The sequence below is a fragment of the Trachemys scripta genome, chromosome 13 (assembly GCF_013100865.1).
Source record: "Trachemys scripta elegans isolate TJP31775 chromosome 13, CAS_Tse_1.0, whole genome shotgun sequence".
Taxonomy (NCBI): Eukaryota; Metazoa; Chordata; order Testudines; family Emydidae; genus Trachemys; species Trachemys scripta.
The window spans coordinates 14,361,756-14,429,883 of NC_048310.1; the positions used below are offsets into that span (position 1 = coordinate 14,361,756).

The 68,128-nt window shown below is 42.4% G+C and overlaps 2 protein-coding genes across 3 annotated transcripts; both read right to left on the reverse strand.

Moving 5' to 3' along the window:
- Positions 1-19,869: 19,869 nt before the first annotated feature.
- NUDT7 (nudix hydrolase 7) lies at positions 19,870-27,401 on the reverse strand. 2 transcript variants are annotated; one of them, XM_034788690.1, is made up of 4 exons: positions 27,340-27,401; positions 23,911-24,064; positions 22,420-22,578; positions 19,870-20,405 (listed from the first exon to the last, which is right to left on the reverse strand). In XM_034788690.1, exons 1-4 carry the CDS (start codon positions 27,375-27,377, stop codon positions 20,022-20,024), a joined length of 735 nt encoding a protein of 244 aa, XP_034644581.1. In that variant the 5' UTR covers positions 27,378-27,401; the 3' UTR covers positions 19,870-20,021. The 2 variants fall into 2 exon arrangements, with proteins under 2 accessions (XP_034644581.1, XP_034644582.1); XM_034788691.1 differs by lacking the exon at positions 27,340-27,401 and adding an exon at positions 24,655-26,332.
- A 5,402-nt stretch (positions 27,402-32,803) lies between these two features.
- Positions 32,804-41,686, reverse strand: LOC117886750 (hypoxanthine-guanine phosphoribosyltransferase-like). Its single transcript, XM_034788795.1, is given in 10 exon segments — positions 32,804-32,877; positions 35,616-35,660; positions 36,224-36,284; positions 36,984-37,058; positions 37,839-37,901; positions 38,886-38,964; positions 38,966-39,032; positions 39,704-39,833; positions 40,520-40,621; positions 41,681-41,686. Coding segments are annotated over 10 exon segments (702 nt in total).
- Between the last annotated feature and the right edge of the window lie 26,442 nt (positions 41,687-68,128).

Consider the following 68,128-nt stretch of genomic DNA (forward strand, 5'->3'; position numbering starts at 1 on the left):
TAACGGTGTATGACGATGGTCTTCAGGCCTATTGTACGAGCTGCTGCTCAGGGAAGACTCTGCTAACGTGCGATGACCCGACTTGTAATAGGCCGGCTAACAGTCATAATACACCATTTACTGCCAAAAGGCAAGCCCCACGGCTGCCAGCACCCAGATCGCCGATGAAGGCTACCAGTCTACTGCACCGTCTACCGCCAAAAGGCAGTTAGCAGCTGCTGCTGTGTAGCAATGCAGTCCCACGTCTGCCGGCACCCAGAGGACATATGGTGATGGTGAGCTCAGCTGTGCTGAGCGGGCTCCATGTTGTCTGCACAGGTAACCCAGGTAACCCAGATAAAAAGGCGCGAATCTATTGTCTGCCGTTGCTGTGACGGGGGAGGGAGGGGCCTGACGACATGTACCCAGAACCGCCCGCGACACTGTTTTGCATCATCCGGGCATTGGGATCTCAACCCAGAATTCCAAGGGGCGGCAGAGACTGCGGGAACTGTGGGATAGCTGTGGGATAGCTACCCATAGTGCAATGCTCCGGAAGTCGACGCTAGCCTCGTACTGTGGACGCGGTCTGCCGACTAGAGCACCTAGAGCATTTTATTGTGTGGACATACACAATCGGCTGTGTACAACCGATTTCAATAAAACCAGCTTCTATAAATTCGAACTAATTTCGTAGTGTAGACATACCCTAAGAGATGTCAGAATGACTCATCTGGTTGACTGTCTGGTTATTGTAATTTTCTCAATAGTCTTGTACATAAGTTTTGCCCAGACAACACAGTGATATGTACAATTGAAATTAGATAGATCACTTTTAAAAAACACTCATTTTTAAATATTTGGTAAGAATGCTTTTGTTTAAGGAGGTAAATTATTCCCTCTTACATATCTGTCTTTTCTGTTGCTTTTTTATTCTTTACAATAGATCTACAATGGATATGGCTGCTTTTATTTAGCAAAATATGACAGAACCAGATATCAGGGTGATGGAAATCATATAAGTAAATGCATAGATAGCGCTAACCCCTTTTTTACCTGTCAGCCTCCACTATCCAAAAGTGGGATATGCCTGTCTTTTATCCTTTGCACTGAAATATACCCATGAATCGAAAGCTCATGCAGTTAAAAATATGCCACATCCTCCATTCTATTTGGCTAAATGGAATTATGCTGGACAATTTTTAAAAAACAGAGCACCTTATCATAGCAAAACATCTTTACTTACATACTGTTGCCTGATACCTGTACTTCTCTGATAACTCTGTGTTATGCAGAGGAAGCATACATGCACACTTTACAAATATATGTTCACTAGCTGGATTAACCTCTGAGTGTGTTTATAAGGGTGCATCTACACTGCATGTTTCTTTTGGCAGCGTGCAGCATACATACCCATGTAGACCCCCTAAAATGGGTATAAATAACGGTGTAGTTTGTAAAGCCGGCCTTAGGGGAGTAAAGACACACCTGGAGGGCTCTCTACTCACCAGAGACAGGCCTTCCTGTCTACGCTGCTATTTTTAGCAGTGGACTGTTCCACTGCTGGAGCCTTTCCCTATCGCAGTGAAAGCCTCCAGCCTGGGGAAAGGCTCTGCGGACAATGGGGAAATTGGCTAAATTAGCAATACCGTGTCTTTTCAGGCCCAGCATGGTGAAATTTTGTTGAAACCCTTGAGCATCCTGGCTTTGCGATAGAGTCACTGCATTGTCTAGGCCTAATCCCTTCATCTCTTTGTGCCTTTTTTCCCCCCTCTGTACAATGGGGATAAATTATGCCACACAGGTATGATATGAAAATTAGTTAGTGTTTATACTGTACTATGAACATGTACACGGTGCTATCTGGGTGCTAAGTATTAACTACCTCTTTGTATTCCAAAGATTTTTGGAGGTCTTTCATATCTTGTTCTTTGAGGTATTCTGTAGCCAAAGCAAAAAAGCAGCGGTGAAAATTAAGTCTCCTGCAGAAAAACAGTGTGACCTTTGATGCCTGGAAATTATACCAATTTTTGTGTGTATCTCCTTAGCATGAAAAAAAAAACAACTAAAATAATCCCACTTGACATTTTAGATCGACTCAGTCTCAGAAATTATGAAGCCAGAGCATCTTGTTATAGAAAGGCTTGTGGAAAAATAAGCTTTATTAGTAAAGTACAGACACATTAAGTCCTCACAAGTATAAGAATTCAATAGCTAAAGAGAATAAGTTTGTTCAGGATATCCAGTCATTAGATGAATACATTCTACTGCATAATATCACCAGCATTGGCTTGTATTAGGTTTATAGGCCAGCAATCACATTTAGTGCTGTATATTTATTTACCAGAAGAGTTCTGATCATAACTCACGGGGTTATATTACTTAGGTCTCCGTGCCATCAAGCCCTTGCTTTCCCCTTTGGGTGGCTCAGGCCTATCTCTATTTTAAAATAACTTTAAATATGACTCCTAAACCTGTTCAAAAGCCAAGTGCAGGCTCTTTGGCTTGTTGAGCTGGATTCTGTGCTGCACCTCAGGAAGCTACAGAAGGTACAATCCAAAGAGATTGAACAAAAAGGTGGGTTTATGATTCTGTGCTGCTGCAGGGGCCAGGGTAACTCCGCAGCTTAAATTTGGCCAGGCAGTACTCCAATTTACAGCAGCCACCTGAGTGCTTCCCATGGGCTGTATCACAGGACAGACTCTCTAGCCACATGGGGTACAGTCACTCCTCCTCTCCAGTCCCATCTCCAATATGCCCCCCATATGCTGAGGCTTTTGAGTCGGGGGGGGGGGGGCAGGATTTATGGAAGCCCTACTGTGCCTGTACTGGGGAAATTCTCTTGTGACCCAGTGTGCCTTGGGCAGCCCTCACTGGTAATACGAAGGTCAGGGGAGGCTGCAAAAAGGAAAGAAGATACTCCCAAGACTGGTGGGTGACACTGAATTTAAACTCCCCAACCAGTCACAAGCTGTGCTTCTGATCCCCACCACACTGGTTAAGAAGCAAAAAAAGAAAAAGAAATTACACACAGCCCCCTTATTGCATTCCAGTTCTCTGGTTCCCAATCAGCATCTAGGTCCCGTACAGTGAGAAGCTATTTTAAAACTCTGCTCACTATACAAAATGTTCTGATTCCAAAGGGCCAGCCCCATTGCCAGTTAATATTAGGTTAAATCTTACCCAAAATGCCATACTGCCAGCCCATCCTTTAGTGCCTAAAACTAAAGGTTTATTATAAAGAAAGAACAAGAAGAGAGTTGCTAAATGCTAAAGCAGTCACATACATACAAAGACTTCAAATATCCATATATCAGGTTCTTAGCAGTACTGGTGAGTTTGCTGGTGTAGCGGGGTGGACACCCACTCCTGCCCTGAGGGGTTTGGAACAGCCCTGGGAGAAGGCTGTTCCAGGGAGAAGCAGCTACTGGACTGATTGGCGAAACAGCCGCAGCTGGGCCACGCCCCAGTCAGGCCCCATAAAGGCTGGGGAGCCAGGAGCTCAGACAGAGTCTCTCTTTGCACTTAGAAAGGGAGAGGGCCTGGGCCTGGCTCTGGCTGCAGGGAGCTAAGACAAAATACCTGAGTGGAGCAGGGCTGGGGAGCTCCAGCCTGGAAAGACCCAGGCTGTAGCCTACTATTAGGCCAAGGGGTACTGGGGGTTGCAGAGGGCAACCCAGGTGTAGGCCAAGGCAGCAGGTCCAAACTCAACCTTGTCTATGATGAGTGGCTGATACTGCAGTCTACCCCTGGGTGTGGGGCTAGATGGTGACTGGCAGTAGCCTTATTCTGAGATGAGGTGGGGTTAGTGGGTGGGGGTTCCTCTGGGAGGGGAGACCCAGTGAGTGTGGGTACTGCCAGGGGGCAGCACCCAGAGCGAGGGGCACTGGGGTCCTGGGAGGGACATGGGGGCGAGTGCAAAGGACAAAGCAGATCACTGGCCTGCAGAGGGTGCTCTGGGCTGGACTGAGCTGATTCCCGAAGTAACCAGCAGGAGGTGCCGCAGGGGTGAGTCTGACCCCTTACAGCTGGCTTGAAAGTTCTTCTGGAGCTTAGATGGGTCACTCAGTCCTTTGTTCAGAGCTTCAGTTTGTAGAGAAGTTTCTCCAGAGGTAAGAAGCAGGACTGAAGACAAGGAGATGATGCATCTGCCCTTTATAGTCCTTTTGCCATGTGTCTGGTACTTCCTTTGTTTCAAACACAAGCTTCCCAGCACACGGCATTGAAAGGCCTTAGAGTTATCTCCATAGGCATGCCTCGCTGAGTCATAAGGTATAGTCCTTGGCTCCTTTCAATGGGTTCATTGTACAGCTGATGTCCCTGGATGGGCCATCAAGCAGGCCTAGTGCTGATGCCAATCTGCCTGGGGATGTCACCAAGAAACACAGCACAAGTTTGGAAATATAGATATGTGGTGATACAAACATAAACAAGATGATCATACTTGGCAAATCGTAACATTTTCACTGACACCTTACATGGCATATCTGGTCAGATTCCTTGCAATTTTATAATAATGGTATCAATGATAACAAAGTGTCCCATATATTCCATACAGAGTCACATCTCCCATGGGTATTTGTGGGGCCTTTACAGCCCTTACACCCCACTGGTGAATGGGAGTCAGGCTAGCGGGGGGATAATCTTTTCTGCTATCTTTAAATAATGTTTGCCTGAGCTCTATAGTAGGCTGCTGCTTCACAACTCAGCCATGTACCGTTGGTTTTACTACAGTAGCTGTGGATGCCGGTGTACTCTTCTTCACATCCAGATAGGAGATAAAAAGGATTTTTGTTTACGGGATTGGATTGCTCTGAGAACTGGTAACCTGCTATGGAGTTTTTTTTTTTACCTTTCTGCTGCTGGGTTAGCTCTTGCCAGACTAGTAAAACCAAAAGCTGTCAGAGTTTGATGACAAACAAGTTGGTGGGTTCAGTTTATGACAGAGTGGACAGGCGCCTACATCACTTCTAAAACTGGCCTCCTTTTTAGTGGTTTCAGCAGACGGGTAAGTTAATTGACGTGAACTAGAATTGAATGATTATGAACTACTCCTATACACAAAGGTGACCTCTTCAGGCTATGGTTAATGCATGTTGGCAAGGAATCACGTGGAAGTTGTATTATTGCTATACGCCCTCTACCTGTTTATGATACTTCTGTGGACTGCCAGTATACATTTTGGACTTTTATGTCTTTTATACATTGCATCTCTAGCTATATTTCACCATACAGAACGGTAATTGAAAACTGACGTCAGAAATGGAGCTAGTTTGCTGACAGCAATGCATGCTGCACGCTGAAAGAAGACTGAGTGTCACCTTTTCTGCCTCGCTGTCTTTAGGGCTTAGGTGTGTTGAAGAGATGATGGGTTTAGTTACAAAGGCATGCTGACATCTGTACTAGCCAAGTAAATGTCAGACAATCATTGAGATGGCATTAGAGTCTAATGTTCACAGCATACACAGAGAAGTCAGATAAAAACAAAGTACTCTTGTTAGAAGGTTGCAATGTAACAGTACTTTATTTCTTACAATTCAGAAGAATATCACACAAGAACCCAATCACAGAGAGAGACAATGCAGGCTGTTCCCTAAGGCAGAGACGGACAATTCACCCCACTATTTTCAAGGCACCCTACTATGCTCAGAAGAAAAGGAAGAAAACGCATATTTTTTCTCCACAGAGGGATCTACCATCTGGTGTCCTAGGTCAATCTTGAATCCCACATACAACCTGAGCCAAAGAGCTCATTGGTGTCATAATGGTATTAGTATTAGAGATACTGAAGTAGAAGGTCATCTAATGGCAGAAGAGGAGAGAAAGGATGTGTGTCACTGCAAGATCATTCAGTACTGAGGACATCTTAATTACTGAAAAAGTCACTGCCAAATGCTTCTGCACCATAGGGGCTGGAGCCATCAGCACTGGAGTTGTCAGCACTGAGTGTGTTTATATCAGTACTGAGAGGTCAGTACTAGGGGCAATGTGGACTATGGCTTCAGGCAGTACCTTGGGTACCCAGTTACTGGTCTATGCTGAGGTGTAAGAAGGATTCTATTTGGACAATGAACTACCTTTGGCTGAAGATCATGAGGGGAAACAGCAGCCTGATGAGGTGTTTGCCTAATTTGATTAGGCATCTGAGAGGATGAACTAGCCCAGTCAAGGTGCCTTTTTTTGCCTTGGAGTTGAGCTGCAGGTTAGGTGACATCAGGTTCTGAGGCTTTCTTTGACACAAAGTTTGATGGGCCTCTCTCACTTTGTGTCCTCCTGGAGAAGGAGCAATAGATTGAGCACTGATGAGGGATGTGCCTCTCTCCAAGGCAAAAAAGGCACCTTGACTGCCCATCATTAAGCAGGATAGCCATGTCACAAGAGGAGCAAGTTGTGAACCCAGGGGACTTCGTTTCAGCTAGTATCTGGATCCCAGTACTTGAGGATCTGATCAAAAAAGGTGATTTTTGTTTGTTTGTAAATGCCAATGAATGTATAATAATATAGTATTATTAACTACGCAAAGAAAAAATGCATAGTGCACAGCGAAGTGACACTGCAGGAGTGCCATCTCACTGCCATGGGCAGTAAGGATGAACTGATTGGTGCTTGGGCTTTATGTCCTTGGGTGCGTCCGTGGATCCTAAGGGCATGTAGGGTGCAGCACAGCTCCAACAGACATTGCTGGCCAAAAGAATCCAATCTCACATGAATGGGGCACATATGCACCAAAGTGGAATCTAGTAGACAAGCACTCAAAGAACAATCACTAGTGACTTTTGAAAAGGTAGATCTTTCTAGCCAAATGAGAAGCTCTTGTAAGGCATATAGAGACCTATAAATAGCAGGATGAGAGTTCAGATGGCCGAGGTGATGCAGCTGAGAACAATCAGAGAAACTGAACAATTCTTCCTTGAGTGCTGCCCCAGGTGCAGACTGTATCAAAGAAAGTTTAGTTACCATCGCCAGTTTCTGCAGGAGACTTCAAAAGCTATGTATTAATAACTGAACAGAGCAGCTGTTACCAGGACTCCTGAATGGTCAGGCAATGGATGAATTATGTGATGAAAATAGACATTGAAAAAATGAGACAACTGTCAAAATCTGCAAGGCTACGTCTACGCTATAGCTAGGAGGTGTGATTTGCAGTCCGGGCAGACAAACTTGTGATGGCTCAGCTTGAGCTAGTGTGCTAAAAATAGCAATGTGACTGTTACGGTGCAGCCAGCGGCTCAGGCTAGCCACCCAAGCTCGGAGGCAGGAGGTTGGGTGGGCTTGGACCTGGGTGGCTAACCTGAGCTGCTGCCAGTGCCACAACATCAACACTGCTATTTTGAGTGCTGTAGCTCAGGTTGATCTAGTGCAAGTCTATCTACCTGTGCTCGGAATTTCACTCCCGGCTGCAGTCAAGACATACCCTAAGGATCCTCAAAGAATTTAGCAAAGGTTCTGAAGGAAAGTCACATCAATCACAGCCCATATTGATAGTGGATGACACCAGAAATGGAACAACAAAAGTTAATGAGAAAGAGAGATGATTTCCAATAAGTAATAACTTTGTGCTTGCCACTGCTTCCCAGCCAAGGATCTCCTGATGCTTTACACAGAATAATTAAATAATCTTCACAACACAGTATTGCCACATCTATCTTATTTATGAGTGAGCTGAGGCACAGAGAGATTAAGGTCCACATCGAGTCCCCAGTTCCCAGCCTGAATATCTCAGCTGGGGTTCTCCGTCAGAGGAATGGGGAGACGAGGAATTCTCCCTCCAGGGCAGAGCAATTCTGTGAAGGGTACTCTACCGAATGACTGCAGCTTCTGTAACTCTAGCATGCACCCTCCAGGGAGCAGATGGGAAAGAACTGTAAAATACGCAGACCCACTGACCTCTGCATTTGCTCTCAGATATTGCCAGGAAGAAAGCATTTGTGGAGCTGGACTTCATGCCACGCAGATGTACACCTCATTTTACACAGCAGACCTGCACCAGTTCTACTGCTGCTGTGACCTCCACACCCATAGACACAGGGCAACATTTCCAGCTACATGAAACACCTACAGAGCAAGTCAGTGGCAGAGCTTGAAATGGAACCTGTGAATCCTGACTCCGTCTTTAGTCAACAGGGAGTGCTGCTTCCCTTCATAGCCTTACCAAAGGAGTGTCCTCATCATCAATTTTTCAAGCTTTCTAGCTATGGACTTGAAATGTAGATATCCAAAATTGGGACTGAGCTTTACAAAGAATGCAAATTACAGGATATGGATACATGTCCACTTGTGCCAAGACAATGATATATAAGTTGCATTGTATTCAATGGGAAGTGTTATCACGATAATTCCTAGTGCCCTTTAAAAATGAAATAATATTCATTTACTGTGAACAATTATGAGATTTTATTCTTTGCATCATAAATTTAAAGGCATCTTTATCTTCTTCTGGCTACAGTACATATAACATTGAGCAGTCATTCATATTATATACTCAGATGTCTGTATAAGCACATCAATCTTTTAAGATTCATTACTAGCTTATCTACTTGTTAAGAACATCTCTGCTCAAGTGTTTTGTATTTCATGGGCTACGAAATGAAATGCCAACTCTCCTGGATGAAACAGAAGAGCCAATCTAGCCTGGAGCCTGATGTGAAATATAGTAGAAATTGGAACATGCCTAAAGATGAGAAATCAGCTTCTTTAAGAGTCAGAGCGGTAAGCCACTACACTTTTAGTCTTGATATTCATTGAACACAGATAGAGGTGAAATGTCCTATTTAACGTGACAAAGTAAAAAGTTCTGGCCTGTCAAAACTTGCATTACAAACTTTATACTAACTTTATTTATTTAACAGTTCACATTCTCAAGGCATTTTGCCTTTAGGACTAATCTATTATGCAGGAAGTGTACCGCTGACCTTTATTTTTACAAGCTTCTCTTTCTTAACACTGTAAATAACCTATAATTCCTGCTCCCATGGTGCTGTGTAAACACAAGCTCCATTCATTTAACTGGGAGCAGGATCAGGCCCTTGTTCTGATAATGTTTTAGGTGAATTCAGCCTGATCCTGCAAATTGTTATTTGCATGAATAGATTTGGGGAGAATTTATACCTTCAAGTCAGCCCCACTGCTATGGGTATCCACATGGCCCCACAGTATGCCAACATTTTTATGAATCACTTAGAACAACGCTTCCTCAGCTCTCGTCCCCTAGCGCCCCTACTCTACTTGCACTACATTGATGACATCTTCATCATCTAGACCCATGGGAAGGAGGCCCTTGAATTCCACCAGGATTTCAACAATTTCTACCCCACCATCAACCTCAGTCTGGACTAGTTCACACAAGAGATCCACTTCCTGGACACTACAGTGCAAATAAGCGATGGTCACATAACCACCACCCTATACCAGAAACCTAATGACCGCTATACTTACCTATGTGCCTCCAGCTTTCATCCAGACCACATCACACAATCCACTGTCTACAGCCAAGCTCTAAGATACAACCACATTTGCTCCAATCCCTCAGACAAAGACAAACACCTACAGAATCTCTATCAAGCATTCTTAAAACTACAATATCCCCCTGGTGAAGTGAAGAAATAGATTTGACAGAGCCAGAAGGGTACCCAGAAGTCACCTATTATAGGACAGGCCCAACAAAGAAATTAACAGAATGCCATTAGCCGTCACCTACAGCCCCCAACTAAAACCTCTCCAGCGCATCATCAAGGATCTACAACCTATCCATAAGGACGAGCCCTCACTCTCACAGACTTTGGGAGACAGGCCAGTCCTCGCTTACAGACAGCTCCCCAACCTGAAGCAAATACTCACCAGCAACTACACACCACACAACAAAAACACTAACCCAGGAACCAATCCCTGCAACAAACCCCGTTGCCAACTATGTCCGCATATCTATCCAAGGGACACCATCATAGGACTTAACCACATCAGCCACACCATCGGGGCTCGTTCACCTGCACATCTACCAATGTGATATATGCCATTATGTGCCAGCAATGCCCCTCTGCCATGTATATTGGCCAAACCGGACAGTCTCTATGCAAAAGAATAAATGGACACAAATCAGACATCAAGAACTGAAGTGCTCTCCTACTAGTTTTTGAATGTTACAATCTTCCCGGACACTCAATAACAGACTTAAAAATGGCAATTCTTCATCAAAAAACTTCAAAAACAGACTTCCAACAAGAAACTGCAGAACTGGAAGCAATTTGAAAACTGGACACCATCAAATTAGGCCTGAATAAAGACTGGAAGTGGATGGGTCACTACAAAAAATAATTTCCCCTCTGTTGATACTCACACCTTCTTGTCAACTGTTGGAAATGGGCAACGTCCATCTTGATTGCATTGGCCTCGTTAGCACCAACAGTAATCAACTGTTGAGAATAGGTCACTTCCACCTTAATCGAATTGGCTTTGTTAGCACTGAGTCCCTCACATGGTAAGGCAACTCCCATCTTTTCATATATATACTGCTTACTGTATTTTTCACTCCATGCATCTGATGAAGTGGGTTTTAGCCCACAAAAGCTTATGCCCAAATAAATTTGTTAGTCTCTAAGGTGCCACTAGAACTCCTCGTTGTTTTTGCTGATACAGATAACATGGCTACCACTCTGAAACCTGTCACCCAAATATGTGCAGCATTGGGTTCTTAGTGACGTACCTTTAAAAATACCGTCTCGATCTCGTGCAAATGTACAGCATCTCTCTGACTTTGCTGACCTTGCTAGAAAATATTAAGATTTGCTTGTATTCATCAGATGCCAATGGCAACCTATATACTGTAGTTTAGTGAAGCAGTTGTCATGACAACTCAATTAACTAAATAAACATAGCTGTGTGCAGTAGCAGACCCAGTCCTGTGCATCATTTCCACCTCAGCCCAAGAGCTCTGAATAGCTGTGCACAGGAATCTGCACATTTTGCTTTGGGCAGCAGGGATACTGATGTACCATATAATGTTGCCCACTGTGAGCAAAGTTGAGTCTGTTTCCCCTGACATCATTAACAGGACCATAGCCAGAGTTCATCTTTGGAGGCACTGAAACCCAGCTCAGGTTATTTTCATCTTCCCGATTGCTTCCCCGAATCTGTCCTATTAACTTCAATGGGAGTTTTGCCTTAGCAAAGAGGAGTGGGCAAACTATCAGCGTCCTCTTCCTGCTGCTAGTGTAGAGTTTGTAGGACAATACTTTGCACTAGTGGGTAGTCAGTGGGAAACGCAAGCACGGCCTATTGCTTCACACCAAAGAAAGGAATATCAGCATGTTTTTTAACACCGTTTGCATTACTACAGTTAAGATGGCATCTTCTTTTCCATTATAACTGTTTTTCATAGAATCATAGAATATCAGAGTTGGAAGGGACCTCAAGAGGTCATCTAGTCCAACCCCCTGTTCAAAGCAGGACCAATTCCCAGCTAAATCATCCCAGCCAGGGCTTTGTCAAGCCGGGCCTTAAAAACCTCCAAGGAAGGAGACTCCACCACCTCCCTAGGTAACGCATTCCAGTGTTTCACCACCCTCCTAGTGAAATAGTTTTTCCTGATATCCAACCTGGACCTCTCCCACTGCAACTTGAGACCATTGCTCCTTGTTCTGTCATCTGCCACCACTGAGAACAGCCGAGCTCCATCCTCTTTGGAACCCCCCTTCAGGTAGTTGAAGGCTGCTATCAAATCCCCCCTCATTCTTCTCTTCTGGAGACTAAACAATCCCAGTTCTTTCAGCCTCTCCTCATAAGGCATGTGCTCCAGACCCCTAATCATTTTTGTTGCCCTCCGCTGGACTCTTTCCAATTTTTCCACATCCTTCTTGTAGTGTGGGGCCCAAAACTGGACACAGTATTCCAGATGAGGCCTCACCAATGTCGAATAAAGGGGAACAATCACGTTCCTCGATCTGCTGGCAATGCCCCTACTTATACAGCCCAAAATGCCGTTAGCCTTCTTGGCAACAAGAGCACACTGTTGACTCATATCCAGCTTCTCGTCCACTGTGACCCCTAGGTCCTTTTCAGCAGAACTGCTACCTAGCCATTCGGTCCCTAGTCTGTAGCAGTGCATGGGATTCTTCCGTCCTAAGTGCAGGACTCTGCACTTGTCCTTGTTGAACCTCATCAGGTTTTTTTCTGCCCAATCCTCTAATTTGTCTAGGTCCCTCTGTATCCGATCCCTACCCTCTAGTGTATCTACCACGCCTCCTAGTTTAGTGTCATCTGCAAACTTGCTGAGAGTGCAGTCCACACCATCCTCCAGATCATTAATAAAGATATTAAACAAAACCGGCCCCAGGACCGACCCTTGGGGCACTCCGCTTGAAACCGGCTGCCAACTAGACATGGAGCCATTGATCACTACCCGTTGAGCCCGACGATCTAGCCAGCTTTCTATCCACCTTACAGTCCATTCATCCAGCCCATACTTCTTTAACTTGGTGGCAAGAATACTGTGGGAGACAGTATCAAAAGCTTTGCTAAAGTCAAGAAATAACACATCCACTGCTTTCCCCTCATCCACAGAGCCAGTTATCTCATCATAGAAGGCAATTAGGTTAGTCAGGCACGACTTCCCCTTCGTGAATCCATGCTGACTGTTCCTGATCACTTTCCTCTCCTCTAAATGTTTCATAATTGATTCCTTGAGGACCTGCTCCATAATTTTTCCAGGGACTGAGGTGAGGCTGACTGGCCTGTAGTTCCCCGGATCCTCCTTCTTCCCTTTTTTAAAGATGGGCACTACATTAGCCTTTTTCCAGTCATCTGGGACCTCCCCCGATCGCCATGAGTTTTCAAAAATAATGGCTAATGGCTCTGCAATCTCACCCGCCAACTCCTTTAGCACCCTCGGATGCAGCGCATCCGGCCCCATGGACTTGTGCACGTCCAGTTTTTCTAAATAGTCCCGAACCACTTCTTTCTCCACAGAGGGCTGGTCACCTTCTCCCCATGCTGTACTGCCCAGTGCAGCAATCTGGGAGCTGACCTTGTGCGTGAAGACAGAGGCAAAAAAATCATTGAGTACATTAGCTTTTTCCACATCCTCGGTCACTAGGTTGCCTCCCTCATTCAGTAAGGGGCCCACACTTTCCTTGATTTTCTTCTTGTTGCTAACATACCTGAAGAAACCCTTCTTGTTACTCTTAACATCTCTTGCTAACTGCAACTCCAAGTGTGATTTGGCCTTCCTGATTTCACTCCTGCACGCCTGAGCAATATTTTTATACTCCTCCCTGGTCATTTGTCCAATCTTCCACTTCTTATAAGCCTCTTTTTTGCATTTAAGATCAGCAAGGATTTCACTGTTTAGCCAAGCTGGTCGCCTGCCATATTTACTATTCTTTCTACACATCGGGATGGTTTGTTCCTGCAACCTCAATAAGGATTCTTTAAAATACAGCCAGCTCTCCTGGACTCCTTTGCCCTTCATGTTATTCTCCCAGGGGATCCTGCCCATCTGTTCCCTGAGGGAGTTAAAGTCTGCTTTTCTGAAGTCCAGGGTCCATATTCTGCTGCTCTCCTTTCTTCCTTGTGTCAGGATCCTGAACTCGACCATCTCATGGTCACTGCCTCCCAGGTTCCCATCCACTTTTGCTTCCCCTACTAGTTCTTCCCTGTTTGTGAGCAGCAGGTCAAGAAAAGCTTTGCCCCTAGTTGGTTCCTCCAGCACTTGCACCAGGAAATTGTCCCCTACGCTTTCCAAAAATTTCCTGGATTGCCTGTGCACCGCTGTATTGCTCTCCCAGCAGATATCAGGGTGATTAAAGTCTCCCATGAGAACCAGGGCCTGTGATCTAGCAACTTCTGCTAGTTGCCAGAAGAAAGCCTCGTCCACCTCATCCCCCTGGTCTGGTGGTCTATAGCAGACTCCAACCCAGAGTTCAAGGGACTCTAATATGCCTGTAAAAATTATCTGAGGCTGAAATCTGACATGTACTACTAGGACTCATCCTAGGAAAATGTTTTCCTCCAATAGTTTTATATGTGTACAAATACTGGCCCTGCTCCTCTTTCCACTGAAGTCAATGGCCAAACTTCAGTGAGAGCAGGACCAGGATCAGATACACACAAGGCCAAGATTTTTTTTTTTAAAAACAAGAGTTTAGACTCTTGAACTCAACTTTGGCACCTAAATAAGTGGCCTGATTTTCAGAAAGTCCCAACAGTTCTTGTGGACTTTAAATAACTGCTCACCAGGATGAATAAGGCATTCACAATGTGATCTTAAATAATGCTAATGCTGTGATGCCTGATAAAGCCTGTAAGCAAGGTCAAAGGCCCTCAATCTTGTAGTTGGATTCTGCAGATCCTGGAACCCACGCAGAACCCAGGAACCATCAGAAGGGATCCAATTGCTTAACAGACTCAATGCCTTTTTGTTTGAAGGAGGATTTGACTCTTGACTCTTCTTTAATCATTGTCTGAGTTTTTTTTAAACATACAAATTATGGATTTATAGGTTCCTTTAAGGAAAGAAGGACATTGTGGTTAAAACACTGAACTGCGAGTCAGAAAATCTGGGCTTAATTTATGGTTCTGCCAGGGGCTTCCTGCATTGCCTTGGGCAAGGCATTCAACATCTGTCTCTCTCTCTCAATTTACCATATGAGAAATGAGGATAATACTTCACTTCTCCCACATTTTGTCTTCTTTTCCATTTAGATTGTAAGCTCTTTTCAGCCAAGATTGTCTCTATGTGTTTGTACAGTGCCAAGTACAATGGGATCCAATCTCAGCATGGGCCTCTGGGTGCTAGCTTAATAAATAATATATATAAATAATAATACACTGGCAAATTAAGTATCTTCCATTGTTGTTTGAAGTGTTGGTGTAGCCGTGTTAGTCCCAGGATATCAGACAAACAAGGTGGGTGCAAATTAATGCACCTACCAGTTTGCCCTCACAAATCTAACACCTGTGCACCCCTAGGGGCATGGGTGTTGTACAACTAACTGCCTTGTGCCATATGAAATTTGGTGTTTGTGCAGATCTTGCACGCTCAAATGTAAAAGCCAGTTTGAGGCTGGCTGAAAATTTGGCCTGGACTATTCAGGAGAGTCTTCTGAGAATACATAACACAGCAACCTAACGTACTGAGTATGTGGCTGTGTCTATTACTTTGGGGATTATGCACCTTTGGAGAGTGGAGTTGAATTGATGTTTAGGTCACAGCTGGAAAAAAGTCTTAGTTGACAGGAGGCTTCACAAAGCGAATGCAATATTTCTCCATAAACATCAAAACACTGAGGAGAAAGGATGGACAAAAAAGAAAAAAAAGGAAGGCAAATTACTAAGCAGAAAGCTGTTATGGATATTCCAGGGGGAGGGTTAAGTGCCACATACAGAAGTGAGACAACATCCACTCTATCACTTGTCATGAATGGCCTTTTATTGAATTCAGAATATCCATTTTCATGTTTTCCAAACTTCAGCTACTGTACATTTATCTGTCAAAGAAAATTACCGTTATAGACTTAACAATAGCAAACAGATCCAAAATGAGTTGGGCACACAAAAGGACAGAAACGAAAGGTCAAACAAACTCCTTATATATTGGGATGTTACTAGCTCATCTATAGACGGCACTGGACTGTACCATCAAAAGAGACTTAGGATACTTTAGATCCAGGGGGTCTCTTCCTATTAGTTTTGCTATTAACTTCTTGGAAGCAGGAACTTCCTCTCTGTGAAATTTATGCCAGTGCAGAAGGTCCACGTTCTGCTGAATGCCTTGTTTAAATTTTAACATAGGGTCTAAGTGGGCCTCCCTTGGTACACAGGTCCTTGGGCAGAACGGCTGCACTGAGATGATTTTCACTCCTGTTAGATCTGGAAGCACATCTATTTTGTGGTTTATGAGATAGGGAAATACTTTAAGATGCTACAGAGTACCTATCTAGGTCCTGACTCAGGAAAGCATGTACAGATGTGCTTCAGTGCCAATGGTTTCAATGGGACTTAAGCTGTGCTTAATTTTAAGCACATGCTTATATGCTTTTGTTTTGAATAGGAATGCTTTCTTGAATTTGGATCCCAGTGCTTCACCATGTAAGGCTAACACAGAGAGGATGCACAGGGAGTAAGAGTGGCATACCTCCAGTTAGGTGTATGCAGCTTTCTTTTTATTATTAAAGGAAAATATTTTTAATGTTCAATATTTTTTCCTGCTTTAAAAAGCACGCAAATGAGGTTAAATGTTAGAAGAAGAATACTCAAAAAAGATTTTTCAAGAGAGAAGATAGGATAACGCAGGGGATTGGACAATGGGATAAGGTTACTGGTTCAAATCCAGCCCAGGTCACAGTTCTCCTAAAGTAGTTGGCATTTATTTGATGATTCTCCCAGAGAGGCATGGAAATACCTTAGACCTTGGAACAAAGAAGGTTTCATGCTTTGAATGAAACTGGAACTCGTTGTGCCTCTTTTTTGATGGGCAAAAGAAAATAGGGAAAGAACCCTCAACAGCAGTGGAGCTGTGCTGATTTACATCAGCTGTAGATCTGACTGACAGTGCTTCATCGTGACTAAAACATCTCTGTATATCAGCCTGATCGCCAAATGCAACACAGCATCAGGAATCACAAGGAAGCTCAATAAGAAAATGTGAGCCAGCTGTTTATCCTGCTTAACAAAGAGAAGAACTTTAATGTTTACTAGGCAAATAAAATATTTAGGGTTTACAAAAATTTGGGTGCAGGCTGAGTAGCTGCCAAGTACAAAATAGCATGCCTAAAACTACATTTGTACCTTTCTAACCCATGTGCAGAACTCTCCAGAATTCTTAAGTTTAAAAGATTTTAAGGCCAAAGAGAGTGTCGTCATATGTATTTGTACAGCATATAGCCTAACAGGTCTCTGATCCTGAATGGGGCCTGTAATATATACAGTCTATTATTATAAACTATACAATAATAATAGGGAGATCAATGACTGAGCTCCTGAGAAACAACATTGTTCTGTCTCTCTCACTGCTCATTTCTCTCTCTTCGTCAGTTCCAGGTTTGCTTTTAATCTTCCACATGACAGTCATGGTAATTTCTGGTAAAATGATATCTGTTTTCACTTAAGGCTTTCATTTTTGAGTAATCATTTGAGATATGTAACATGCAACCTAGAGGCTGCTTGGTAGCAGACAGTTTTCTTTTTCTGTGCTTCAAAATTTAGAAGGTGTCCAAACATTACATGTGTTTTGATACCACTCCAATCATTAATTTTCATTTACATGATGGATTTCTGACTCAAAGCTAAATTAAACATATTTCACGTCATCACCAAACAGACTGCCCTCCTACTTTAATCACACCAGAATGATTTATTCTTATCAAATTCACCTTCAATAGAGAAGTCTCCATGGAGAGGGTACTTCCTATTGAACTATGATTTATATACTACAGCATTGTAAGAGTAATGTGCAACCTTGTTTAACTCCTTGGAAACTGTGGACAGATGGATATAGAAAGACAGGCCAGTCCCCCAATGGTTGTAAACAGACACGGCTCCATTGAGTTAAACGAAGCTACACTGGTTTGCAACACCTGAGAACCTGACACAGATTTAAATCTATTTAAAAGGAACTGGGTATGTTTAGTTTGGAAATGAGGAGATTAAGGAGGGAGTATGATAACTGTCTTCTGATACTTGAAAGGTTGCCACAAAAAAGATGGAGAAAGTTTCTCTCTCTTGCCATAGAGGGCCGGACAAGAAGCAATGGGTTCAAACTACAGCACAGGAGATTTAGTTTAAATCTCAGGGGAAAACTTCCTAACTGTAAGAACAGTAAGACAATGGAACAAGACTGCCTCGGGAGGTTGTGGAAGCTCCTTCGCTGGAGTTTTCAAAAGGAGGCTAGATTAGCCGTCTGTCATAGATGATTTAGACACAACAAATCTTGCATCTTGGCAGGGGTTTAGCCTAGATGGCCCTTGTGGTCCCTTCTAACTCTATGATTTTATGTGTTATTGTGGCATTATATACACTTCTATGGGAAGGGTAAATAGGAGAACATGGGGCGACTAGACAAATTCACTCAGCTTGCAACATCTCCAAAGAAACCTCCCCAGAAAGGTATGCATATGCTAGTTCAAACCAGTTTCTCCAGGGACTAGGAGACAAATGTTTTTTGCAAAAATAGCCTGGTTTTCAAATAGCTCATGGGCTTCTTCCTGATCCAGTAAATAGACAGGCCCCGTGGTCTAGACGAACACAATCCTTAGGGTAGAGTTGGAAGGACTGAACCTGCCAGAAGCCATGTTAGGGCTAGGGTTAATTCTGGTAAACTTATTAGCATGCATGTGGTTATTTTATTGTTTCTCTTTAATGCTTTATACCCTAAAAATAAAGTAGGCTTGCCTAGGAAGTGCTGAGTGGTAATTTATAACTGTAGACCGGGGTCAGCAACGTTCGGCATGCGGCTCGCCAGAGTAAGCACCCTAGCGGGCCAGGCCAGTTTATTTACCTGCTGACGCGGCAGGTTCGGCCAACCGTGGCCCCCATTCACCGCAATTCACCGTCCCAGGCCAATGGGGGCGGGGGGAAGTGGCGCGGGCCGAGGAATGTGCTGGCTGCCCCCATTGGCCTGGGACGGCGAACCGCGCGAGTGGGGGGCCACGATCGGCCGAACCTGCCGCGTCAGCAGGTAAATAAACTGGCCCGGCCTGCTAGGGTGCTTACCCTGGTGAGCCACATGCTGAACGTTGCCGACCCCTGCTGTAGCCAGTCACTGTGTTATCATCACTGGGGAGAAAGCAAGCAGACGTTCTTGGGCAACTTGTCTGGGCTGGGAAACAGAGTGAAGGCAGGGAACCATCCAGTCTGGAAATACTCCTGTCAGAAGGTAGAGACCTCCTATCAGAAAGGCAATGGCGGGGGAGCTGAGAATGGATGCCCTTGCTGAACCACTGAGGAGAAACACAGGTGTAGTTGCCCTGAGCTGTGACAGCAGTGACCTCGGGTCTTACTCAATTCTTGTTCAGTAGGGAATGACTAAACACTCTAGTACAGGGGAGAGGTAGCTGTCCACATTACATGCTCACCCAGTATATTAGAAGACGTTGTTCAGCAGAAATCTAGCACTATGCTAGCGAACAGAGGGGCTCGATCCTAAATGCCCTCAACTCCCACTGCACGTTGGAGGAAATTGGCTGGCTCTGAAGACTGATAAATTCACTTCTAAATTGCAAGTTCAAATCCAGCCTAAATTAATAGTGCCTTTAAAAGCTTTAGCCATCTGACAACTATTTACTGGCCTACATGAAATGAACTGGTGGTCTCAGTCCAGTTGCTAGTGGACAGGCTATAACATCACAAAAACCAGCAACACTATATCTGGCACTACCTGGAACCTTTATCAGTTAGTTCAGTAGAGATAAAAAACGACTGAATCCTAGAGGGCGATCCCTCCAGAAGAAGAGAACATTGTAGAGAATATTTCAGTGTCACTGCTAAGTTTTGAGGAATGTCATTCTGAGCACAAGCTCCACTATCCAAAAACTAAAACAAAAAACAAGTTGTTAAAGCACTGTCACCTTATTACAATAGTGTCCAGGGACCCCAATCACTATTAGAACCCCATCATGCTAGGTCCTGTACAAAACATAGTAAGATACATGCTCTGCCCTGAACTGTTTATATTCTAAATCAAAGAAACAAAGGTTAGGAAGAATTTTATCCACATTTTACAGAGAGGAACTGAAGCACAGAGGGTAAGTAACTTATCCAAGGTCACAGAGGAAATCCATGACAGAGCCTGAAACAGAACCTCAGTCTTCTGAGTCCCAGTCCAATGCCTTAACCACAAAGACCATGAAAAATACTGTATAATGAACCTTTAAATACATGTAAAATAAATACAGAAATTAGTCTATTTAGGGCTGATTAATCTATCAGCATTTTATTTTTTGTAATCCAATAAAGGCATTAAAACGGGACAATTTCTGATTCAGAAAATCAAATAGTAAAGTTTGAAAAATAATTTAAACCAACTGTTTACACTTATGTGCCAGTCCCACAGCTCATAGTTTGCTGCTTCTTCCCTCGTATAGCGACATATACTGCTCCATGAAATTCTTCTCAGAGGATGAAATTAAGTTGTCAAGATCATACTGAATGTCAAATGTAGGTTTCTTTTCAAAAATTACAAGAGCAAGAAATACAGCAAAGTGCGCAGTGAGTCCCCATATCCTAAGTGATGTTTTACGCTCAGGGTCATCATATACAAAACTGTGCAGCCAACTTGCAACACCATCTGTTCTTTTATAAGGCAAGGTCATGTACTTTAATGGATCGATAAAGTACTCCAGCGGCACCAAAAACACATCACTCACTTCATCTGGATTAGGTCTGGCCTGGAATGTGTCCTCTATAAATCCTACAACTGGTGTTACCAACGAACCTACCTGAAAGGAAGAAAAAACATCAACTTGTTTGAAATCCTTAAAAAGAAAGTCCTGTATTTTTCAAATGTTTTAGAAATAATCTATCTACAGTATTACAAAATCAACACTATAGATAACCTATGAAACAATCATACTTGTGATGCACTTTCAGGCCCTAATTCAGCAATTACCTACCTAAGCATGTATGTACTTTTTAGCATTGGTATCAATGGAACTACTTAGGTGTTTCAACTTATGCAGGTGCTTATGCATCTTGCTCATTTGGGACACACATCAGTGTTTACATTCTCTGCACGTTGCTACCAATACAGGGCAACAATCACATACATGAGTGAGTCGGATATTCCATACAGTAGAGGTCACTGATAAACTGTAGGGCATTCACAAAGAGCTTATTCATACAGATTATAAATATGAAAACCTGACACATTCTGTTACAATGAAAGCCAACCATCATCACCTGTAGAATCAGCAAGAAAATGTCACTGTTCCAAAAACAAGGGTCACAATTCGCTCTCAGTTACTCTAATGTAAATGTGGATAGAGTATTTAAATATCAAGGTAACAGAGCAGAATAAGACAGATAAGGGTGTTTGTAGACCAAGATCCATCAGGTAACTAAATATATTTTTATTCAATTGATTACATTACACACCCTTAAGAATTCTCAAAATGAAATTGGCTGAGAGACACTACAAAAGTAGATAGTGCTGTAACAGAGAGCATTAAAAGTTAACATTTTTGGTATACTCAAATGTATATTTCAAATTATTATAATGCATAACGATATACTGAATGATGCACTTAGCAGAACAATATTTAAGAAAACTGTCATAACAGCTAGATTTGTCCTTTCTATGAATTTTGGTGCTTTAAAGCTACCTTTACCTGAATACTTCAAGTTTCAAAATATTAGATAATGCATGTTTCCACTGTACTCCTAGGAGATACTACTTCAGGGGTGGGCAAACTTTTTGGGCCGAGGGCCACATCTGGGTGGGGAAATTGTATGCAGGGCCGGGGGTTGGGGTGTGGGAGGGAGTGCGGTGTGTAGGAAGGGGCTCAGGGCAAGGGATTGGGGTGGAGGAGGGGTGCGGAGTGCAGGAGGGGGCTCAGGACAGGGGGTTGGGGTACGAGGGGGCTCAGGGCAGGGAATTGGGGTGCAGATGGGGTTCGGGCTCTAGCCCGGAGCCGCTTACCTAAAGCAGCTCTGGGGTGGCAGCGGCGCACACCGGGGCTAGGGCAGGCTCCCTGCATGCCTGCCCTGTCCCCGGCCTCGCGCCGCTCCAGGAAGCGCTACAGACCCTGGGTGGGGGGAGGGGCTCCGCATGTGCTGTCCTTGCCGCGCCTCCAGGTACCTCCCCCGAAGCTCCCATTGGCCGCGGTTCCCCGTTCCCGGCCAATGGGAGCTGCCGGGATGGTACCTAGAGGCAAGGGCAACACACAGAGCCCTCTGCCCCGGGGCCGCAGGGTGCTGGCCGCTTCTGAGAGCGGCGCGGGGCCACGGCGCCGGGGGGGGGGGCAATCCTGCAGGCCGGATCCAAAGCCCTTAGGGGTCAGATCTGGCCCGCGGGCCATAGTTTGCCCACCCCGTACTAGTTTTATCCTACCAGATAAGAAAATGAAAGTAACAGTAAGGAGATTAGTATATAAATACACAAACAAAAACTAGAGCATTAATACAAGAGAATTGTTATCTATAAATAAAAATATGAAAAAACTTGCTTGAAAAAAGTAGCACTTTATATCTTTTCTCCAATATGTGAAAACGGTTCCCATGAGAGATATAGCTAGAGCCTAGAAGCTTGAAAACTTAACACTGATTTACACCTCAAAAAACATCTCCAGAACAGAGGAAGTATACTGGCGGCATTCCTGTTACAAAGTAAAAGGTCACTCATTGCTTCAGGTTTGAAATGTCAGTGATAAGCTTATAGAAGTGAAATGCAATTTTCAGCTTGTTTCCTAAAAATATTCAGATTTGGTTGATTTTTTTTTTTTTGGTACACCTTACTTTATCAATTCCAGGTACAAGCCTACAGATGACTTCCACCTGCTCTGGACAGAGTCCCACTTCTTCCTTGGCTTCCCGGAGAGCAGTGGCTATTTCATCTCTATCTGTTGGCTCACTTTTACCTCCTGGAAAGCACACTTCCCCTGGTGATCTTCTCAACTGAAAAATAAAGGAGTATTATTAAGTATCATGAGTTTGCTGATTTCATCTTAAATCCTTGTGTCCACAAAATTACTCCAAATTATTGTAGATTCTTCTAATCAACAAGGTTGAGAACTGGAACAAGAGCTCTACAAGTGAGAAGGGAAATGCATAGTCAGAGCTGTATGAGGAAGCTCTCTCAACATCTGAACATGGAGTCTATATCTACCCAGTCTAGGTCCCTCATTTTCAGCATCACACAAAAGAAGAGGCATTTTTATAGTAACGAGTTACTTTTATCATCACATGCTTTATATTGTATACTTTCCTTTAAAATTTATATCCATATTTGAAAGGCCTTTTGCCATTTCTCGCTCATGTAAGAGATTGAACAAGCTCTTTGGAACTATCTCTGTCACTAAAATGGTTACTTTTGCATGGTCAAACAAAAGAATTAAATATGCAAGGTACAGAATTCATTATAAAAACCAAAATCAACAGTCGCAAAACATCTCTGAATAAGTAATATCTCTATATTTATTTGAAGTTTCACTTTAATAATAGAGAGTTCTATGAACCAATCATAGCCTTTGTTAAAAAGCTCATTTACCATCAGTGTGTCCACTCAGTTATTGTAAGCGCAGTTATTACAGTGTCTCAAGATTTTTAAGTAGGAACATTATTATTGCATCTTTCAAGAAATGCTGCATCTCTCAGAAGTAGAAAAAGCACCCAGGTAAATTACTCATCAGAGAGTACAGACAGTAGACCTAAGTACAATATGTAACAATAATAGTTTTAGAAAGATACCACTGGCACAAAATGGAGAGGAAGGTAGATTTGTTCTCTCACATCTAGAAGTGAAGAAAGAGACTGGAAAAGTAATGTTAGATACAAACTTAGGAATCAAATTGGTAAAAACTTTATTGCACAGGTCAAATTTTTTTAAATTAAATTCTGTAGGAAACTGATCAATAATCCCCTTTATTCTGACCTGGAAACTTGTATCAGACTTTACAGAAATATCCACATTATTGTTGTGTATCTGGAAAGTAAATATCAGTGATCAATGTTTACATGATCAATACCTGTTTACATGTGCAAATAAAGGTGTGTGTATGGACATTTTGGTTGCATACATGTGTGAAGACTAGACTCCAAAACCATGCAGTAACAATTAAGATTTGTACATAGAGACTAATACTTGGATAAGAATATAGGTAAATGTGACTATCAGCTGAGTGCTTTCCTTCCTTCTCTTTTTCTTTTCACGCAGCTCAATCTTGCAACACATTTTCTCATTTTACTTTTGATGTTATGCAGTTGGCTTTGACCTTATGGTTCACATACCTTCATTGATCTGACAGTAAATAGCACATACAGCTTTCCATCTTTAACCATTAGAGGCATAAGAACAGATGCTTTGGCTAGTGGCAAATGGGAGAATTTGTTTCCAACATCATATTTTCTTAAACTGATCTTGGCCTTATCTTTTATACTTCTGCTAAAAAAAACAAACAAAAATGCTCCATAACTAAACAGAATAGTTATCCTATTACTTAAGAATACAGGAAAGATTATAATTTAGGATTTACAAATACCAGAGCTCTCAAAAATATTATGTCCTGTTTTTCAAAATTATCAGGTAAACATAACTAAATATTGTGCCGGTACAAGCTTGCAATTATTTTGAATCTAATCTACTGATCATCATCTCATTCCCAAAGCAACGTGGACTGAATTTTTCTGATTCATATAAAAGCAATCAGTTCTTATTAACTGAATTTACACATTATACCAGATATATAATATTATAAACAAGCTACATACACAGAGCAACATTAGCAAATATAACACTGGCATAGTGTGTTTTTAGATTATGGCATTTAAAAAAACCCTCCTAAATATTAATTAAAAAGTGGATACAGTGAGAATAAACTTCTCATCCCCCACTGAAAATTCTAAATTGCATATGATTGTGCACTTACATAATTAAATCTTTTTGGACTCAAGATAAGACTCCACCCAGCTCAGTGTGTTTATGGGAACAATATTGCTCAACATATTCAACACAGTTAATGAAAGAGTAGTTACCAAAGAAAAATCTTAAAGGTGCATGACTGGAAGATGAGTCTGTTCTGCCACACTGACAGCCCCATTTAGAAGGCAGAATAGTTCTGTGAATAGGCTATTGGATTGGGACTCAGGGGATCTGGGTTCATTTCCCAGCTCTGCCATAGCTATCCTATGACATCTTCATCTAGTCACTTAATCTCTCTGCCTCAGATTCCCATCTGTAAAATACTTCATTTAGGGGGCAGCATGGTTCAGTGGAAAGGATACTAGACTTGGAGCCAAGAGAATTGGATTCCATTCCTGGTTCTGTCATTGATGTTGGACAAGTACTTCACATCTCTTTTTCAGTTCTGCCATATGCAAAATGGGAATAATGCCACCTCATGAGGGTTAGGTATATTAGTGAATAGGCCTGATCCTGACTGCCACTGAAATAAATGTCAAAACTAGGATTGGGCACATTGTACTGCACTTAATGCCTACAATCTCAAGGCAACTTGACAGTCATGGAGAATGCACCTTGAATTAAGAAGAAGAATTTATTATGCTTATGTTTTGTTAATTGTCAGCTAGGGAGATGTCTTATAAAGCACAGTACAAAAGAAAGCAAGCCCAAATCCTGAAAACTCCCACAAGAAACTTTACAGACCCGAGAAGTCAATGGGATTACTTGCAAGCACAAAGTTACTCGCAAACACAATCTTGCCTCTCAGTCAATATGTAATATCAAAGGACTGCAGAGCAGTCTATTCTGAAGAACTTACTACTCTTGTACAAAAATACAATACAATACTATTATTAGTATACTATGAAGTATTTTAAATAATTTAAACTAGACTGCTCAAACTAGTCAAATACATTTTGAGTAACAAGGTTTTACTTTAGACCCTCCTCCCTTGTATTAAGAAAGGATGACACTTAAAGCTGATTGCCCCAAAAAACGTTACTTAGAATTTTAAAAAAATTCTATTTACATGCGTCACATAAATTCTGTGAATATTCTGACCTGCTACAATACAGACATTTACTATATTTATCTTTATGGAAAAAGTTGGTGACACCGTAAACTTTTTATATTAACCTGAAGAGAGATAGTCCCTACACCAAGGCGCATACAATAGACTAGGGGTAATCAATAGGCAGACTGTGGGTCAAATCCAGACCGGCAGACATTTTTGAATGGACACACAAATCTTTGTATTTACTTATCATTATAGGTTTTTTATTATTATTTTCTTCTCTGGAGTCTGGACCTTAACTATAACTTGATAAAGAAATTTGGACCTTGACAAAAATCAACTGACTACCTCCGGTCCATGGACAGTCCAGTGGCTAAGACGTTAGGAATTGGGAAAACTGGCTTCAAGTCCTTGCTCTGCCACAGACTTTTTATGTGGTCTTAGATAAGATTTAGACAACAAATCCTACATCTTGGCAGGGGGTTAAGACCAGATGACCTCTGCAGTCCTTCTAACCCTATAATTCTAAGTCACTTAGGGTATGCCTACACTGAGGGGAGAGCTGTGATTTCCAGCTGGCATAGATGTACATAAGCCAGCTTGCTAAAAATAGCAATGTCGCCATGACAGCGCAGATGGTGCCCAAGTACGTACCTAAATCTTGGACAGGTTGGTACTGAGGTGGCTAGTCCACTGATATTTTTAGCATTTTAGCCTGCTCAAAGCTAGTGCATGTATACCTACCTGAGCTGGAAATTGCACTTCTACTTGCAACATAGATGCACCCTTAGGCCAGGGTATATCTATGCTGCAATCAGCTGACTCTGGCTCTCAGTGATCAGGCTAAGGGGCTGTTTAATTGCAGTTTAAACTTCCAGGCTCAGGCTGGAGCCGAAGCCTAAGGACCCTGCGAGTCCCAGGTGCCTGAGTCAGCTGGCACGGGCCAGCTGTGGGTTTGTCTTTGCAATGCAGACATACCCACAGTCTTTCTGTACCTCTGATCGCCATCTGTAAAATGGGGATAACACTTCATGACCTCACAGGGGTGAGGATAAATACATTAAACGACTGACAGGGGGAGGGGAGCATACAAGGAGATCTACCATCACAAAAGGAACATGCTTGAAGTGCCCTAATTCGGCAGGGACAGGTGCTACAAGTGCCATAGAGAAGGGGCATGCAGGGATAACCCTGTCTGCTTGTGCACTCGGAAACTGGGATCAGAGTCACTAACTCAGTTGTGCGGTTCACGTCTTGAGCTATTGGAGTTGAAGGGTGTGTGTGAGTGAGTGATAAAAATCTACTTAGGTCAGCAGAAAACGAGGCACCCCATAGACGGCCGCACCCCGACTTGCGCTGGGACGAGCGAGAGTGTGATTGATGTCCGAGCCAGCCGCGAGTTCGGGGCCAGCGCGGCAAGCCCGCGACGTGCCTCTGGGCGTTAGGCACCTGAGTCCCTTTAAAATCCGGCCCCCAAGGCCTGACCTACGCTGACCCCAGTACATCGCGGGGTCACCCCCAAGTCCGGGGGCAGACGGCGCTGCGCGGGCGGGAGGTCGCTGAACTACATCGCCGAGACAAGCCCTCCGCCGCCAGGCTCCGCGCTGCGACAGGCACCCCGGCGCCCCAGGGCCAGGCAGCGGGGGCGGAGAGTTCTCGCGCGGCCCCTGCGCGGGGGATGGGGAAAATCCTCCTCACTCCGGCCCGGTGCGGTAGCCGGCTCCCTAACGGCGGGGCCTGTTACCTTCCCCGCTCAGCCACAGCGTCTCCCAAAGCCGCCATCTTTCCTACACAGCCCAGGGCCGGTGTGAGGGAAAACAGCGGGGGAGGGGAGGGGGGCAATTCCCCACCTTTGCCGCGCAATTCGTCCGCCTTCATTGGTTGGCAGCTGCGTTTCCCCAATCAGCGAGCAGAGCTGCCAAGCGCTAGCTTCTTATTGGCTAGTGTCGCGGGGCGGGTGGGACGAGTCCATGAGCGGGAGGGGGAGGGAAATCCGTTCAATCCCAGGCTACGCCTCCCTGCGGGAAGAGCTTGGAATGGGCCTGGGTCGGGGTCAGCCCCTTGCCCCACGGGAGGCTCGCTCGACCCTCTAGTGGCCTGGGCGAGGCTCTGCGGTTCCTGACCTGATCAGAGCCTGGGGTTGTGCCACGCCGAACTCCCTGGCGAGCTTCCTCCCTCACTTTTAACCAGCCCCCACCCCCACCGGCTAGTGCCAGAAACTCCAGTGCAGTAGCCCCATGTGTGTGGAGGGGGGGTTGCTTTAGGGTGACCAGATGTCCCTATTTTATAGGGACAGTCCCAATGTTGTTTTGTTTTTTCTTATATAGGCACCTCTTACCCCCCACCCCGTACAGATTTTTTCACACTTGCTGTCTGGTCACCCTAGGTTGGTTACAGGTTTTTACACTATTTTTGTGATCATCGAGTCTGGCCGCCTTTGCATAGTATTTCACCCAGTCACTCCTGCAGCTAATCCCACTGGTTAATCAATCCCCTCCTTTTAAATAAGGAGCACAGGCCGTGTAAGCACTACAACCCACCCGCAGGTGAGGCACCTGGTGAGAACAAGTCAGCTAGGCACTATTGCTGCTACTCTGGTCAGCCTTGATATGGACTGGAGTCAGTGATAGTCTGTCACTAGTTTAGATGGGCCCTGCCCTTGAGTCAGCTCTGCTACTACTGGTCCGGTCCTATTAATACTGATCCAATCCTGCAGCTGTCCCCATACAGGGCATAGAAACTTCAGATGAAGCCAAAGCAAAACAGGTCCCTTGGACAGATAAAGTTGGACTCCCTTAGATAGAGATTTGTGGCCAAAATCCATTATTTGTACAGTCAGGCATATCCTACACAATGCCTATGTCCTTTCACAAATACAGTAATGGCAATCTATTATCACATTTACTCAACAAATTCCTACCAAAGGAACAAAACTCAGTAAGTGAATTATGGGTAAACAAAATCATGTCTGTAAACAAAGGTGTCCAGAGCTGGCTTTTTCCCTTCTCCTCAATAGAGGGAGCAGAGATATCCATGCTCTAAATCTTCTGGTCCTGTGTTTACAGCCTCCAAAGAGTTACAAAATAGATTTTATCATTTGTCAGTTATCCTTACGGGCTGTTCTGGGTTTTGAGTTCTACACAGTGTATATACACCGTTAGGATATAGTTTCAAACACTGATTAGTGCTGTATAAACACTTCATTGGACAATAATCTTTCTATAGCGGTTGGTTCATCCTGGCTTAGAATCATAGAAGATTAGGGTTGGAAGAGATCTCAGGAGGTCATCTAGACCAACCCCAACTAAATCATCCCAGCCAGGGCTTTGTCAAGCTGGGCCTTAAAAACCTCTAAGGATGGAGATTCCACCACCTTCCTAGGCAACACATTCCAGTGCTTCACCACCCTCCTAGTGAAATAGTTTTTCCTAATATCCAACCTAGACCTCCCTCACTGCAATTTGAGACCACTGCTTCTTGTTCTGACATCTGCAATCCAAATGACATCTCACACAAATGTGAAACAATTATCTGAAGACAAGAGTACAAATATACCTTTAACTAGCTTGCAGCGCGCATTCTTTTACAATCTTGTTAAATAAATTAACATATCAGGCTCTGTTCTGTGTACTGTACACACTTTATAGAGTAGACTCAATTAACCTGCAGTCCCTACAATGCTTGCACAGACAATTAGTTGTTTAACAATGCATCACTGCAGTTTAAATAAAATGCACGTTACAGTGTAATTTCAATACGTTAGAAACCAAAATGGCATTTTTGAGTTATTTCTGTTACCTGCAACAAAATACAATACTGACATTATATTAAATGTTCCCACACTTTTAAAGGAACTTGTACGGAAAGCATTTGCTTTTGTTGTAGAATATATACATTTTTAGACTGTTTATATAAAATAGGTTAACCATTTACTGTAGGAAAAACATACAGCAAAACAAATCTTTAAGAACATATTGCAGTTCTTTTAAGAAATCCGTATGAGAGATTGGTTCCTGGGTTGTCCATCCAAACACCTGAATGTGCTACTGGGTCATTATTGCAGATAGTGATGTTGTCAGACTGTATTTCTCTTTGGCTTTCTCAGAGTGCAGATGTTTTAGAAACAAACAAAAAATGTAATTATCATGCACCTTTGACCAATTTCTTACTTTAAAAAATAATTTGTTTGCATTATTTGTTTTTAAACAGAGAATCTGTTAATAGTGTTCTTAGTACTGGTGTACAAACCAAGCAACACACTTTGCTTTCCATATTCCTACAATAAAGCAAATGCTTCTGCAATTACTGTAGCTTTTTCTGTTATGTTTTCTCAGGCCAGATCTGCAAGTACACATGGTCTGATCCCTGGGCCACCCTTTGCTTCCTTGAATGAAAGTAACCTGTGCCAGCCGACTACCTAGTACAAATAACTTCCCTCTCCATGCAAACACCTGGGCCCAGATCCTCTAAGGTGTATTTAGTGCCTACCTCCCATTAATTTCAGTGGCAGCGAGGTACCGAAATATCTTTGAGGATCTGGACCTTAATACCAAGCACAGTACTTAGTATCATGAATAGTCTCATGGAAGAAGAAAGTAATACATTTGGGTAAAACTAACTCCTTCTGCATGCGTTCTCAGGAAGTTAGCGAGTATAAGGTGCGCCCACACTTCTTGTACTGGTTATCTGTATCACAAGCAACAGTGTGAGAGATTGAGTAGCCATGGGGCTCCTAACTCCCCCTCCTGCGGTAATGGGTTGTGTGTGGTTGAGCATTGGCTCTGCCCCATCACATTGGCCAGCTCATTCGAGGCTTGCAGAGGGAAGTTATTTGTACGTGGTACTGGGTGCGCACAGCTGTCAGGAACAGTATCCCTGATGATGACACAGCACAACTTATTGCTGAGCTCTGTGACTTTATCCTCACGCACAATTATTTCAAATTTGGTGACAATATATACCTCCAGACCAGTGGCACCGCTATGGGCACCCGCATGGCCCCACAATATGCCAACATTTTTATGGCTGACCTGGAACAACGCTTCCTCAGCTCTCGTCCACTCATGCCCCTTCTCTACCTACACTATATTGATGACATCTTCATCATCTGGACCCATGGGAAGGAGACCCTGGAAGAATTCCACCATGATTTCAACAGCTTCCACCCCACCATCAACATCAGCCTGGACCAATCTACACGGGAGGTCCACTTCCTAGACACCACTGTACAAATAAGCGATGGCCACATTAACACCACCTTATACCGAAAACCCACCGACCGCTACGCCTACCTTCATGCCTCCAGCTTCCACCCTGGTCACACCACATGATCCATTGTCTACAGCCAAGCACTGAGGTACAATCGCATCTGCTCCAACCCCTCAGACAGAGACCAACACCTACAAGATCTTCACCAAGCATTCTCACAACTATGATACCCACACAAGGAAATAAAGAAACAAATCAACAGAGCCAGAGGTGTACCCAGAAGCCTCCTGCTACAAGACAGGCCCAAAAAAGAAACCAACAGAACTCCACTGGACATCACCTACAGTCCTCAGCTTAAACCTCTCCAACACATCATCAGTGATCTACAACCCATCCTGGACAATGATCCCTCACTTTCACAGACCTTGGGAGGCAGGCCAGTCCCTGCCCACAGACAACCTGCCAACCTTAAGCATATTCTCACCAGCAACCACGCACCGCACCATAACAACTCTAACTCAGGAACCAACCCATGAAACAAACCTCGATGCCAACTCTGCCCACATATCTACACCAGCAACACCATCACAGGACCTAACCAGATCAGCTACATCATCACCGGCTCATTCACCTGCACGTCCATCAATGTTATATATGCCATCATATGCCAGCAATGCCCCTCTGCTATGTACATTGGCCAAACTGGACAGTCACTAGGCAAGAGGATAAATGGACACAAGTCAGATATCAGGAAAGTGAATATACAAAAACCTGTAGGAGAACACTTCAACCTCCCTGGCCACACAATAGCAGATGTAAAGGTAGCCATCTTACAGCAAAAAAACTTCAGGACCAGACTCCAAAGAGAAACTGCTGAGCTCCAGTTCATTTGCAAATTTGACACCGTCAGATCAGGATTAAACAAAGACTGTGAATGGCTATCCAACTACAGAAGCAGTTTCTCCTCCCTTGGTGTTCACACCTCAACTGCTAGCAGAGCACCTCACCCTCCCTGATTGAACTAACCTCGTTATCTCCATACTGATTTATACCTGCCTCTGGAGATTTCCATTACTTGCATTTGAAGAAGTGAGGTTCTTACCCACGAAAGCTTATGCTCCCAATACTTCTGTTAGTCTTAAAGGTGCTACAGGACCCTCTGTTGCTTTTTACAGATTCAGACTAACACGGCTACCCCTCTGATACTTGTCAAAAGTAGGTAAATACTAAATGGTCTGGATTGTTGCTAACATTATCACATTGTTCTTACTAGAAAACAGATAGAGAAAAGGATATCGCATAAAGGACTCCCTACATAAATATTCTGGAAGCAAAATTATGGGCTGTTTAGTGTCTTTATTTACATGTCCATATAGAGAATGTTTTTTAAAGATCACACAGATAATGGCAATAGAATAGATTGTCCTCAGCCAAAGCCTCAGAACCAAACAATCCAAACTATGTTGATTTTTGGATTTGACTTTTGCTTCTGGGCTCAATAATTTATAGCAAGGTTGAGTGTTGTGAAAACCAAACTGAAAAGGTCACGTTTGTCTGTTTCTCATGTCCTTCTCAACTTTATTTGTGGCCATGAAAGACCAATATTTGGCTCTCATGGAATAGGTTTATCATGTTAGAAATAGATCTAAATAATGTAGAAACTAGGAAAAGAAAGACATGGACCTTTGTGTAAGTCTGATTTAATAAACTAACTGTGGGGACTGGGAAAGAGCAGGGTAAAATAGGCATGCACTGTTATATCTAGGTGGTTTTAATTCAAAGCCTTAGCTGTAGCATTTTGCTTTTTTAAAATGGTTAATCAGCTTTTAAGTTTTAGTAATTTGTCAAAAATTCCTGAATGTTATCTAGCTGTGTCTTTTATGCTTCATCTTTTTTGAAAAGTTTAAAATAGCAAACAATATATTTTAGCTAAATCTGTGCTATGACTGAAACATAATGATGTTTTATATATAAGCAAACATTCAATTACGCACTTACATTTAGATCCTGAAGTATTCATTATAGTCAAGATCATATCCCACCACAAAGTTATCTGGGATTTCAAAGCCCATACCTGTAACAAAGTCTAATTCTTAATATTTCATATCTACAATATACACTTTAACTTGAAATACAAGAGGCTGCATTTACCACATGCTCCTGTGGTTTCTGAAAGATGCTGAGCATTGACTTTCAGGGGACTTATGGGTGCTTAGCACTTCTCAGAGTCAGGCCCTCGAATTGCTGAAATAGGTCACAGACATTTATTCCACCAATTAATGACTGATACCATTACTGGGAAAAAAAGTAGACTGTTTATACAAAAAAAGTTCAATTTTTCAACACATCTGTCTTCTTAAATTATTTATCTCACCAACATTTTAAATGAATATATTATTTAACTCACCATCATTTTAATTAAATACATATTTGTATTGTATGAGAACAAGAATATCTGGGTAAAAATGGAGGCAATCCATCCCAAGGATGCATAATCTCATTGTTTATTTTTTTGTATCTCTGTGCCATAGAGATGTGGATTTAATAGATGTGCTGAGATTCATGTTTTGAAATTGTATTAGGTACAGACTAGGGGATTGGATTCAAGGCTATACCACGGATGTGGTTTGAGTTCTGATCTGATACTGCTGGAATCAGAGTGGGACTAACAAGATATTAGTTCCAATAGACCACTTTTGAACCAAATCCAGAGAGAACACACTTTCTGATGATTCATCCAAACTTGTAAGGTACCTTTGGATATAATGACCAAAATTCAGCTGTCACGCTCCTCCAACTGTGTGAGCTTTCAGTATGGGACAATTTTTTGTTAGAATACAAGTTTTTTCTTCACATAAGGACAAATGCAAAATACTACACTTAGGAAGGAATAATCAATTGCACAAATACAAAATGGGAAAGGAGCTCGGGATTACAGTGGATATATGAGTCAGCAACATAATACTGTTGCAAAACAAAAAATAAATAAAGCAAACATCATTCTGGATGTATTAGCAGGAACCTTGTAAGCAAAACACGAGAAGAAATTCTTCCACTTCACTCAGCACTGATAAGGCCTCAACTGGAGTACTATGTCCAGTTCTGAGCGCTGCACTTCAGGAAAGATGTGGAGAAAGTCCTGCCAAGAGTAACAAAAATGATTAAAGGTCTAGAAAACATGACCTATGAGGAAAGATTGAAAAAGTTGTATTTGTTTAGTCTGGAGAAGACAAGACTGAGGGGGACATGATAACAGTCTTCAAATACACAAAGGCTGTTATAAAGAGAAGAGTGATAAATTGTTGTCCTTATTCACTGAGGACAGGACAAGAAGCAGTAGGTTCAAATTGCAGTAAGGGAGATTTAGGTCAGGCATTAGGAAAAACTTCCTAATTGTGAGAGTAGTTAAAGCATTGGAACAAATTACCTTGGGAGGCTATGGAATTTCCATCTGTGACAGTGCTGCCCGTGGGAGCCAGCTGAGGTCACTCAATTAGGGTAAACTGCAAACAAAACGGGGCAGACAAACCCCCAAAACTGGTGGATATTCCAATACTTAGGTTTACCAAGCCAGCACAAAACAGCTCCTGTAGTACCTCACGGTTACTCAGAAGTCCAAACAATGCAGTTCCCTTAAAGTACCCAGCCTCCGTCCAGACACACCTATCAGATATGATGATGATTACTGAAAATCTTACTTCATCATATAAAAGAAAAGGTTCTTCCAATCCCAAAGGATCAGCCACATACCCAGGGCTAATTATAACTTAGATCTTACCCAAAATACGCTCTAATAGCCAATTCTTATTAACTGAGCTAAAATTTATTAAACAAGAAAAGAGAGCGAGAGAGTTGGTTAAAAGATCAATATACATACAGACTTGAATTCAATTCTTGAGGTTCAGATACATAGTAGAGGTGAGCTTGAAGTTGCCAAAAGTCCTTTTAGATATAGTCCATAGGTTATAGTCCAATGTCCGTATTCAGGGTGGCTCCAGTCAATGACTGGGGATCTCAATCCTTGTGGCTTAAGGTTTCCCCCTCTTGAAACCCAAAGCAGATCTGAGATGCAGCAGGATCGTGTCCCGGTTCTTATACATTTCCAGCAGCCTTTCGGCCTGAGAAAACAATAGGCTTAATTCTCCTTCCAAACATCCTGGCAATTAGCACAGGGCAATTTATCCATTAAACAGTTCAGATACAGGTTACCACAACCTTCAAAGAGACATATAGACAATAATACTATTTCACTGAAGTATCATCATAAATGTTAAAATTCCTTTTTTGATCTTTGAATTTAAAACTATAGCAATAGACAAGACTTGTTTGCTTACATCACAAGCCCTGAGCAAACATCTACCCTTTTACCTCTAACAATGCAGACTTGCATTTCAAAGCTCTATTTATTTACATATCTTTCTAACCAGTCCTTAAGGTTCACCCATGGGTCAGGTCAGTCTGAGTTAATTAACTCTTTCTGGCCCTGTCACCTTCCAATGAAATATTATACTACACTCATAACGTTACACCATCATTGGAGGTTTTTACAAACAGGTTAGACAAACACCTATCAGGAATGGTCTAGATAATATTTAGTCCTGCCTCAGTGCAGAGAACTGGACTAGATGACCTATTGAGGTCCCTTTCAGTACTACATTTCTACAGTTTTCTCCCCAGGCCCCTTTCCTTTGGGCCTCATACCCCACTACATGCCAGTAGCACCTGTAGGTAGATTTGTCAAGATTTTATTTTAGAGCATGTTTTTTTTTTTTTTTTTGGATGACATGGACATTACAGAAGTGCTATACTTACAGTCTGATCTGTATCCTGAACTTTGAGGTGTCCTTTTAAATAGCACTGTACGTTTAAAATAAAATAAATAAATAAATAAATAAATAAATGAACCATCAATTAGAATTTGGAGCAATTGGTTATAAAAGGTGCATCTGAGTAAAGAAAAGGAATTCTAGATAAAAGAACCCAAGACATTTCCCTGACTCCACTGCTGCCAGTTCTCATGTTTTTATTGTGACATTCACTAGGTGTGGGATTATTTTTAAGACCTCGCTCTTACAGTTATGTGTATATGTAAGACTCAGGTGGTGGTGTTTTTATTAAATAGCTGAAAAGAGTTTTTTTATCTCTGATGGTTGCAAAGAAAAGCTTGAAAATGTGCCTCAGGAGCACCTTAACAGCTCAAAAACCAGAAGGCAAATAAAAACCCTATTTTTTTTTTTAGTCTCTTTACTTTTTAGCCAGTCTCATGATGTTGAAGGGAATGGCTCGTAATTTTTGAATGCATGGCGTTGGCATTGCTGCTGCCACGCAGAGGAAGGCCGGCTACTTCCTATACAGCTCTAGAAGCAGAGATAACTGGTTGGATCTTCAGTGGCAAAGTTTAACATGAATCTTGAGCTAACAAGCGTGTCTGCCTCCAAAGCAGCAAGGCCATGGAGATACATTTAGAATCTGTGAACCTGCCTGAGAAAGAGAATATTAAGAGACACTAATGTATGTGAAAACACACAGTCTTTTTTGCTTTATGGAGAAATATTCTGTCTGTATATTTAGATGTTTTTAAAGCATCTATCACTCTTGTAACTGAACATAATCAAAAGGGATATTAGGGAATCCAGAAAATTATAGGGTTACATTCGGCTCTCACATAAGCAGACATGGTTCTTATAGATGTGAATGTGAGTTGTACCTGATTTTGTTGGGGCCCAATTTGGTCCACACTAAAGCCCAATTTAGTGGTTTCAAAGAGATTTCATTCAAAATTTTTGGTTGATAATAATAATCTTTTATCTGCAGATCTCAAAGAACTTGAGAGTAAACAGCACCGATCACATTGCCAGTTCATAAAAAACAATAGTAAAAACAGTGATGAGCTGGAATATATGTGTTATTTTAATGTTGGGTCTTTTGTAAAATGAGCATCGCCAAAAAAGGCATAGAAAAGCAGGGCATCCCCCAGAATTAAATGATTTATATGAAAAACACCTTTGTTTATCCAGGGAACTGAAAATAGTAATACATATATTAACTTCTCATTTCTGTTCATATCAGAATTTGCCATCCATTGGGATAAATATTGATGTCTGCTTTCCTCTGGGCAATAATCTTAATATTCACTTAAACAGAAGCCATTATCTTCTTATTGAATTGCTGCCATACTACCTTTACCATCTTTGACTTGTAAACCTTTAATTTTGAAAGCAGTGTCTGCATTGTTCTACCAGTCTCAATAATGTCCTGAAAGAAAGGCAAGAAATAAGTTATTCAACAGGTCTGAAAATAGTCAGTACAGTTTACAAGGTGATCAGTGGTACCAAGAGCACATTATTATGATAATATGACACATACACACTTTAGCTGGGAGACACATGGAAGTATAGTCTCTCGGTACAATTTAAGTGATAAAAACAAATATGATTAATTCTGATATGCAAAACAATGCTTCTGCATATAGTCATATTAATAAATCACATACCTCAACTAAGACATTTTGTATTGCAGTGTTCATCATGTAGCAAAGAAGCACACAAAATTATCTTGGAAATATTTACAATGTGCCTGTATATAGTTATTTTCACCACAAAATTCAATTAATGCTATTGATGTATGAGAGACATATTTTCACTGAAAATTTCAATTACAGGCAAGTAAGGTGGAGAAAAGGCAGAAAAGTGTGGGGTTTTGACATAGATTTTCTTAAGAGTTCAGCACCCAGCACCTCCCATTGTTCTCATTGCTCTTCTGGCCAAAAAAGTATGATAATGCTATCAAACAAAAATTGCAAGAGGACCGCTGATTTCAGGTCTTATGTAATGATGTTTATTATGCATAAAGCAGAATGGTGACTTTTTCACCCATTTTGCTTAATTGTAATTCCACAAGGTGCAAGGCAGCGTAGAATGGGGCCCTAATGGTTTCATTTCCAATAGCCAACAACTGAAATAGTTTAGCTTGAACTTTGCTGAGAAAAGTTAAAAACTGCTCTTTCCAGCTAATGCCGAAGAAGCTGGTTCATACCTTTCCATTTAATGCAGGCGGTTCTTCTTCCACAGTATTGACTTTTTCTGTAGCTGAACCATTCTAGGAGGAGATTAAGAAAATCTGACACCACATGCTTGCATTTAGTATGAATTTTGTGCTTTCTGTTACTGTTTCAAATGGCAAATTCAGCTTTAAACATCCATCAGTCAGAGAAATAAGCATCTAGATTGTGGGATTTAGGAAAAAAGATCTTAGTTTTCAATAGCCTAGACAGGCATTTGAATTGATGTATTTCTGGAGTACAAATCATGGCTTCCAGTCAGCTCTGTTATATGTAGGTAGTGCAACAGAGTGGGTGTGGTTTTGAACTGTACGATGCATTTGCAGGTGAGTGTGAATGACTATATTTAATTCCTTATGGGACAATTTCTGACTCATGCACAGAGCTGAGGGTTTTCATGTGGGGAAACAGGAACATAAGACAGAATCTTCCCTCTACAAGTCACAGAGCTGCTTTGTGGCAACTAGTGCGATCTTAGGGTTGCAATGGTTTCCAGTGCCCCTTCTGACCTCACTCAGTGGGGGATTATATCCAGTAGATCCATATGGCATGTCAGGGATTTTCAAACAAAACATTCTTAAATTAAACCTCTCAATATAGTTTACAAGAACCAAACCTTCAGGAGGATAGTCAATACCCACAATCAATGGACACAGACCATATGTAATCCATAACCTAGAATTCCTACCTCCTCAGCTTCTATAATGGTAATAGCACTTATGCAGGAGTTTAAAGCAAGTGAGTGGGAGTCAAGAGACCTGGATTCTATTCCCTGATACAGTTCTTTAATATTCTCACATATACTCACACCGTTCATTATATAATATGCTTCTGTTCCTTTGGGCAAGTCAGTAAATCAGTTGCTTTTCAATGCATCATAAATTAAGTTGTTGTTTTAAAACAAGACATTTGCGTAAATTCAATGTTTTCTTCCTTTTCTTGAGTGCCAACAACATGTAAACTAATAGGACTCAGAATTTAAATATATGGAGTCAATTTGCATGAAAGAGAAAACAACTTACACAGTAGCTTTTTAGTCTAACAACATTCACAGTAATAGGTACAGATTTATCAGTGTTTCACAATTTAGTGCTTTTTACATTTCAGCAAATCAGCAAAGAATTTATAGCCCCCTTTAAGGACACAGAGCACAACAATATGGTCATCTCCTATATCTTACACGATGTTTCTAGTCAAATGTTCTGTCCTACAAGGGGGTGGGAGGGACACAAAAAAACCCCAAACAGTGATGTGCATGTGTTTTATTTTATTTGTTTGTTGGCGCATTTGTAGAAATATTTAGAATGAATGAATCACCTGCTGGATTTAGAAGCTAAGGCCATGTTCCTGCTGCCGGCTTTGCATGGATTGAATCCTGTCTTCCATGTGGAGACCCATTGAAGTCAATGGCCCAGTTGAAGATTGGGGCCTAATTGTGCAAGTTGACACCAGTTCCATTTGACATAGTTCTTCCCTTAAGCAAAAATGGGTTTGCTACAATTCCCTAGATCCAGACACCCCAGAATGTTTTATGGGAGTTAAGGGTATAAGAATCCTGCAGACCCAAGTCAGGAATCCATGGCTGGAGACTTTCTCTGCAATAGGCCACGCCAGTCACCTGGATCCAAGGCCGATGGAGCTGGATGGCAGAGTGAGTTAGTGCAGCATATCTTCCCTTTTGTAATTATGTAGCTTCAAATCCTGCATAGGTGGCAGTGAAATAAAATGGTCTGAGCCTAGACCTTGACAAACACTGACCCACGTAATGAAACCACTCAGTCCTGCCTCATGCTAAAATTGACCTGCTAACAATGCCATCATTTGGCTTGACTGCTGTTGCCCCTAAATTTATCATCTTCATACCTATCCCAGAGGAGACCATGAGGAATAAAGACTCTTTCTAGGTCTTCTTCATAATGTTTAGGGATGCAAAATAGGTTTTTATTGTAGCCACTCTCTTCATCTTTTACCTGTAAGAGATGGGATTGCATTAATGAAATAACTCAGGTTGCTCTGCAAGGGCCTCATCTCCAGGGAGATCCAGTACAGAAAGAAGGCCAAGCCCAGTTTGCCAATGAAAACTTGACTTTGACACATTTGTGCTTTCTGGATTCTGGGATGCATTGAGGGTCAGCTTCCTCACAGCCACTAATGGAATGTTCCAGGGTCTAAAATAGCTGGAGCACAGAACATTTGAGCTCTTTTCTTAACCACCCACTCCTCCTCTAGCCTTCACTGCCCCCAGCCACTTCCCCTGCATGCCCCTACACCAAGGGTTGAGGGGGATGAGTGGTATAGAGCAGTAGTTCTCAAACTAGGGCTGCTGCTTTTTCAGGGAAGGCCCCTGGCGGGCCGCTCCAGTTTGTTTACCTGCTGCGTCCGCAGGTTCGGCCAATCACGGCTCCCCTGGTTGCAGTTTGCTGCTCCAGGCCAATGGAGGCTGCAGGAAGGGCGGCCAGCACGTCCCTCGGCCCGCGCCGCTTCCAGCAGCCCCCATTGGCCTGGAGCAGCAAACCGCGGCCAGGGAGCCGTGATTGGCCGAACTTGAGGACGCAGCAGGTAAACAAACTGGCCCGGCTCGCCAGGGGCTTTCCCTGAACAAGAGGCGGCCCTAGTTTGAGAACCACTGGTATAGAGTCATCTACACAGGCCTTACTGTACTTCTTCGTTGGAGGCCCATTACAGCGCCATTCTGCTCCTTTACAATGCTAGAGGGGTGTAAATGGGCCTGGGCAAGGGATTGAATCAGTCTCTTGGTCTGTAAAATAAAACAGTGTTAAGGAGAACAAGTTGAAAAATTTCCAGTGGAACAATTTTCCATTGAAATGTGCTTATCTGACAAAATCGAAACGTTTCACAGTAACAATCACAGTATTAATTTATTCAAAATTTTTGATGGGAAACAAACAAAACATTGTGTTTCGATAAGGTCAAAATGTTTCATTTTGATGTTATCATTTACACTTGTACGTTTACAATATAACATTCAGAACAATAGTCAAAATTAAATGCTTTGATCTTATAAACATGAAACTTTTCTATAAGGTTATTCTGATGTTTCCAAAACTAACTATTTCAGCATTTTTGTTTCATGGTAATTTCGACTTTTTGTTTCATTTGGGCCAAAAGGAAATTTCAAAATGTCAGAATTCCTTATGGAATGGAAAGTCTGAGTTTTGACTAACTTTAGTGTTAAATACAGCAGTGAAGAAACCTTTTGCAGTGCTAGCTAAAAAAGTTACAATTACTAGCACTGAATAGCCACTTACATGACAGAATGCACATAAAGCAGCTGATTAATGTGGATTCAACATGTGGCAATGGAAATAGACAAGTGACCAGTGAGGAAAGCTCAACTATTAAAAGAGGAATGCATTTAACTGAATAACTTAAAATTGCATTCATTGCCTGAGGGCAGCAGAGATTTCTATGTTATCTTAACTTCAACATCTTCTAGTGTGTGACAGATATGACAGGAGAATTAATTGACTAAATTACTTCGGAACACTGGGTTGAATATTTTTCTCATAAGCCTTTACATTAACCTTGAACGCTAAAGGTTTTTCATGGCTACTGCTTCCACCCCAGCTACCCATTTCTCTATTTTCATTATGCAAGTGGTGTTACTATTCTGCAAAGGGTAGCGCCTCTCAGGAACTATGAGATGCGGTGGGTGAATGCAATGACTTTGTGGGCTGTATTATGTTGAGAAAGATGTGCTGGTTGTTCCTGACTTCCTCATATTAGCTGAGAGAAGTTCAGAGGCAGGAAGCTTGAGAGGCCGGTGAATATTCCCTCTTTCAACTCTTTCATTTACCTTCATTTTCTTTATCATCAGGGTAGATCCCCCAACAAGATTAGGGCTCCATTGTGCTAGGTGCTGTACAAACACATTCTAAGAGCCACTGCTCTAAAGATCGAAATGGGTGGCCTGGAGAAAGTGTGGAAGAAAGGACAGAATATTATTTTCATTTGACAGATGTGGAACTGAGGCCCAAAGAGATTAAGTAAATTTACCTAAGGTCACACAGAAAGTGTGTGGCTGAGCCCAGATCTCTTGAGTCCCTATCCAGTGCCTTAACCATCCTTCCTCTCAATTTATGACACTTCATCATCCATCTGATGCACTTCCTCCCCCAGACTACCCTCCCTCCTTCCCATATACATGCTCTCTTTTAGCAAAACATAAAGTCCATCTGAATTTTACTCGATTATTATTACTACACTGGTACTCATGCAGCTAACGCTCACATTGCACATAGTCAGGGACGGTGCTACCATTTAGGCAAACTAGGCAGTAGCCTAGGGCGGCAAATTTTGGGGTGCCAAAAAGCGGTGCCCCCAATTTTTTTTTTTACAGTGTTCCTTTGCCCCCTCCCCAAGCGTGCGGTTGCCGCTCCACTTCTTCTGCCTCCCAGGCTTGCAGCGCCAATCAGCTGTTTGGCGCCGCAAGCCTGGGAGGGGAGGAGAATTAGACCAGGGGCGGCGTGCTCGGGGAGAAGGCGGAGCAGAGGTGAGCTGGAGTGGGGAGCTGCCGCACCGCTCCCCGGGGTGGGGTGGGGGAGCTGCCATGGAGGGGTGCCTCAGGGCGGGGAGCTGCTGCAGGGCTGGCGGGGGTGTGTGTGTGCGCAAGGTGGAAATTTCTCCTAGGGCGCAAAACTTCCTTGCACCGGCCCTGACTCTAGTAATGCAGCACGGTGAATCGGCATTATAGTCTGATCCATAGGTGCAGGGGCTGTGGCAGCACCCCCAGGTTTTACACCGGGCTCTGCTCCCAGCCCCATGCCTGGGGTCCCAGCTGCTGGCCCTGCACCCAGGGCCCTGGCTGCCAGCCCCATGCTGGGGCTCTGTACCCACCCCAAGCTGTGGCCCCAGCCTCAGCCCCCTTACCCATGTCTGCATCCCCCCCTCCCGGAGCCACGGCCCTGTTCCCAGCCCAAGCTCTAGGGGGTAGCAGGGGGCCCAGAAAGGGCTAAAGGGTGGCACAGCACCCTGCTATAAAAAGTGTTCTAGCGCTACTAGTCTCATCACTGTTAAAAGCAAGTTTGAGTTTGAACAAGTGAAACTAACCAAAAACAAACAAATCATAGCTCTGTTTGAACTGATCCCAGCCAACAGAACATTTTGCTCAAAGGCAGCAAAAGGTGTTTCAAAGAGTGTATGACATTTCTTTGCTGAAATAATTTCCTAAACCTCCCTCCCTTTCATAAAAAGCCAAGAAACAGCAATACATTCAGTGGAAGTAAGAGTAATGTTAATTCTAATCCTACTTTACTACCCATACTAGCTGGCTCAGGCCTGCCATAGACCAAAGCACTGTATTTAATTAAGGAGCTCAGCAACTTCACCTTCTATTAAATTGATTCTTCCACAAGCGTTCCAATGGAAATTGACAACACTAAGCCCTTCTCAGGAGGCGTGCAGTACCCTGTGGGATTGGACCCTTAGAAACAGGTGCAGCATGTAGAAACTATATGCTGCACATCAGTAAACAGTTTTGGTATGTTTATGCAGCAGAGGTAGATTTCTGATACCTATTTGACATCAGGAGCAATATCAAAAGGGTTAATGTCCTTACAAATTTTAAAAATCCAGCATTATTCTGTTACCCCATTTCTTTTTCTTTGTCTGCGTCAGTGAAACAATGGCTTAATTCTCTCCACTGAAGCAGCAGGAGTGGATTTACACGGTATAGCCCTTGACAAGCAACCTCACCTGCAGATAATTAATAATCTCTCAACAAGCACAATAGGAGTTTTTAAAATAAACTTTATTTAACTGGACATAAAATATGTGTGGTAAGCCATTAATCACAGGCACATGATTTTGCATTAGCATGCCGTTCTGGTCGCCTCATTTCAAAAAAGATATATTAAAATTGGAAAAGGTATAGAGAAGGGCAACAACAATGAATAGGGGTATGGAACAGCTTCTATAGGAGGAGAGATTAAAAAGACTGGGACTGTTCAGTTTGGAAAAGAGATGACTAAGGGTGGGGGGGGGGAAGAGATCTGATAGAGGTCTACAAAATCATGAATGGAGAAAGTGAGTGTTCTTTACCCCTTCACAGAACACACTGTGACGAGTTGGACCCCTTCTGGGATGCCATCTGTTGTACTGGGATGTCACTGAGCCTCTCCTGCTCCACCGGCCTGGGTTCCCACTCCCTGTTTTGCTGAATTAGGCTCTCTGGCCTCTTGCAGTACACACACACACACACACACACACACACACACGGCTAGGGCCACACCCAGCTGCAGCCACAGACTGAAATCAGCTGTGTGTGAGAGGACTCCCCCAGCACTCATGTGCACACCCTTTTTGGGAGATAAACCCAAAATAATACTATCTTGCACTGCATAGAAAAATCTGCACAGCTCAAGCTCATAAAAATCCGCCCTCTTCCTCAATGTGAAGAGAGATGTGCATGATTTCTTGCCCCCCCATTAGAAATTACATAAACTGGGTTTAATAAACTTATTTTGTTTATTATTAACTACAAAAGGTAGATTTTAAGTGGTTAAAGGGATAGCAAACAGAACAAAGCAGATTACCTTAGTAAATAAACAAAAGCTGCAAATTTAGCTTAACATACTAGATTGGTAGGATACAAATTAGCTAATCCTCACCCTGAGTGATAAACAGGATTGCAGATTGTTAAGACATAAATTGCCTTGGCTTTCCCAGGTTTTCTTACACAGGCTAAAAATCCTTCCAGCCTGGGACCATCACTGCCCACAGTTCAGTCTTTGTTACACAGGTGTTTTCAGGTGTGTTGCTGTAGGGAGAGTGAGGGACCCTCATGTTGTCATTGTCCCTCTTTTATATCTTCCCCCCCACTTGCTGGAAAGCTTTTTTGCTGTGACCTAGGTGAAACAGTTCCCATTGTGTAGAGCTATCTCTGAGAGGTTTCTATTGCACACAGTTCCTGGGGTTATCCTTATGCTTGTGTGTATTTCTTCAATAAGCCAGTAACATTATTTGGCCTCATCCAACGTAGCACATTTGAAATACAGAGACATGGTCAATATTCCCAGCTTCAGATATAAAAATGATACATCCATACAAATTGGATAAACGCATTCAGTAAATCATAACCTTTCCAACGATACCTTACATGAGCCATCTTACATAAACTATATCTCATTCATATCATAGCCATATTTCCATGAAAAATATGGGGTGTAACATCACACATAACACAGGGACCAGGGGTCACCCAATGAAATTAATAGGCAGCAGGTTTAAAACAAACTAAGGAAGTACTTCTTTACACAACGCACAGTCAACCTGTGGAACTCATTGGCAGGGATGTTGTGAAGGCCAAAAGTATAACTGGATTCAAAAAAGAATTAGATACGTTCATCAATGGTTATTAGCCAGGATAGGCAGGGATGCAACCCCATGCTCTGAGTCTGGTTGTCCCTAAGCCTCTGACTACCAGAAGCTGGGACTGGACAACTGGAGATGTATCAGTTGAAATTGCCTTGTTCTGTTCACCCCTTTAAAGCATATGGCATTGGTCACTGGCAGAAGACAGGATACTGGGCTAGATGGGCCATCGGCCTGACTCAGTATGGCTGTTCTTACATTTTCCCTTCCTTCAAGGTCAGCAGGAAAAACAGTAATTAATATATTGGCAGGTATCATTCTATCACATTTTATAGCAGTTTCCCAAACCCTTTAAATCTTTGAGTAATTGCCACAGACATGCGTAAAAATTCCCACATTGGGCCAAATCGTGGTTGAAGTCAATGACAAAACTTCCATTGGATCAGATTTTGGCCAAAAGTCTCCAGCATTGGCCAAATGCATTTTTTCTTAATCATGGGGAATGTCAGAAGCCATATCACATATATTAGCACATGTACGTCTTCCAGCCCCTTCTTACATTTTGTGCCATTGCTTCACAGGCACAGGAGATTTTTAAAGCAGCAAGCAAAATATTATGAGAAATGGACATTTAGAGTACAGTTGTAAACTATAGGCTTGGCGCATGAATGGAGTTTACATGCAATTTAAAGTGTGCATGTTAAATTTGCCACTAGGAGTTAGAATTCTCTTTAAATTGTTCAGTGGGCAGTTCTGCCTTCCTTTAATAAAGGCCCAACATAAAATGGAACAGATCTTCAGCTGGTGGAAATGGGTTTAACTCTACTGAAGTCACATTTAACATAAGTCATTGCGGTTAGGGTTATGTCAGTGTTGCCAACTCATGATTTTGTCACAAGTCTCATGATAATTATTGTTTTCCTTAAAGCTTTAGCTCCTGGAGTCAGGTGGATATGTGATGATTTCAGCCTTCATTCTTAAACAACAAGTAAGAATCTAGTCCTTGTGGCTGTGGAGAAAGCTTCAAAATCTGACTCCAGTGTGCTCAAAAAAGCACAAGGCAAATAGAAAGAACACCAAATCTATTATTTTTACATAATCTCATGATTTGTGGTGAGCCTGACCCGTGATTTTTGAACATTTCAGGTTGGTTTACACCAGTTGAAGATCTGGCCACAAAAATCTGCTATGTAACAAAGTTCTTGAAATTTACTTTTGAAAAAGCCTGCTTAATAGTCTGTAGTTTGTTTGTTTTTCTTGGGTGGATATCAGTGCCCTTTGCAGAAGCAATAGGAATACACAGCTAACTATCCAAGGTGGACAAGTACAGAGCAGCGTATGTTCCTAATATTTCATAGTTTGCTTATTCAGAAACAAAGCAGGTGACTACCGTCGCGGAAGACAAAGTTTCAGTGGTATGTTTGCTCTCAGCAGCTTGCTGTGATTCAAACTCTTTTCCCTCGGAGTTGGCATGTGTAACACTCTCCTACAAACTGTGAAACATCCTTTGTTTTCACTAAATAGTCACAGGAACCAAACATTTGGTGGCTGAATAACTGTCAGCTTGGAACTGGCAGAGCTAGAGTGCTCAGCACATTGTGTGTAAACAGATTAACACCTGCAAACTCTTTAGATAGGATTGTTTGTAGTCTGCTTTTTGGCAGTTGGAGAGCTGAGTGTTTAAGAGGAAGGAAAAGTAAACCTTAGGGAACTGGAATAGGATATTGCTCGCAAAACAAGCAGCAGCCACAGAATAAAGTAATCAATTAGCAGGTTTTATTTTAAGTTGTCTGCAAATGGACCTTACTTCCTCTAAGGCTAGAGCTATACCACAAGGTGTTAAGTATTTTTCTTCAAAATCAACACTTTGATGTGAAATAGAACCACTAGTACCCCATTTAGTCTTATTCTGTGCAAGTACCCACGTTCAAACCAACAGGACTGTTGGTGCAGTAGAGTACTACTCAATGTGTGAAAGGGTGGCACATTTTAGTTTCCATATTTTATTAGCAGTTGCTTTCTTAGTAGCTGAAGATATAGTCTAGGATGAAACAAAACTGGCTTAACCTTAAGTTTAAATTTGCTCTATCCAAATCTTAGAAGAGACTGTGGAAGTGTCTAGCCTGTCTGATATGAGCTGTACATATGGGACTTGAGCATTAATCGGTGCAAATCCACATAGCTCTGTTGACTTCAAAGGAGCTACACTGATTTCTACCTGCTGAAAATGTGATCCACGATTTTGCTATACTAACCCGGTACATGCATGTGAACTGGGATATTTCTTTGAGCATGAGCTGTTGGCTGGTGAGGGTGAAGGCATACACACTTTTCTATGCATGCATTTTCTATGCATGTTCCTTTTTTACCTTATGCACTTGCAGGTGAGGGAACAAGAGCACATAGAACAGCAGTGTTACTACTCAGCATTGAGGACTGCTGGACCTTTCTGGCACTCATGAATGGGCTGTGCTCACATATGCAGAGGAATCAAAGAACCTTGAGCACTGTGCTGAACACCATGCAAAGCCTTCTTTGTTTCAATGTCTGCAAGTGCACAAGTCCCATGTTTGACTAAAAAGAACAGAAAAATATACAGGGTGAAATCCTGGCTCCTTTGAAGGCAATGATGAAACTCCCATTAACTTCAGTGGGGCCAAGATTTTACTCACAAAAAGTTTAAGATCTTTATGGTACTTTAAAATTTTGTCTGAGCAAATTCTCTGTAGCTTGTGCAGTTTTCTTATGATGCCATTGGTCCAAAGAATGACATTTTGGCTGAATGTGCTTAAATCTTTAAAATTTACTTTTGCAATTATAATGCTGGGTTAAACTGGAGTCAAATGGAACCATCAAGTTAAAATGTAGCCTTGTTGTAAACGGGTATAATACAATTGACTAATGAACTGCAATAGAGTTGATTCTGCTTAAATCAGGGTTGAATTTTGGCCATATTCATTAACAAGAATGTTATATTGCTGCAATTAGAACAGTATTTTCAGGTAAAAGTTCTGAAGTCCTGACACCAGATGCAGGACTACATATAAATACAATCATTACTGCTTATGCAGACCAGCTATAGCCTTATGTTACATTATTTGAGCAACAAACTATACTCATGCTAATTCAGAATATTGTATGTACATACAACCCATTTGTTCTCTGGTCAACTACAGGTTTTGTGCACATAGTACATAAAGGCAGGCCTGGAAATGTTATGCAGTGAGAGTCAGCAGACAGTTGTATTCAAAGCTACTTCAGCAGCTTTTAATCAGCTTTTTTGCATACACATCACTAGGACATAGTCATAATATTCTTGGCCTCTTTTTTGAGATGTGGGGATTTTGCAAGCCTTTAGAGCCAAGCTGTGATGAACAAAATACAGCCATTCACATAAATAGCTTTTAAAAAAAAATCCTCTCTGCTATATAAACATCCTGTCTGCTACCTGATGATAAAATTCAAAGCATTGTTAAATGTACTAGAAGAAGAGCTCTGTGTAAGCTCGAAAGCTCTTTCACCAACAGAAGTTGGTCCAATAATAGATATTACCTCAACCACCTTGTCTGTCTAATATCCTGGGGCCAACACGGCTACAACTACACTCTAAAGTAAAAGAGACAGAAACAGAACCCCAAGGAGCAGGGCCAGCTCCAGGCACCAGCTTGGCAAGCAGGTGCTTGGGGCGGCCACTCCGGAGAGGGATGGCACGTCCAGCTATTTGGTGGCAATTCGGCGGACGGTCCCTCACTCCCGCTCGGAGCGAAGGACCTCCCGCGATCTGCGGCGGCAATTCAGCAATCGCGGCTTTTTTTTTTTTTTTTGGGGCTGCCTGAGGCAGCAAAACCCCTGGAGCCGGCCCTGCCAAGGAGCATGTCAGTTTAAGTACTAGATCACCATAGCGACCCACTGCATATACCTTACAGACCCATAAAAGCCTTTGCAGGATGGCAAATGCTAAATAATACAGGAACCCATTACCATAAAGCAATCTACTAAATCACCACTGCACAGACCTATTAAAGATTTAAAATCACAAGCTTATGACTTTAGGAATCAGTTGCTAAATTTGGATTCACTTCAACTGCTGCTAATTTATTGAAGCTGGTTTCTTAAAAAATAAAGAACTGATGCATATTAAATAGAGTTATAGTGAGATCTGCAATGTTGTATGTATACAAATCAAGAGGAATTGAAAACATGTATTTTAAAGTCTTCAACACAGTATACTATTTATCGTAAGTGGTACAGACCCTTGTTTCTTTAAGACAATTATGCTTTTAAAACTGATTTCTCCTCTTTCAGTAAGCACAAGAAACAAATTTGAATAGCAAATCTTTCCACAGTTTGATCATTTATTCTTTCCACTAAAACGAGATAAAATCTGATGATGGCAAATAGTTTATTAACCACCGCAGGCCACAAGCCATCACCCTACTCCAAACTATATTGGCTGAGAATAACTCTGCACTATTGATACAGTTTGTCTTACTCTGGCTTGGTCTACACTACCCCCCCCAATTCGAACTAAGGTACGCAACTTCAGCTACGTGAATAACGTAGCTGAAGTCGAAGTACCTTAGTTCGAACTTACCTTGGTCCACACGCGGCAGGCAGGCTCCCCCGTCGACTCCGCGGTACTCCTCTCGCCGAGCTGGAGTACCGCAGTCGACGGCAAGCACTTCCGGGTTCGACTTATCGCGTCCAGACTAGACGCGATAAGTCGAACCCAGAACTTCGATTTCCAGCCGTCGAACTAGCTGGTAAGTGTAGCCAAGGCCTCTGTTTTCATCTGGAAATCAGCCTGTGCCCTACTTTTAACAGGTCTATTCTGCCATCCTCCCTGCAACAGGCGTTGCTTCTCTTTACTAGTGCATTGACATCACAATCCCATGTTATTAATTAGTCAGATTAATCATAAAATGAAATAGGCATTGGCTCTGCTGCAGCCAATCAGCATAATGAACACAGCTAAAGGAGGAGATATAGAAAGGAAGTATGTGAATTAAATTAGAAGCAATTGATGGGATAGCAGGGTCACTATTGCTTTACCCCCTGCAAGCACAAATTAGGTATTTGTTTGTGCAGGTAGAGGCAGGATACTGTTAAACTGACAGATTCAGAGGCATTGCTTGCCACTTGGTGTTTGTGCACATCAGTTCGATACACTATTTGCTTGCACTTCATGGTGTTTGTGCACATCAGTTCGATACACTATTTGTACATGCATGCGTGTGTGTGTTAAATTCTATTCCTTTTTGAAATTCAGGCTCTAAATTGCAATTTAGAATCATTACTGGGACTAATTAAACTGGAGTTTTTAAACCATCATTAGACAAATAAGATTGCAGTTATTGAAACATTTAAATTCTGTGTCACCCGATTCCACGACACCTTATTATTTAAATAGAGCTGTAAAAATTACAGTAATATAACTCTACATTTAATGATCATTCACTATCAAATGGTATTTGCATATACATTTAAGTGTTCCAAACAATAATATTATCTAGGCCAGGGGTCGGCAATGTTGGCACGCGGCTCGCCAGGGTAAGCACCCTGGCAGGCCGGGCCAGTTTATTTACCTGCTGACGCGGCAGGTTCGGCCGATCGCGGCCCCCACTTGCCGCGGTTCGCCGTCCCGGGCCAATGGGGGCAGTGGGAAGCCACGGCCAGCACATCCCTCTCCCGCGCTGCTTCCCCCGCCCCCATTGGACCGGGACGGTGAACCGCGGGGGCCGCGATCGGCCAAACCTGCCAGGTCAGCAGGTAAATAAACTGGCCCGGCCCACTAGGGTGCTTACCCTGGCGAGCTGCGTGCCAAACGTTGCTGACCCCTGATCTAGGCTTTGTTTTAGACTATTTAAAGAAAAATAAATCCTCCCTAAAGTGAATTAAAGGCACTTCACATGCAACATGTTACAAAAAGTTGATATTAGAAGTGGGCAAGTTTATTTACAAATAACTATTTGTTTGACTATTTTTTATTGGTGGGGAGGGGTGGAAAGGGAGACGGGTCAAACTATTTTCCTGAATTAGTTTGTTTTTCCTCAGTCATTCATCAAATCACTGCTGATGCCACTTGGGAAGATGTGGAAAGAAAAAAGACACCCTAATAATTGGATTAATGGACCAGGCCACAACTTTCATTGAAATGCAATCACTTAAACTGCACCTGGAAGCTCAGAGAGCCTGCATTATTAAATAGTTATAAAACTTTGTAATAGACCACCCTTGCTAGGCAGCCTCTGGTCTGTATCCCCAAATGTACTGAGAATAATGTTGTTCCACCTTTATTAGAAGGCCACTTCTGTTATCTAAATTATTTTTGTAGGACCCTGGTGTGGTTACTTAAGACAGGTTTGACTGTATATTACTCTCACATTTAGAGATTACGCATTGCTCGCTGCATGTCTGTGTTCGTTTTAGGCATTGTATTGTTTTGGATCCGATCTGAATTGGACCCAGTCCTAAAGTCCTTGTTTAATCCTGTTTCAGGCAAAACTCACACGGATTGTAATGATTTCTGAGCTTTGACTGCAATGGGAATATTGTCTGAACTAGGACTGAGTATGGATTTGAGGACTGGATTCCATGTTAGGAAAGAGCAGAATGCCAGTCAGAAATATATATAGAGATTATTATGCAAAAGCTAAGTATTATTATTTTATTATAATTCTGGATCGTAGATATTATAGAAGTGTCTGTGTGGGCAGTTGTAGGAGTGAGAAGTTGATTTAGTCTTCGTACTTACCACACATTGTCAGTCTCCCCGAAGAGAAGCCAATGAAAGAGGCTATTGTGGTGGCATTGGTTTGTGATGCGGACATCTGCCCAACAGGAAATGACATTCATCCAGTTAGGCTTGGGGAACTAGCCCAGGCTTGGTGAAATTCCTGAAGAAAAACGTGGGAATGGTTACTATGTGAACCCCAGAATCTCCAAAGGGTGTGTCTACACTGCAATTAAACCCCTGTTTAATTGTGGTGTTGACGTTTGGGCTCAGGCTGGAGCCTGGGCTCTAGGACCCTGGAAGGGTCCCAGATCTTGGGCTGCAGCCGCAATCATACAGTCCCTTAGCCTGAGCCCTGTGAGTCTGAGTCAGCTGTCATGGACCAGCCATGGGTATCTAATTGCAGATTAGACATACCCTAAAAGGCTTTAGGAGAGTACAGAAGCAGGGTCAGGTCACCACACCTCATGAAAAATATAGCAGTAAACACAGGAAACCTTGGGGATTGTGGGAGGAAAAATTTAGTACATGTGCTGGGGAAGTATGACTGTCCAAAATTCATTAACCCAGGTCCTCCAAACTTCCATTGATACAGATATTCATAGTCCCCTTTCAAATCTCTGACCACCTTTGTTTGGATGAAACCGGGATCTTTCATACAGCCCTAGCTAACAGTGACCTCAAGTCATCACCTGATGGCTGTTTGGTAGTCTAGGTGGAATGGGTTGGCGGTCTCAGTTCCTATTGGATGGCGGTTTGCACCATAAAATCAAAATGGTCACTTTTATTGTCAATCGCTGAAGGGGAACATCAACATTTGACAGGTAAAGAGGCAGGGAAATAGCCCACATTAGGCAGCCACCCTGAATAAGGAAGACAGGGAGGAAAGTGGCTACTTGGAATCTTCTGGACATGCTACTTGGGGCAGTCATGCTACCAACCCCAGAAAATAAAAAGGAAATTAAGTGTGTGTAGGTCCTGTGACAGAGTGTTTCTTATAACACCTTGGGCCGGGTGTAGGGTTTTCTTAATGGTAAAGGTTCTAAAGAACCTAGAGCACCAAGCAAACCAGCAGAAGTTAGTCTGTTGCCATCACCTGCAAAATTGGACCCTGAAGGATCTGGATTTGCTCAGCCCTAATAACTACCAACTGGGGCCAGAGAGTGACTAGTCACCCCAGAGATGTGGGGCTCCTCTCCCTGTAGCCGTTCTCTGAACCAGCCAATCCCCCACTAGTTTTCAAATTCACTGGTTACTCAAGTACCCACCTTGAAGTTATTCACTCCATTAGCTGTTTTTGCAGTTTCTCAGAGTTTGAAGCAACTAGTCTTAAGCCTGCTGCATAATATAAAACGTCAGGAAGCATTTTAATAGGCACTTGATGCTACATCAACTCAAGCATCTCCTCCTAATGGTTTTGTTTTAAATTAAACCACAAACACCTAATGGGTTATAGAAAGCAACTCAAATGAGATTATTAGCTTTGAAAATAAATCAGAGCAAGTGTCCACTAGGGGGAAGCCTCCACCCAAGCTGACAATACTCACGGAAGGGAAATAAAACAAGCCTTCCTTATTATTAAACAAATGTTCTAGGCTGAGAATCACTGTTCATTTGAAGAAAAGTACACAGAGCTCTCACTGTAATTCAAATGCAATAGGGAAATTTAATACAAGCATCTTCAATACCATTGAGTTAGTTCCTGAGCTAACATAAACCAGTGTTGACTACAATAGAGCTATGCAGATTTACATCAGCTGAGGGCTTGGCCTTTTGTCTGTATATTCCAAATGATTTATAAAGTTTTGGGCTAAATATGAGCTCTGGGAGGAACATGCAGCTGTTCAGTGGATGATCTGTTACCAAAAAAAAAAAAAAAAACCCCTGATCAATAGGCTGTGGAATGAGTTTGATTTCAATAATTCCCAGCACATCCTAAATCTGTTCTTCGTTTGGCATCAGAAATCACAGCTCAAACAAGCCCATTTGCGTATCCTAGGCAGTTTTTTTTTTTAAAACCACAATCCCCTTCCTATCATAAATAATAAACATACACACTTTGGAAATTGCTTACTTGTTTTAATTAATATACTTCGAAACATGCAGGAAGTCAGTTTCAGAGTGTTAGGGCCCTATTGTCCCCTACACAGGCTACTCCTGCACAGGGAATGGAAAAACATCATGAGTTTACACCTATAGAATTTCCTTGCCTTTTTTAATTTGGGTGGGGGTGGGTGGGATGTGGTTTTCCTTCTGAAGGGGGAAGAGATTTGGGTCTGTGCAGATTTTGGGGCTCTTCAGAGGAACAGGGCCATCTCTGCAACAGCTCTTTGCTTCTGCACTCCCTCTCTCACCCCCAACATGCTCCAGCCCTAGGCACTAAGCATGGCACTTGCAAGAGTCCCACACTTAAATGTGATTTTATTTGCAACTGCATGTTCCATGGTAGCCTGTCCATAGATCTGAGTTAGATGCCAATTCTTTTTATAAGCAATTGGGTCAAAATGTTCAGTCTCACAGACATTTCTGTTGGAAACCTGAAACACAGGTACAGGGTTTTTGAATAAAGCTCACAAAGTCAGAACTTAAGTTTTGGGAAAACTTGTACTACTTTTGCTCTTACAGCTACTTTGTAGATAAAGAGAGGACTTCATTCTCCTGGATTTTCAAGCCTGGATTCTCCTGTTGGGAAGATTGTGGGGGTACAGTAGGTTAACGCAGGGGCTTAAGGCTTCTGGTGTCTACTCTCAGCTCTGACACTGATCTGCTGTGTGACTGTAGGCAAGTTGTCTCCCTGGATGCTCCTGTTATACCTCTGACCTCACCCCGTACCTACTTCTTTTAGTGCTCCCTTGTCATCAGCTAACCCTAGTTTTCCTCCCCTCCACTGCTGGGGAGTGTTGTTCTTGAGATGATAGTGGCAGAATTTCTGAAAGGGCACCATCATCAGCTAATGATCAAAGACACCAGGATTTTTTCCTAACCAAGAATTCGCTTAAACTTTAAAATAAAATTGTTACACAACTTAATGTAACAGTGAGCTACAGTATTAATTTCATTTCATAAATATTGTACAGTACACTGCATCTAGGCAACTTTCCTCCCACCAACTCCCCAAAACTGAATGCACTGTAATACCCATAGAGCAATGGGTGGTCCAGAAACTGGTCTGCTCTGCTTTTTTGGAGAGCTGGACTCATCATCACCACAGAGATGTTTAATAAAACTATTTGTTGAACAATGGTTTTATCTCAGTATGTGATCACAGCTGTTTTACTTTAGCAATGTGGCCATGCAAGCAATTAAATCCATATTCCTCCTTGGCTATTTATTTTCATGGAGTAGTTCTCAGTGCATTGTCAAGAAAGAATTCTTTGTGAATTGCAAAGAAAAAGTTAAAATAGAATTGGATCTGTGTCTATATCTATTTGTAATTCCTTTTATTACCTTTACATTACACTGACATTTAGTGGGGAACTGAAAACAGTGTAAAAACAGACCCATTATTTGTATGATTGTATTTCAAATGATTTCATTCTATTGCTCTCAGCAGATTTTTCCAATCATCAAAAGCCATGTTCAATTGTTAGAAAAGTTAAGTGCTATCTTCCCCTTACATCGAAAGAAAAAAAAAATGTAGAAAATGCATTTTGGTAAAATAAAATATAGTGTTTTTAGAGTACCATGCAATTACCTTGTTCAACTAAATAAATAGAACTAATCCTTAAATCTCATAATTTTATAAAACCAGCCATTTCAGCCTTCCTGCTGCCTTTCATTGAGCTGTTGTTTAATGAAACTGTCACTTCTGTATGCATTTGCTGAATCTGATTTTGCTGCTGCAGCTTGTATTTACTTGTATGCACCTCTGGTGTTCTGCAGCTTCACTAATGTGAAGGCTACTGCTGGAGTGTGTAAGCCATGTGGGCTTGCCACTAGCAGATAGTAAACTCAGAATCAGTGCTTGTCTCTGGCTGGCAGACGGGACAATAGAGAGCCCCCTGGAAAGCTAACAGTGATTCCAACTGTTCATGTTCTCTTCTTGAATCAGTATGGAGGTAAGTTCAATTGCTAGTTGCATCTGAATCTGGTGTGTATGCTATTGCAAATAGCACATTGATATGAAGCATGCATTGTTACTGAGTCAATGAAACTATAATGAAAGTGTTGCCATTTCAATAATATTGAAAGAAGCATATAGTATTTGTCGTCTTCCTGCACTCCTCCCTATTTACAATTACTGAGGTTTCACTCCTGCTTTCTTCCTCTAACCTTCCACCGGCCCCAGCAAATCTATTGTGACCTCCCTTGCCCTTATTCCCTGACTTTCTCACCTTGCCCTTTAAACTTTCACTCCCATCAGGTTCCTTCCCCTCATAATACAAACTAGTTATGGTCACCCACATCCAAATAATGCCACCCTTGATGCCCTCTCCATTGCCAGCTAGTGCCCATCTCCTTCACCTCCAAATGTTGCCTTCAGTTCCTCTTGTAATGCTTTCCGGGAGTACCCAGGGTTGAGAGGGGATCTCGCTATCACCTGCCCTTAGTGTGAGGAAGTATTGCCTATGCCTGCCAGGGGTCAGCTCCCCAACTCCACTAGCCATGGGCAACAAACACTCTCCTCTTGACTTTGCAGGACCTGCTGTCTCTCTGCAGGTTAGCAATAGTCACATTCCAACCCTTGAGCCCTCTGTCTCCCTGGAGTGTCAAGACCCTGGTCCACTGGACACAAGTATTCACAGATTCACTGCTTCCAAAGGAACAGTATACCCCAGCTTAACAGTTCCACCTCAGATCACCGGGCCGCTTAACACACAGCACTTAAATATGTTTAGTGTTAAATCAAGTACCAGTTTATTTAACAAAGCCAGGTTGGCTGGGATCCTCCTTTCATGAGATAGACATGCTGTCAGCTTGCCTCCTAGGTGAAGAATTCCGTGCGTTTCTTTGCCCACCAAGATAGGCCAGTTCCATCCTTTGTCTTTATTCATAAACATGACACCCCCTTCTGCTTGTTTCAACCTGTACATTTCACAATCTCTCCTTTTGCCTATGGCTCAGTACAAAAACAGGCCTACATTGTGGGGCATACAATACACAGATGACCAAACAGGGGAATAAGTGTCTCCTACCTCCTGCCTGAAAGGAACATTTCCAAGGTATGTGACCTGCCTTAACTCCAAAACATTAAGAACATAATTTATTGAATATATATGTAACTTCTTAAATATTGTCTGTACATACATTTGGTAATGGTTATGATGATCAGCAGGCTACTGGCTTTCAGCAGAGACCTCATCCTTTGGTGAACTATTATGCAGATTTGTTCCAGGGGATGCCTGTAAAACCCTATATACCCCTGTGTCCTCTGCCAGTTGGCACCAAGGGGTCCCTGTGTTACACCTCTCTTCAAACTCCACCTTAGATCCTATCCAATTTGGTGTCCAGCCTCCACTGAAACTGCTTTCATCAAGATCTGTAGTGACCTCCTCAGGGTTAAGTCTTGGGGCTTCTTATGTTCTACTCTATCTTCATTGTCCTTCACCTCCTGGCAGCTTTTGACTTGGCTGATCCTATCTCCCTGCTCGAAATCTCATCTTGCTTTCGCAAATCCATTATCTCCTGTTTCTCCTCCTCCTCCCTTCAGTGTTGCTTTTGGTAGGTCCTCCTCATCCCATCTCCCACTTTCTGTGGGGGGTAATTTGAATTAAAAAACGTGGAAAATATTTTTCTTGTTTTCCCCCAACTCCAATTCGATCCCCATTAAATTCAGTGAAAAGACAGCTATAATCTTCAATGGGAATTAGATCATGTGCGTAATGCATAGTTTTCCACTCCTACAATAACAGTTGATTTAGTTGCTGTAGTGTATCTAATCTCGGATTTGGTTTCAGCAACCAATAACATGCAATACAACCTGCTGCAATTACATTATTCAGTTAGTTATAACAGTCCTTTGTAAAGACAAACCTCCCGTGACTCAGTAGTTCAGGATCATCACATCACTGCTCTGTATATGTGCTCTGATCCAGGTAATTGCTTTCCTTTAATCCTATATGACCCATATCACAAACGGGCAGCAGTTACAGTAGTGATTTTAAATAGAGAGATAGATAGATATTGCCAACATAAAACTAAACAGGGATTGTTCGTTGTACTTAATTACTATTGAAACAAGACAGAAAGCTGGTATGCTGGAGGCTCCCTGTGTTTAGTTTTGGATTACTTTCAAGTAAATCCTTCAGTATTAATAAAAACAATGTAGATTTTCACAAAGCCCCCTTAGGCAATTTTTTTTAAAAAAGCAATAATTCCTGAGAAAGGGTAAGTTGTCAGCACCAATATTTCTGAAATTGTTTACTTTTGTGCCCTTTTAAACATTAGCAAAAGGTCGCCTAAACAAGCAAATAAATCAGTCAGTGTCAATGCAACAGGAACAATGTTACCAGCCTGCTTTGTCTGTGTGTACAAAATTCCCACTGAATGCAATTCCCTACTGTCTGCTACTGTAACAGGTATGAAACACTACTGGTAAAAACCTCCTGTCAGGGAGATTCACAAGCAAAATCTAATTTTTTTCTAAACTGAGCTGCAGATTTGCATACACTGCCAAATCCTGCTCACCTTACTCTTGTATGCAGCCCCATCGACTGCTAGGGGACCAAGTTAGGAGTTTTAAAAGCAGTTAACAGGGAGCTAGGTATCCAACTCCCATTGACTCTGACCTCAATGGCTTCCAGTGACACCTAACTTCCCCAGGCTTCTTTAAAACTCCTAGCCTAGGTCTGTAACATTTGATGGGCCTCTGTAGTAATAAGGTGAGCAGGATTTGGCCCTATATAAAACAGTCAGAGTTGGGTATCTAACTCCCTCCCAGCCCCAGGTAGTAAGATGGGATTGCTCACATGTTGGATGTAGATCACTAGGACTTGCCCAATAAGTGTTAAATTTCCTGGCTGCTCAAATATTTACAGAAGAAGTTTCCTCATGAAATGCATTGATTCAAAGGCTCCCTTATGCTATTTTAATCTCTTGAGGTCTATGAAATAATTAAGAGGTAAAGGCCTGATTCTCAGCTGTTGTAAATCAACAGAGCTCTGCTGAAGCCAGTTTACCCCAGTGGAAGATCTAGTTTATATATCAGATCATCAAACACTAGTACTGCACTGCACGTTTCTGTTTCAAACGTATTGCTGTTGGTTTAATCTTCAATTAGATGCGAAAATATTAAAATTAATTGAATAATTAAAATGAAATTACATTTAAACTGTCATGCATTAATGACAAGCTTCTTTGAAACTTTTAATAAAACATCACATTGTTAGGTGACAAACATTTGAAGATAAAACATGACATTTTGTGCATGTGGCTCCGATGTTGGCAGACTGTAGGACTGATTCTGCACTCCTCACACACTCCAAACTCTTATCGACAACATTTTCCTATTTGCTTTCAGTGACTTCGATGAGAATTTTGAGTGCATTAGCATGCAAGATAGAAGAACAATTTCATCTTTATCTTTACTCTCCTAGAATCCCCTTGCCTAAAAGGGAAAAGCTTGCACATCATCAAAATAATCTTATAGCCAATTAAGAACAGCCTTGTGTACATTTTTATGGCACCATGGACACAACAAGAGTGTTTGTAACCATGTTAAATAGCTCACAAGAGTGTGTCATAATGATATTAAAAACCATAACTAACTGTTACTAAAGGCTAAGGGCATGCTATTTTGCTCTTTAACTAGTCTTTGCTTTGTTTTACATGAGTCTATTCCAGGGGTCGGCAACGTTTGGCACGCGGCTCGCCAGGGTAAGCACCTAGTGGGCCGGGCCAGTTTATTTACCTGCTGACGCGGCAGGTTCGGCCGATCGCGGCCCCCACTGGCCGCGGTTCGCTGTCCTGGGCCAATGGGGGCAGCAGGAAGCCGCGGCCAGCACATCTCTCGCACGTGGCGCTTCCTGACGCCCCCATTGGCCCGGGACAGCAAACCGCGGCCAGTGGGGGCCGCAATCGGCTGAACCTGCCGCATCAGCAGGTAAATAAACTGGCCCGGCCCGTCAGGGTGCTTACCCTGGCGAGCTGCATGCCAAACGTTGCTGACCCCTGGTCTATTCCAAAAGTGACATGAAACTGAGATGGAATTAGGAGAGCCATCCTATATGTTCTTGTGAGATGCCCTTGTGAGACATGTCAGTTTGCTTTTATTTTCCCTTTGATGCTGTTAACTTGGATTTTGAAAAGTGCCTACCAATATTTTCTGAAAAAGAGATGACATTGCAGAGCAAAGCAATGGCATAGTGGTAATCCAAAGAAACCGGAATGTGAGACTGTGGGCTCAGACACTGGCTGGAGATCAGTCAGCCTAGCCACAAGTCTAACAATGCTCTGCTCCATGGTAATGCTGGAAAAATCTCTCCTAATGTCTTGGCTTTTACGAACAGAAAAGAAAAAGTTAAATCCATGGACAGCAACTGTGATAAGTAATTCATGATTTTGGTCATTTCTAGAGCTGTAAAATTTTCATTGTAGTGATTTGATTTTTTTAAATTAAGTCTCTCCCCCCAACAACCTCAATTTTAAAACAAATAAGTGCTAACATGACTAAACATTTATCATGCTTGGCTATTCAGAAATGATTCATTTTAATAGCAAGAGCCCTGGTTCAGGAAAGCACCTATAGCAGGTGTTAAAATCTATCCTTATTCAGGGAAGCACCTAAACATGGTTAACTTTAACCCCATACTGAAGTCCCATTGACTTCAGTCTGGGCCTAATCTGGTTAAAATGGAGCAAGTCTAGGGCAAGCTTGAAGTGCTAAAGTCTGTGGGGGTCAACCAATGTTACTCTACTCTACTATGTGTGGGACCTAGGTTCCATGTCTGGTCTCTAGCTTCCCCAACTGGTAGCAATCTCAGCCTTTGAAGAAAGCAATGAGCATTGCTCTGCAGAGAGCCTTGTGTTAGGTTTACAGAGTAACCCTCATCCATTTCTCCTCAGCTAAGAATGAGGTTGTGATGCAGGGCCTTAAGGAAGGATGGAAGGGAATGTCTCCATTGTGCACTGAGGACCAAAAAAAAAAAAAAAAAAAAATTCTCTACTGAATAACAAACTAAGTAAATAAATATGTTATTGAAACATAATTTTTGTGGTGGGAAGTATTTGATTTGGCCTTAAATTTAACTAACATTCCCTATTTCCCAAGGAGAAATGGATTTTTCATAAAATAGACAGATACACTGGGCCAAATCTTGAAGACCTTATTCAGTGTTTATTTGGTAAAACTCCCAATGAAGTCAGTGAAAGTTTTACCTGAGTACAGACCAAATAAAAACTGAAGGAATTCAGGTCCGGACATAGTTTTTTTAAATCTGTGACCAATATAATCTTGCTCTAGTCTTTTTAATATTATTTAAAGGAAAGCTGTTTCCTGGGAATTTTGGGTATGAAAGGAATACAAGATCAGATCTATACTTAATATACTGATTTGGCAACACTTATTCACTTTGTCATGTCATGGGAATTGAGAATGACTGTCAAGCCCAGCAAGACAGGTTCAGTTCAGTCTAGAAATACTTTTATGACATATGAAAGAGGACTGGAAAAGGGCAAATATAGTGCCCATCTATAAAAATGGAAATAAGGACAACCCAGGGAATTACAGACCAGTCATCTTAACTTCAGTACTCAGAAAGATAATGGAGCAAATAATTAAGCAATCAATTTGCAAACCCCGCCTAGACGATAATAAGGTGATAAGTAACAGTCAGCATGGATTTTTCAAGAACAAATCCTGTCAAACCAACATAATAGCTTTCTTTGTCAGGGTAACAAGCCTTGTGGATGGGGGGAAGCAGTAGATTTGGTATATCTTGACTTTAGTCAGGCTTTTGATACTGTCCCACATGACCATCTCATAAACAAACTAGGGAAATATAACCTAGATGGAGCTACTACAGTAAAAGCTGTTTTATCTGGCATATTGGGCGGATGGGGGGTTCCGGTAAGTGAAAAATGCCAGTTAACTAAGAGGGAGGGAGTTTGGGTGCGGAAGCAGGCGTGGGGCTGGGGCATGGGAGGGGGTGCGGGGCACGAGCTCTGGGAGGGAGTTTGGGTGCAGGAGGGGGCTCGGGGCAGGGTGGTGGGGCGTGGGAATGGGCTCGGGGTGCTGGATCCAGGGGGCACTTACCTCAGGTGGCTTTCTGCAAGCAGCAACCTGTCCCGGCTGCTCCTAGGCGGAGGTGGGGCAGGAAGTGCTGCACGCTGCCTCTGCCTGCAGGCACTGCCCCCGTAGCTCCCATTGGCTGTGGTTCCTGGCCAATGGGAGCTGTGGGGACAGCGTGCAGAGCCGACTGCTGTGCCTCTGCTTAGGAGCAGCCAGGACAGGTCGCCACTTCTTGGGAGCCACGCAGAGCCAGGTAGGCAGCTTGCTGGCGCCGCGCCAACCAGACTATAAACCGGACTGTCTATGAAGATTAGAAATGCCGTTTATAGAGCTTTCTGGCTGGTCTAGGGCCAGATAACACAGCTTTTATTGTATAAGTTGGGTGCATAACTGGTTAGAAAACCATTCCCAGAGAGTACTTATCAGTGGTTCACAGTCAAGCTAGAAGGGCATACCAAGTGGGGTCCACAGAGATCGGTTCTGGGTCTGGTTCTGTTCAATATCTTTGTCAATGATTTAGATAATGGCATAGAGAGAACACCTATAAAGCTTGCTGATGATACCAAGCTGGGAGGGGTTGCAAGTGTTTTGGAGGATAGGATTAAAATTCAATATGATCTGAGAAATGGTCTGAAGTAAACAGGATGAAATTCAATAAGGACAAATGCAAAGTACTCCACTTAGGAAGGAACAATCAGTTGCACACATACAAAACGAGAAACGACTGCCTAGGAAGGAGGACTGCAGAAAGGGACCTGAGGGCCATAGTGGATTACAAGCTAAGTATGAGTCAGTAGTGTAACACTTTTGCAAAAAAAGCAAAAATCATTCTGGGCTTTATTAGCAGGAATGTTGTAAGCAAGACACGAGAAGTGATTCTTCTGCTCTACTCTGCGCTGATTAGTCCTCAACTGGAGTATTGTGTCCAGTTCTGGGTGCCACATTTCAGGAAAGATGTGGACAAATTGGAGAAAGTCCAGAGAAGAGCAATAAAAATGATTAAAGATCTAGAAAACATGACCTATGAGGGAAGATTGAAAACATTGGGTTTGTTTAGTCTGAAGAAGAGAAGACTGAGAGGGGACATAACAGTTTTCAAGTACATAAAAGGCTGTTACAAAGAGGAGGGAGAAAAATTGTTCTACTTAACCTCTGAGAATAGGACAAGCAGCAGCAAGGGCGGTTTAGGTTCATTAACAGGATATCAGATCTGCAACTTTGAAACTTATTAAATAGAAATAAAAACAGCTACTCTTTCTTATCCAACTTTTTCAGCTGTGGTTGTTTGGTTTTTCTTCTAGAACATTTGGTACTGTGACAGAGAACCATAAATATTAAGATGAGTGCAAGGAAATCCAGCTAAAGTGCTCACTTACATCAATAGGAGGCAGTGATGGAGAAGTGTCTCCAGAGTAAACGACATAGGGGACCTAGTGAATCTGTCCAGAAATAAATTAGGCACTTTAAAAAAAAAATAAAGTTAAAATTTTGGACAGCTAGAGGGTATAACAACGTGCTCTCACAGCTGTGTCAATGGGCTCAGAGCACAGCATTTCTGCATTAAGTTAAAATGATGATATGTTCTTATGCTTAAGTATATTAAAAAATCCATGATCTCAAGCTGTGCATTTTAGCTGGAAGCAGGGAAGAATGGAGGCACAGGCAGTGTGTGTCCATGGGGGACCTAAGCTACAGGAAATTTTTGCTTTCTTAAAAAAAGTTCCTGCTAAGTCATGCTTAGAATAAACCTGAAGAGAGTCACAAATAAGACCCACCTGCAGTACTTTTAATTTAATATGTCTATGTTTGTAATGAGTATTTGGAACACAAGAACAGAAGGGCAAAGGAAGTGTTATTTATTCTAGCACAGTAGTTATAGGATCACACACAAGCCATGCAAACCATAGAGGAAATACTCTTTCCAAAATCTCTCATGCTACATTAAAGATTCAGGTCTAGCTTGGAATCTTTGAGTCTCCTTACAGCAGCCTAATTCATTTCTATCTTACCCTGCCAGAGTCTGTATCTTGAGAGGAAAAAAACTGCCATCATGTGGAATAGGCCAATAGTTCATCATCACCATATCCATCTAAAGGGGCACTAGATTAGCTATACCTACAGTAGATATATTTGTACTACCTGTCATGACAGCATCACTGGTTAAGACCCCTAACCTCTGGCTGAGTTTCCAAAGTCCTCAAATCATGGTTTAAAGACTTCAAGTTACTGCAAATTCACCATTTACACTAGTTTAAACATGGAAGTGACCCATGCCCCATGCTGCAGAGGAAAGTGAAAACCCCTTAGGGTCTCTGCCAATCTGACCCAGGGGAAAATTCCTTCCTGACCCCAAATACGGCAATCCATTACCAGGGCCGGCTCTACTGTTTTTGCTGCCCCAAGCAGCGCACGGAATGGCCGCCATGGACGGCGGGGGCAGTCCGTGTGCCGTTAGGGCGGCATGCGCATTTCTGTGGCGGCGGCAATTCGGCGGCAGCTTCTGTCTTCAGCCAGAAATCAGAAGCCGCTGAATTGCCATCGCGGGCAGCTGAACATAGAAGCTACCGCCACCATGGAAACGTGTGTGCCACCTTAACGGCACACGGACTGCCCCCGCCATCCGAGGCGACAATTCTGCGCGCTGCTTGCGTGGGGCAAAAAACACACAGATTGCCGCCCCTAGCAGATTGCCACCCCAAGCACCTGCTTGGAATGCTGGTGCCTGGAGCCAGCCCTGTCTGTTACACGCTGAACATGTGGGCAAAGACCCTGAGCACGTGGGCTGAGAATGTGCATATCTGAATTGAAAGTGGTTGCCTCCCAGAAGTATAAAACCTCTTAAGTACTTAACTATAATAATGTAAAAGACGGGTAGGAGCCAAACCCCCTGGAACTAGAATCTCTAATGTCAGCCTTGGATGAAAAGTCTAAGGCTACGTCTACACTGCCCTGCATTTTGTTCTAGGGGGGCATGAATAGCAGTGTGCATCAAAGTGTTGCACTGTAAATCCCTGTGCGTGTGCTGTGGGTTTCTAGTTCACATTAATGTAGGAACCTTTTAATTGTTGCCTTCAATGTCTATATAGGGGAATTACAGGGCAGGACTTCGGTGCACACTACTAGTCATGCACCTGAAGTGTGAACTGCAGGGTAGTGTAGACAAGTCCTAAGAGTCTAAGCTGTGCTGCTAAAAAGTACAGGGTTTAAAGTAGTCACAAATAGATCCATTATCTTCATTCATAGTCCAACAAGAGTTGTTAACCTTTTGTTTATGTAATGGTGTAATTGTTAAAACTCTCTCATTTAATTCTTAAAGTAGATACAGATACAGTAGATAAAGTATGCATGCTAAGGTAATAATAAAAATAAGTCTGGGTGAAATTCTGACCCAGGACTTCACCCTCTATGTTCAGAGTACTATTGCTCTATACAACCAGTATCGTTAAAGGCCAATTCACACTATTATGTCTCTCCACTTTGAATACCTGCATAGTTACTTTACTGTTATTATTTAACGTTTGTATTGCAGTAATGCCTAAAGACCACAACTAAGTTGGTCCCATTGTGCTAGGTGCTGTACAAACACATAATAAATGACAACCTGTGCCCTAAAGAGCTTACAGTTTAACGGCACGACATAATAGGTGGATGAGACAAACAAGGAAACTGGGATGTGGTGGAATCATGATACTTATTCAAACGTAGCCTTTTTACAATAATTGATTACATTAGTAGGGGGGAAGTGGTGGACATTAATTTAGTGGTGAGGAGCATGAACAATTTTGCTTTTTTCACTGGAGAAAAGGCTGAATTACCTAACCTAGGGGGAAATTAAGCCCTGGAGAAAGCAGTTAAGTACCAGTGACTTCAATTTACAGGGCTGAAAGGTTTACAGGGAGCTAAACTGCTTTGCAGCATCTTTAAAGGCTTTGAAGTGAGCGTGAAATTACACTGTAAACCGTTTACATGCACTAAACCATGCTAGTAATAGGCCACCAATTTCTTCCATAATAAACTTTACTATATAAGACAAGTTTGAATAGTACAGTAAATATTCCACATAAAATAGGAACATAAAATGGAACATGTGCTAAAATATCATGAAGGTGCACTGACAAACCCCACAAAATAATGCATTTTTGAGCAGAGGCCTTAACTCTGCCCTATAAAGATGAAAACACTGAGGGAAATATTTATCTCCAAAAGCAGACATGTAACAATTCAGTACTAGCTCTGCCTACTACTATACTAGCAGTGTAGTATATTGACAGTGTGGCCCTGATCCAGCACTTTGATGGGACTTAAACAGGACCCGTTTAAGTCCCATCAGAGTGCTTTGCTGAGCATACCATTTGTTGTAGGTGATGTTGAGTTTGGATCAAAAGAACAGGAATATTTTTAGTTGGAGTCAATGAGCACGTGATGTATGCAATAGTGATGTCTAGCTGAGAAAAGCAAATAGCAATTAGTACGAATTGATTTTTTTGGAGGTTTTTGCACACCAGACTGACCTGGTGTTTGCAGATTGAGATAATCTGCAGAAGTGCGTCCCACCTCCCCACCACCTTTCACACATACCCACCAGTTTAAGCCACAGAGGAAGGGACACTATTAACTGGGGAAGCATAGGCAGTCTATTTCAAACAATAGAAATTCTCTCTTTCTATTAAAAGTCTTTTTTCCCCTAACCCAGGAGAGCTCATGTTATCTTGTTTTCCGAGAAGGTGACAAAGGGAGTTGTGTTTGCTGGGTGTGAGTTGAAATGGTACAATTTCACCCCAAACTAGTTGGGAGGCATGGGACCAGAAAGACTGGGTCGGGGAAGAGACACAAATCTGCCTTGGTTGGGAGGAGGAAGGAGAGAGAGAGAGAAAGAAATGTGACGGATGACTAAACATAAAGAGCCAGACCCTCAACTGGAGTAAATCAGGGAAGCTCCAATAAAATCAGTGAAACTATATTGGTTTACATCAGCTGAGGATCTGGCCTTCAGACTTTCTCTGGCTTGTTTGAGCTAAGCCAAGCAGTGAATCCATAAAAGTTTATGCCATCCCTAATTTGGTATGTCATAAGGGGGTGAATTTTGCTTTTTGTGGCTTTTAAGGACTATGATACCAAGAAACCACATTGATTTTGTTCAGCATTTTTAAGAGACTGATTGGTGTCAGTGGTAATGGGTTTTTTCCCTTGGAGTTTTACATTGCTTCACAGTTGTGGTTTTATTGGGAACAGTCTACTCTTTAACATAGTGCTACAGTGTCTACTTCTGGTGATGTTCCTGGGGGAGCATATATAAATTACTAGTCAAAAGGGTATGTCTGTAAGGAGCCCCCTCCCATCTAACTTTGATGGGTTGTAAGTAGGTTACCTAATTCCTACATAAATGACCCAAGTAGGAGGGGGAAAACTAAACAAACTAGAGCATAGATGTGAAAAATTATAAACCTGAATAGTCCATAAATCAAATGAAAAGACTCAATGAGAGGAGGAATTCCTGAACAGCAAGCATGGATATTTCCTAGCACTGTAAGAACCATCTTGGAAACATGCCACCTGCTAGAATCTGTGACCAAATCCACCTGTACTACTTGTTTCAGTCTTAAATGATGTGAAAGATTTTCCATCTACTGTGTTAGAAGCTGGATTAGAGAAATCAAAGAAAAAGGCTTAACTACTAAGGAAAATAAAAGGAAAGAGTTGCATTTTCAGACATTTCCTTTGCAGTGAATCAGTTTTTGGCCTCCTCTTTGCATCCTCTCCTCCACACTACACTCCTGGGGGCAGAGGTAACCCATTCATTTCTCCTGCCCTTTTAATCTGGAATTCACTCACAGCATTTCTTGAAGACAATGAGTTGTTTCTTCCCATAGAAATATTTCCTTGGTCCCCACTGCAGCCCAATGTCCCAGTACTCCCCTCCTCTCAGAATGGGGAAAATTTGAGATCTGAGTCTGGATGCAAATTTTACTAGTAGGACTAATTTACTTAATAGACCTGAAGTGAAACTCTGAATCTGAAGCAACAGAGGGTCC

Excerpts from the sequence above, each read along its gene's own strand:
- NUDT7 (XM_034788691.1), bottom strand. The coding sequence starts at position 24,719 with ATGGGGCTGTCAGTGTGGCAGAACAGACTCATCTTCCAGTCATGCACC. Across the intron at positions 22,579-23,910 it reads TTACTGTCAGATCAATGAAG|TTGAGAAGATCACCAGGGGA; the intron begins GTATGTGAACCA and ends TTTATTTTTCAG. Across the intron at positions 20,406-22,419 it reads TTGTACCTGGAATTGATAAA|GTAGGTTCGTTGGTAACACC; the intron begins GTAAGGTGTACC and ends TCTTCCTTTCAG.